Source organism: Anarhichas minor, unplaced genomic scaffold, assembly GCF_050575085.1.
Source record: "Anarhichas minor isolate MPS153535 unplaced genomic scaffold, ASM5057508v1 ptg000068l, whole genome shotgun sequence".
NCBI classification, from domain to species: Eukaryota; Metazoa; Chordata; class Actinopteri; order Perciformes; family Anarhichadidae; genus Anarhichas; species Anarhichas minor.
The window spans coordinates 899,101-970,799 of NW_027466514.1; the positions used below are offsets into that span (position 1 = coordinate 899,101).

General features: G+C 40.4%; 5 protein-coding genes across 5 annotated transcripts in view; 3 read left to right on the top strand and 2 right to left on the bottom strand.

Annotated features, from left to right (window-relative positions):
* The window catches only part of LOC142934379 (serine/threonine-protein kinase N2-like), a 20,255-nt gene extending 17,972 nt beyond the window's left edge, over positions 1-2,283 (top strand). The window contains exons 18-20 of the mRNA XM_076078935.1: positions 355-462; positions 979-1,059; positions 1,632-2,283. Of these exons, the coding sequence (XP_075935050.1) occupies positions 355-462; positions 979-1,059; positions 1,632-1,835 (393 nt within the window). The 3' untranslated portion in view covers positions 1,836-2,283. The remainder of the gene's footprint in view (positions 1-354; positions 463-978; positions 1,060-1,631) is intronic.
* Positions 2,284-6,905: 4,622 nt separating this feature from the next.
* Positions 6,906-12,202, bottom strand: zdhhc12a (zDHHC palmitoyltransferase 12a). Its single transcript, XM_076078879.1, has 5 exons — positions 11,708-12,202; positions 10,832-10,965; positions 10,294-10,374; positions 9,717-9,883; positions 6,906-8,583 (listed from the first exon to the last, which is right to left on the bottom strand). The coding sequence occupies exons 1-5, from the start codon at positions 11,802-11,804 to the stop codon at positions 8,268-8,270; spliced, it is 795 nt and encodes a 264-aa protein (XP_075934994.1). The 5' UTR covers positions 11,805-12,202; the 3' UTR covers positions 6,906-8,267.
* A 672-nt stretch (positions 12,203-12,874) lies between these two features.
* slc25a25a (solute carrier family 25 member 25a) lies at positions 12,875-20,885 on the bottom strand. Its single transcript, XM_076078878.1, has 10 exons — positions 20,625-20,885; positions 18,491-18,617; positions 18,309-18,396; positions 18,107-18,218; positions 16,520-16,678; positions 15,569-15,721; positions 15,369-15,476; positions 15,095-15,262; positions 14,829-14,979; positions 12,875-14,286 (listed from the first exon to the last, which is right to left on the bottom strand). The coding sequence occupies exons 1-10, from the start codon at positions 20,784-20,786 to the stop codon at positions 14,102-14,104; spliced, it is 1,413 nt and encodes a 470-aa protein (XP_075934993.1). The 5' UTR covers positions 20,787-20,885; the 3' UTR covers positions 12,875-14,101.
* A 4,231-nt stretch (positions 20,886-25,116) lies between these two features.
* eeig1a (estrogen-induced osteoclastogenesis regulator 1a) lies at positions 25,117-49,910 on the top strand. Its single transcript, XM_076078900.1, has 11 exons — positions 25,117-25,363; positions 39,504-39,624; positions 40,380-40,409; positions 42,483-42,599; positions 43,111-43,157; positions 43,922-44,073; positions 44,792-44,896; positions 45,047-45,242; positions 45,340-45,461; positions 46,335-46,404; positions 47,076-49,910. The coding sequence occupies exons 1-11, from the start codon at positions 25,221-25,223 to the stop codon at positions 47,119-47,121; spliced, it is 1,149 nt and encodes a 382-aa protein (XP_075935015.1). The 5' UTR covers positions 25,117-25,220; the 3' UTR covers positions 47,122-49,910.
* Positions 49,911-56,985: 7,075 nt separating this feature from the next.
* LOC142934351 (scavenger receptor cysteine-rich type 1 protein M160-like) lies at positions 56,986-63,075 on the top strand. The gene is made up of 7 exons (XM_076078898.1): positions 56,986-57,037; positions 57,958-58,077; positions 60,126-60,449; positions 60,543-60,827; positions 61,150-61,479; positions 62,338-62,420; positions 62,521-63,075. The coding sequence occupies exons 1-7, from the start codon at positions 56,986-56,988 to the stop codon at positions 62,629-62,631; spliced, it is 1,305 nt and encodes a 434-aa protein (XP_075935013.1). The 3' UTR covers positions 62,632-63,075.
* The last annotated feature ends 8,624 nt before the right edge of the window (positions 63,076-71,699 follow it).

A 71,699-nucleotide genomic window follows, 5' to 3' on the forward strand; every position in this document is an offset into this window, starting at 1 on the left:
AGCAGTTTTTGCATATTTTCTGTCCACACAAATTTTAACGTCTAGTTGCAGAAGTAGAGACCCAGTTATCAAAATTCCAGAATATACCAAAGTTAAAGGGGTTAGTTGTGATGCTTAGAAGTGTGGTTGTAAAGAAAATATTCTAAATATAGCACTTAAACTGATATTGATTATTTTAGGAGTCTAAAATACGTCCACAGCAGAACATCACTTTGCTGGTTCTGCTGTCTGTTTCTCTAAACTCCAACTGTAGTGAAACACTGACTATGGAGAAGAAGCTCATACAACCACGCTTCTAAACATCACTACTGTCCCTTTAAACCTGTAACTCAGCACCTCTCTGCCATGCTATAGTCTCCGTTCCCCGGTGAGGATGAGGAGGAGGTGTTCGACAGCATCGTCAACGATGACGTGCAGTATCCAGGGTCTCTTCCTCCTGATGTCGTCGGCATCCTCCAGAAGGTAAAAGCCTCTTTTCTGTTGCTCTGATTTTATTACAATTACTTGAGATATTTATAATAATATATTATTTTATTTGTCATTAAATCAGTATAACTTTGAAAACCTAAGGATCTTGAATTGGAATATAAAATATAAATGTATATATATAATAGTTGTTTGTTGTAATTTTTCGCATAAATATAGAATTTTCTTTCAAAAGAAAAAAAAAGAATATATATATGCAAAGAATTATGCATATATATATATATATATATATATACAGTATTTATAGGCAGAAAATTACAACAAACAACAATTATATAAATAAATATATCAAAAGAAAACAAAAAGCGAAACATTTTATTATGAAGATCCTTCGGTTTAATATCAAAGGTTTATGGCTGTAAAGGTTCGAGACAGATTCTGGGTAAAAAGACTGTAACCTCATTATCTCTTCATAAAACTTGATGTGATTGTGATAACTGGTATTACTTATTCATTTTAAGTATAATAGTATTTATAATCCTGTTGCTGCAGCTGTTGAAGAAGAATCCTCTGAAGAGACTCGGAGCCGGAGAGAGGGACGCGATCGAGGTCAAAGGAGAGAAATTCTTTGAGGTAAATCACTTTATTTAGACTTTACTTTTACTCTCCAAATAAATAAATGGTCAACCTCCAAACCTGATAAGATCCACGTCCACCACTTCTAAATCAGCCTATTGAGGTGTTGATGTGTATTGATTACGCTCATATACTGAACCTGGTCAGAGCTGCGAGAAACACTTTCCACTAAGTTACTGATTCTTGGATCCTTTGTGACTGAAAACTGTTACTTTAATGATGAATTTATGGGCATAACGTATGGATATATTATGGTACTAATACCACACTGTGAAAATACTTCACTACAAGTAAAAGTCCTGCGTTTAAACCCGTACTGAAGTGAAAGTATGTTATCAATTAAATGTACTGAGAGTACAAAGCATTGATAACATGTTCCCTGTCAGTTCTTTCCTACTATATCTGATTAATTGATTCATATTACTGCTGCATTATTGCATTGTAACTCCTCCTGTTGGCTGGTTTAATCTACATCAATGCATCATATTCTATAAGATCATATGTTTGTCTCTAAAAAGAACAAACAGTCTGTTTCCAGCTTTGTGACAGATGACACCTTCATCTTTCAGACCATCGACTGGGAAGCCCTTCTGGCCAGGAAAGTGAAGCCGCCCTTCCTGCCGTCAATCAAGGAGTCGATGGACGTCGGCAACTTTGACAGCGAGTTCACTCAACTCCAGCCGATCATGTCGCCTCCCTCCAAACCCTTCGTCCTCTCCGCCGAGCAGCAGGAAGCCTTCGCAGACTTCGACTTCTGCGCCTTGTACGGATGAAGGACGAGCTGAAGAAGGACCAGGGTGGGAAAATGTAGTTTGTGGCCGAGAAGTCAAAGTTTGTCTACTTCAGAGGAGGAACTAGCATCTTTTACGTATATCGAAAAGTAAAATAATTCAAGTGCTAGCTCCTTTAATTAGTTATTTATTTGAATTAAAAGATGAAATGTTGAGCCGTTTAGCAAGAACATTGACAAGACTCTTTAAAACTTGAGTCTTTAGCATATTGCCGTACTACAATTACTAAGCATTTGCTCATGAGAACCACTAATGTGACATGAGTAAACTCACTTTATGCTAACTTGTATTGGCCGTCATAACGTTTGACTTTATAGACTAAATTGATTCATTAAAAAAAGGATAGATTAAAGGAACATTAAAACTTTTTAGGAAATAGGCTTATTAACTTTATTGCCGAGAGTTAGATGAGAAGATTGATACCGGTAAACACGAGGCTACTGGTTAGCTTAGCTTAGCACAAACACTGGACCACTTAGGGGGCCAATTAGCTAGTCTAGCTAAGCCCCCGCTAGCTGTTTCCCCCCGTCTCCAGTCTTTGTGCTAAGCTAAGCTAATCGACAGCTGGCAGTAGCTTCAAATTTATTGTACAGACAAGAGAGTGGTATCGATCATATCATCTAAAAAAGATAAATCACAAAGTGTCAACTTACTCCATTAAAACCAAAATGATTTGTTAGTTGGAGTCTAATCATTATCATAATAATCAAGCATTAATTACTTTAATGTTGTAGCTGTGAGCTCATTTGAAGTACGTCAGGGTAGATTAAACTATAATAATGCATCATAATTTATTAGTTGATTCATATTCTGTATTATTAATGTGAATATGCAAAGTAACTAAAGCTGTCAGACGAATGTAAGTGAAGTAGCATGAAATGGAAACACTCTAAAACGTATACTAAAATACAATATTTTAGTAAGAGAACTTATTTCTTTCCACAACTAAAGGAGGTTTCCCACCCTGGTCTTCAAAGCACCACCATCTAAACAAACACTTTGAGTATTTCTGCAGCTCAGCCATTTTCAAACAGGACTCTACATACGATCCAATGGCTGATTCCGCTGACTGCTCTCACCGCCAGACGATCGGCAGCTGATCGACTAAACCAGGCAGCATCTATTTTTTTTGTTTTTGTTTTCAACAGAGCAAAAGAAAGTGATTTTAACCATTTATATTCTCTGTAGAGAGTCAAGCTTTGTTGTCGCTGTTCCAGCAGTAATACAACTCACCTGTTCCTGCTATTAAGAGTTTATTTAAGAGATCTGGTCAGGTGAAATGTTGTACAAACAGATACAGGATGCTTGAAGAGTTTATGTCATTATCACCACATATTTATTACTCATTAATGTTTAATTTCAATACTCCGGTACTGAATAACTAAATCTTGAATTACATTTCGTAAAGCTCTAACTAGGTATTTATTGTTAAGACTGTCAAGAGATGTATTAATTTATTCATTTTTAAGGTTGAAGTTTAAGAAACATCCTGTCTTTCAGTCAGTATTGATGAGCCTCTACATGCATACAGTGTTCCCGCGTTTGATGTCATAATTTCCGTCACTTTTCCTCTTGCTTCACTACGTAACTTTTGCAACTTTTGCACCTGATACACCCAGTAGTTTAGGCAGCTACTGCCTGGACTCTGTAGGAGTCTGTGAGATGCCTTATGTTCCCTTATAAATGTATTAAATTATGATTGTCATGCCTCTCTGAAAGTTAACGCATACTTTAATGCTGACTTGTATTCACTTGCAGTGCAGTGCACCAGCAGTTTTGGTTGCCTCAGTTGACGGTGCATCAGTTATGACTTTTACGTATTTATCTGGTGTGGTAAGAGGAAATGTCTGATGGATTGTGACGACTTCAAATCACATTGGAAAACTACAACGGCGCAAAGAGGAACAACGACACAGACTGAAAGACACTTGATGGAAAATGTCATTTAAAAAAAACAAAAGATTTAAATCAATTGTCTAAAAACACCTAAAAGTCCCATAACATTTGAATTTATTACAGGGCTATGAACTGTATTTATTAATATTGATAGAGTGCAGATAAGCAGATTTATCAGTATTGGCAAGTGTGTCAGCCAATAAGCAAAATGTCAAACACAGTAGACCTAGGCCTAAATATCTTGGTCACAATTCTTTAAACAACAAATTCATATGGTGTTACATTTTTTTGATTTAAAGTAAATATTGATAAATATCCGGGATTGTTCGGGCTATAATAGTTACTACTCCAATACTTTTACAATTTCAACTTAGCTAACAAACTAGCTAACAAACTGTCACTGTAACTACGCAGCTAGCTGAACTAGCTAGGCAGCTAAGTCACTGCTAATGTTCATATGCTAATGCTAACTGCAACCATTGAAACAATAACTATTAGAATTAGTCATGTTAGATAAAAGTTAGGTTACTTAACTAATGCTAACTGCTACTACTGAAACCATAGCTGTTAGCGTTAGTCATGTCAAATAAAATTGACTTAACTAATGCTAACTGCTACTGCCTAAACCATAGCAGTTAGCATTAGTCTTGTTAGATAAAAGTGACTTAACTAATGCTAACTGCTACTACTGAAACCATAGCTGTTAGTGTTATTCATGTCAAATAAAATGTATTAGTCAAGACAAATTAAATGTACTTGCCTAATGCTAACTGATACAAATTTGATGGTTATCAAGTTTATCATTTTAACTATTAAAATTTAGTTTTTTTCAAGACTATATTGTAGAACCATCTTGGAAAGCATCACATAAAGACATAAAAACAGCTAAATAACAGTAAGCTAGTTAAAATATTTGGATCAGCTAAACTCAAACTCCATCTCATGTATAAGCAGTAAAGTTATCGGTTCTCTGTTACGAACAGATTATCTATAAATGTACTGAATTTACTTTTAAAGTTAAAACATTGCCATTTGTAATAAACATATAAATCAAATGATTGCCTCTAATAACCAGTCGTAGCCTCTTCAAGCATCCTGAGTGTTGGAGACATCCAGCTTGCTTTGTGGCCTTTGCTTGTTATATATTTATTTACGATATATTTATCCTTAGGTACAGTTTGTGCTGCCGTTTCTATGCATCACTGTGACAGGCTTCGCCCACTGCCTTGACCAAACGAAATGAAACAAGAAGCTAACCCAATTTCTGGTGACAAGCCTTTTTTAAAGCATAGGAAATGTTTAATGTACTCGTCATGTCCTTCCCTTGTAAAGCAAAGACGCATTCACATATCAGTCTCCACCTGGCCAACTGTTTTTCCGTTACAACAGTAGAAGTGCATGGCACCGTGGTGAACTTGTGCACTAGGAATCCTGTAAATGCTAGCGATATATACATAAAAAAAGAGAAGCCATAGAACCTAACATAGCCATAATAGTAAGAAAAATATCTGTATTTTCTATTTAGCAAATCATATTCTGTGATACTAAAGCTCTTATGATGTCAGTGCAATAAAAGAAGAGGAAGAAGAGGAGCGGCAGGGACGAAAGATGTTCATGTGCACCCAAGAAATCCCCAATATCTCCTTTGAGCTCGGTTATAATGCAATAAGGAGAGAGCTTGGGGAACTATTGGGCACTATAATTAGGGGACTTTAAAGAGCAACTTAACACCAAATCCACTTTTAAGAGTTAGTCAATTATATGTACAGTCATTTTTATCGTACTATTAATTAATCTAGTGCCTATATTTATTGTTCACTGCAGTTCTTTGTCTTTTTTTTCAAGAGAAATATTGAGTAAATCTTTCATTTAGATCGAAAGACATCTGTGACATTTCCTTGTACTCCACGTACAAGACAATGTCACGTTAACTCGGGTCACTTTGGAAAGTTCTAACCGACTGCCAAGGATGCTGAAACGCAGGTTAGATTACATACCGTCTCAGGCAGTCATCCAGGAGTCCTGGAGCTCTAGTTGTGCATGTATTTCTTGTTTGGAGTTGGAATTTGGAAAGAGATGAGAGATTGTGCCACAGAATGTAGGTTAGGTTGCAGTTACACATACTTCAAACACAAGCTTTTGGCCTCCAGTGTAAACAACTACACGAATTAAGACTAAGACAAAAAAAACTGTATGGAAGTGTTTACAGACGACAAAAGTGTGAGCACAAGACAAACTTGAGCGCCAACGAGAACGAGCAACTTTGTTAACAAGCCAAGAGAAGCCATACTGTTTGCTTAAATGTTCAAACAACTCATCTTTCGATTCATCGATCGCGGTTTTGTCGTCACTCATGCATAAATTACAAATCTGAGCCTGAGCTCTCGCTCATTTTGTCATTTATTAACTTCCATGTAGAGGGAGAAATTATTTGTCAAGAGCATAGACTGTTTATAAGAAATGGACGTAGTCATCGTGACGTCACCCATTGGTTTGTGGACTGATGTTATGAAACCTCGAGTTCGACGATTTTGCCGGCGCCATCTTGGATTACACATAAAGCATACTAAAGCATCCCCTGCTTTATGGTCTGTTTGACTCAAAATGGACCATAATGTACTAAATGAACTTCATGCTGTATTGAAGAAGACTTGAAACTAGAGATTGAGACCATAAACTCATGTTTACAATGTTTACTGAGGTAATAAATCAAGAGAGAAGTAGAGTCATTTTCTCATAGACTTCTATACAACCAGAGGAGTCGCCCCCTGGTGGACACTAGAGAGAATGCAGCTTTAACACATGAAGCATTGGCTTCACTCGGCAGAACCGGAGGATGTCGCCTGTTCCAGAGCTCTGATTTGGCTTTAAGTTGTTACAGGGTGTTAAGTTGCTCTCTAAACAAATAGGAAGATGTCCTGAAACTGAAAGGTTAAAAAATAACACAGTATGTTCAAGACACTGAACCCCTCCACCTGCTTTGGTGAAGACTTTATAAGTAAGATATAAGCAGCTGGCGTTGATTTAGCTGCTGTAGCACTTTAAGTTTATGCTGCTGAATATTACCCGTTACTTATGTGTCAGTACTGTATTTATATATATATATATGTATGTATGTGAAGCATCCTGACGAGGAATGTCAGTCTGTACAGAAGATCTCATGCACATCATCAGTGTTTTAATGTACTCTCGTTGTCAATAAATACAAACAGAACAAATACAGAAGACCAAAACAAATTGTAAAATAATTGTTGTGAAGATTATCTCAAAATGTAATTATTGAAAAAAGAATGTTAACAGTAAAAAAATAATAAATAAACCAAAGGCACAAGACATAAAGGCCATTAGTGTTGTATTGTGGAGGTCACCGCTCTCATGAGGCAACAGAAACAGAGAGTGGTGACCACACCTGAGAGAAAAAGCCGGAGTAGTTTTTGCTTCTTTCCTTCATCAAAAATGCCTGAAAATACAGTTCTTCTTTTAACAAAATGTGTGATTGTGGACTTAAATATCACCTCATAACTGTTCGGTCTTGTGTACAAAATCCAGTGATGTTCAAGACATACTTTAGTCAGAAAAGGGTCTCTAGGTATTACAAATGAAGAAGCAAAAAAAACAACCCAAACCGCTCTTGGTCCAGAGAGTTTGAAGGTACAGATCAGATTGTTTGAAGTGTGGTTGTATGAGGTACTTATCCGTGGTCAGTGTATTACGATCGGATTCCCCAAAATCAAACAAACTAACAGATGGAGGCAGCGGTAGAGCAGCTACACCGTGTTCTGAGAGGTCAAATTAATGTTTTTCTCAATTGAGTCTTGTGGCTTTTGAAGAGATCAAAGAGAACAGCTTCAGTTCCTCCGTCATAAAGGTCTGCCTGACAACAAGGGAAGGAACATATTCTAAATACAACGTACACTTAAACTGATATTGTCTAAAATAAAATAAAATATGGTTTAAGTACCTCATACAACCCCCACTTCAAAAATACAAACTATCTTTTTAAGTGAATATTCAGGAACTATCTGGAAACACTGAAGGACAGAAAATCACCAGCGGTGGAAGAAGTTCTCAGATTATTTACTGAAATAAGAGTCGTGTAGAAATACTCTGTTTCAGGTACAAGTACAAGTCTTACTTCTAGGTATATTCAGAGCATTAATATAGCATCAAACAACTACATGATGACCCTCACTTTTTCGACTTTAAAGAGACTCCTGATTTGGGGACAAAGTGGTGGAACGGCTAAAAAAAAACAGGCCGACACTGTAAAAATGTGTTTGTACTAAATAGCCAGCAAAGCAAGGTATCGTGTTTTGTTATCTGTATCAAAAATCGGGTTCAAAAGTGTTACAAAATTTGCTGTAATTAGTTTAAAGTCTGTGTCAACTTTTGCAGGTAGTTTTTGGTCCACTTCAGTTGTAAACTGTTACTCAAAAGGAAACATAAAACATTTAAATCTCTGCTATTGAGGTTAAGAAGTGATTTGCGTTCCCTGACAGTGTTCGTCCCGTTGGAGGTTCAGACAGAGTTGGGCGTGTTTCTGTCGTACGTCTGCTCCCACACCACCGTCCTGCAGGCGCAGAAGAAATCCCACAGGTTGCAGACGAGCCCGCGGTCAAACGGGTTCTGCTCGTCGCTGCAGTTCTTCAGGTAGGAGATCCGGTGGCGCGACATGAACTCCCAGGTGGTGCAGTTGACGGAGACCAGGTAGAGGTGGCAGCCCAGCAGCAGGACCACCACCAGGGAGAAGACGCCGACGACGGCCAGCGCCACCAGCAGGAACCCGTTCGCTCTGAACCACGGCTCCCATGACATGCTGGGGGAGATGCCAGACCTGGAAGATAGTGTTCGGACAAATATTGTTATTTTAATATTAAATAATAATCTGAACAATGCTCAATGCAAACTGTCCCAGATTATATACTGAGACCTTTTCTTCTGTGGATTTAACACCCATCTATTCATTCATTCATTATCATTTAGATTAGTCTGCCAATCCTAGCAATTACTATTCATTCTGAGCACTTACTATATTAATACAAGTATTCTAAATATTGCAAAACATGTTGTGTTAAACATGAGCAAGCGAAGCCGAGAGAGACAGTTCTTCTGGCCAAGATCACATTAATATCTGAACAAAAAAGCAAACTTCTTGAAGACAAAGTGCACATTAGCAGGTTACCCGTAGTTAGCTGGTTAGCATAGCTAACCTTCAAATTAGCTGCACTCGACCCACTTATAATAACGGTAACGTCCTGCTGCTGGCTATTTACAAATTGTGCTGCACTTTGGTCAACTTGTGTTGCTTTTTAAACCAACTATGAGGATTTGTCGGTTGCTGCTTGTAAACACAACATTTTGGCCCTCCCCCCCCAGCGGATGGATCCGTCCGTTCTCTCCTTAAATTTGCATTTTTTTGTGACGCCATTTTCGCAGCTTTCCTCTTGGATGCCTGCTTACGATCTGTCACCTGGTTGCTACGTATTTTTTGAGGTTGACACCCAGAAACATCCAGAACACAATACAGGCAGAGAGAGGAGGGACTGTTGTCGTACGAGTCTGTACATTGATTTTAAAGGAAAGTCATACTCACTGTGCCTTTAACTACCGGTACTCTATATTTGACCTGGAGTTTCTTTTAGTTTACTTGGATACCCATCTGCTTCTGTCTGGCTCTAATCACTGAGGTTTAATCCAACCAGTGAGCTGATTATCAAATACACAAACTATAAAAACCTGCTGGATCGGCATCTAAAATGAGGATCGCTTGAACTTTGAAATCGTACTTGAGCAACTCATCTCAAGTACAGCAACTAATCAATTAAACTAACGTGTTTCCTAATTCGGCCTGATGTTGCAGAGATAAACCTCCAGAACAGAGTGCTCTGTCACCATGTGATCACTTCTCACTGAGTCACAGTTAGGCCTGCCGTCCACCAGATAATGACATTTATCTTAAAGACGTACAGAGCGATGTGGAGCGCCCACAGCAGAGCGAGCAGCTGCACCAGCAGGTAGACGATGAACCAGCGGTGGTTCCTCTCTCCCACGCAGTTCTCGATCCAGGGGCAGTGGTGGTCGAAGCGACGGACGCAGCGCTTACACGTCTGACAGTGCTTCGCTCTCATTGGCTGCTGCTCGAGAAAAAAGGGGGAGAAAGAGAGAAAGGGAGAAAGAGTTAAACCCCTCTTTAGAGTGGAGCAGCGGATATAATGGATATAAGCCATGTGTCAAAATACTGACTGAACTCAATGTTCCACCATATTGAACATGTTGTCGGACAGAAATGTTGCCAAAAGCTGCATTATTACTACAAAAACAAATGAATAAAACCCCAATATAACTACAAACACATTAAGAGAATATAGCACGTGTGTGTAAAACGTGTTTTAAACAGCAACGAGAAAAAGATCCGTGTTCAAGCTCGACAAGATGGAACTAAAACAGAAAGCGTGTACGAACACGTGACTATGCAGACATGTCAACGACAAACTGGATTTCAGATTTCAGTTCACAGAGTTTGAGTTGGCAGCAGCTGGTTTACCTGCAGCAGGCAGTATCCACAGCGCCGCAGCCGAGGGGTTGAAGACTGAGGAATCATCGACTCCATTTCCTCATTTGAACCCTGAACGCAACACAGACGGATGTGGGTCACACGAGAACACACGCATACCAACACTGGGACCTTTACATAGAGGACTATACACTCATTGTGCTACACGTTTGAGTGTGTTTACTAAAAATCAAGTTTCTATAGTACAGTGTATGTTTCTAGATTAGCTCCTCCCCACTAAGAAGCTGAGTACGCTAAGAAAATCAACTTCCACAGACTTTAAAGCGTGTGATAGGGAGACAAGATGTTCCATCTTTGTCAAAGTTGCATTGTTATCGCATCGTCATGTCGCTGAAAGCACAAAGAGTTGTTTTTTTTGTCGGTGGAAAGCTCCAGAATTTGAGGCCTGGGAATCATCTGCTGAACAGTAACGACTGCATTGCAATAAACGGAAATACACATTTATTTTTCACGCCGTGATGTGTCTGCTTGGTTTTATGTGACGTGGTTTTGTTTCAGTTCATCTCACCTTCACGGTGTCAGTGAGAACGAAGCCAGGGTCCATTAAGGAAACAGCAAAGTACAAGAGCACCGACAGCATGACCAGCAGGAAGAACACAACCGGCAGCAGCAGCTCTCCTCGCTCCTCACACTTACGCAAATCTGCACACACACACACACACAAGAAAAAACAGTTAGTAATGTCTTCTGTGGCTTTAAAAAATAACCCAGATGGATGGCTTCTAATAAAAGACGTTATTACATTATGGAAAATGTAAAATCAAGTGTTTTACTAGAGTTCGTTTCATGGATCTTTCTACTTCTACTTTACTACATTTCAGACAGAAATATTGTACTTTATACTGCACTGCATTTATCTGACAGCTTTAGTGCTGCACACAACACACACACATAGCTTGCTTTTGGTATAAATCAAGCTACCGTTAAAGTCACGTGTATGAATGTAGCTTCACAAATGTAAATATTTGCTATTGTGAATTATAACTATTTACAGTAAATATATTTTAAATAATTGAGTATTGTTTCTTTTAGTACTTTAAAGTATATGTTCCTGATCATACTTATACATGTTGTAACATTATAAACATTTTAAAAGCAGGACTTGTACTAGTACAAGAGTATATTTACAGTGTAGTATTAGTACTTTTAAATAAGTAAAGGATCTGAATACTTTCTCCACTATGGGTTAGACAGACAGACAGATAGATACTTTATTCATTAAATTTGTCTGCTACCGCAGCAATATGATTCAGGTAAGCAATCAAAGTAACAGAGTAAATAATAAAAAATATTGCGTATAAAAATGCACAATATATACAATGAAACAGAATAATATTAAATGAACTAACTAAACAGTACATAAATATATTTTGATTGAACTTACCGGTGTTGTGCAGGAACAGTATGAGCGTTATGACCCACGTGAGCAGGGTGTGTGAGGCCCGAACCAGAAACCCGGTCCGGAACATGTTCTGGACCATTTTAAACACCTTCTGTTAGCACCGCTGCTAACTAGCTAGCCTCGTTAGCAACAACACCCCATAGCGGTTTTACGACATTAAATCAAATACTATAAAAATACAAATACATCCTAACTATGTTATAAATCACATATGTAGTTTATAAAGTTATCAAGTTGCTAATAACAGTAATAAATGCGTATTTTATGTATGTTTTCTCTGGTTCTTTATCATCCATCCTGATGTCGGCTTTTCCTTGTTTTGGTACGGAAGCCGGCGAAGGTAAAATAAGAAGGCGAACTGAAGCCTGGGCGGAAGAAAAGTCAAACGAGTAATATTAATAGCTAATCCTTGTTGTATAACGACCATTATGGAGGATTAAAGCTGCCATTATGATAAATTAATAAATAAAATATGTTTAGAAATCCAGGTAGTTTGATGAACAAATGTCAGTAACTTAAAGTAATTTAAGATATAAAAACTACATGTACCTCTGAGAAGTAGTGGAGATGTATAAAGGAGCACAAATAGAAATACTTGAGTACAAGTACTTTAAATGTGTAATCAAGTAAATGTTCTTAGTTACTTTCAACTACTGACGTCAATGTATGTTATATGACACTTTACTACTTAGTGTATAATCCACTCTGTTTAAAGTGCTTGTTTACATATAATCTCCACAATGAAAGAATGTAATAGTGGTCACAATATAATTTAAATGTACTGAAATATAAAGAGACATCTTTACTAAATTGCTTGTTGTGTCAGTAACAACTAAAGCAGTTTAATAAGTAGACATTTTTGAATTGGAAAAGGTATTGGTCTCCAGATAATCACTCGTTTTAAGCAAAGAATTTTAAGACTAGCAGTGTTTATTGTAGTTAATTCAATTTGCATTTATTAAACTCTTATTCCATGTATCCAGTAGTGTTGTGAATTCACCTGTGGTATAGTAAATCCAACACACACACACACACCTTAGCTCCGTCGTCTCTCTACCCACGCAGACTGAGACGTCGTGATAATAAAGTGTTTTGTACAGAATCGCAGAACTCCGTTACATCTAAAAGAAAGACATTGGAGACGCAGCATTACAAGAAGTTGCATTTATTTTGCATCAAAATGGTCCATTAAAACAAGACTAAAACCCATTCTTTACAAAATAAATGAATCTTAATACCTGGGTCGATCTGACATTCACGTGGAACCCTTCAGCATTAATTAAAGTGCATTTAAAGTCGCCCATCTTTATAAAGTATAAATGTTGTGAAAGGAAAACTGTGTGTAATCTTCTGTGAGTTGAACAAACATTAGCCCTTAAACCTGAGGTGAGCATTAAGACATTTATACCGTAAAAAGAAAAGAAAAATAGGGCAAAAAAACAAACAAACATCTACACACAACAGATATTATCTGAAACTTGAAATATATTTTTCAGTGTCTCCAACAGAGCCACAGGGACTCAAGTACAAACTCCAAACTAGTTTAACATCTCAGAGAACTTCTTTTAGTGTTTCATAGCCACGTGTTAATAAGGCTGTTACCTGGTGTTCTCCCCCCCCTCCCCCAACCTGAACACAACAAGAACTGCATTTCTTTAAATCAAATCACACATTTGGCTCTTCAGCCGGGAAACATTCAGCGTTGAACCTCCTCTCTGTCCGACAGTCAGAATAATAAATACAGGACGGGTGGAAATAAATACTCAGACAATCATCCCGTCATCCATTCGTTCGTTCAAGTCGAAGATAAATCAAACTCACGTGTGCAAAAGTCCTCTCGTATTAGGAACACAATCATCTCTTCTTATAGGCAGAACTGTCTTCAGTATTAATGCTTTATCTGCCGTGTAAAGAAAAGTATGAACGAGTTGTTTTTCGTGGAGTTGTGCAACACGATTGCTGCTGATGCATCTTAAAAGAAAAACTCACTTGAATGTCGAACCAACGCGACACAAAAACAAAACAGAACGTTTGCTCAGGCACCAAAACAACGAGAAGAGCAAAAACACTTGGTCCTCGATTTACATACATCTCTCACTTCCCTCATGTTTGTTGTTTCGTCTCGACAACTTCTTTTAAAAAAACAAACTTGAATAGCAGCAGTCACACTCCCAACAACCTGAGCTCACAGAGTTCATATCCTCCACCTTTCAGTGTCCTTTCTCGTGTTTCGTCAGCTGACATTCACAGAATGAGATCGCTCCACGGACACCCCCCCCCAGAGGGGGGCCCCTAACAGTCCCTGGGATTCCCTAGCATGAGCCCTGGGAGAGCGGGGGGGTTGGGAATTGAAGACAATGACAGTCGGGTTGAGTTTCAGCGTGATTTGACTCCCAGATGCGTCTTCAGGCGCTCGTACACCACGTAGCTGATGCTGACGGCCGGGATGACTTTGAGGAAGTTGGGGCCCAGGCCCCTGTAGAGCCCCGTCGGGCCCTCGGTCTGCAGGATCTGCCTGAAGAGACCCGACATCGTCACATGCTGGCTGCCCTCGATCGCAGCTGTAAAGATTAAAAATAATACAAAAGGTTAAACTTAGTGTGAGAAATATTAACGTGAAAAACACAAACATGAGAGAAGATAAAGAGCTCCCTCGTTTCTCCCGACTCGAAAGATTGACAAATTATTATTTTGATACGTTTGTCATGCAATCTTTTAAGGTTTTGAACTGTTGGCTGACATCACAAAATGTCAGCGTCACAATGGATTGTAGGGCATTGTGATTGTACGTTTACTGATTTATAAAGCAAACAATCACTCGCTTGAATCTATATATAGTTGGCAGATTAATCTCCCCGACTACGTGTTCATTGCAACGTCTTAGTTAAATATAATCAGGTCAACACTGACAATGAATCATGCGTCTTGTGGTATGAACGTCCCTCCCTTTACCACAGAAACATAAAAACAGGCGTGGCCCTTTAAGAAGCCACTACTTCCTTTAAGAAACCTTTTAACTCTACTTCCTGTCGTATCATCAGGGTGTAATGAACAGCTAAGACATTAAAAGCATTAAATCATAGTGCAGTATATTCAGGCTCACCTTGTGCTTGCATGCGGGTGCGGACCAGAGCCAGAGGGTAACTGGCGAGCTGACCACAGGTGCTGGACACGGTGCCGCAGGCCAGCAGGACCACCACGCCCGGGTCGGTGCCGTTGATGCCGTACTGCTGCAGGTAGTTGTTCTTCAGCGTCTGAGGAGGGACAACAACAAGATGAGAATACTGAGTATTATTAAAGCCAACAACTGTAAAGTAGAAACCCACTGAGGTCTTATTAGACATCTGTGTCATAGTGCTCACTGCTCACCTCGTACACCGCCAGGTCGATGCCTGCGTAGGGGATGATGCCCAACATGTTGGGGACGTAGCCTTTATAAAACGCTCGAAGTCCTTCTCTCCTGAATATCTGCTTGGCACAGTCGGAGATACCGGAGAACTGACCGGTCGTCCTCAGAGCGAGGCGGGTTTTCAGGACCTGGGGGACAGAAAAAAAACTCTTAAGTCTTGAGAACTCTCATTTAAAAACCGTTCCCCGAGTCCCTTTTAATTTAAAAAGCAGAGGTAGTTGAGCTGATAATCACCTCCATGGGGTAGATGGTGCTCTGGGCGATCACTCCAGCCAGCGATCCAGCTACAAATCTCTCCATGACGCCCAGAGTCCCCCTTTCACTGCCGATTAATTGCTTAATCTGGAGAAAAGAAAATGCATCAATACACAAAAACTTTTAAAAAGCACCACGAATTATACATTTGAGTTACAGAAACACGTCGCTGGTCGTACCTGCTCGTAGGCCATGAACTTGAGGGCCGTCTCGGGGGCGATTTTGATGACGTTCACTCCGTTTCCTCGCCACAACGACCTCATACCGCCTTCTTTGATCATCTGCATCATCCCCGTCATGATGCACATGTTGTTGGTTCTGGTTCCGTACACCTGGAGGAGGAACGAGTCGTCGATTAGATACGATCATTAAACTTTTGACTTGTTTTACTGGCTGGTGAGATAATGAAGATGGTCGTTGAAATCAGGCTCAAGATTTGATCCTTGAACTCCCAAAAGACTAGGCCATCTAGGTTAGTTTAATTAAATAACCAAAGTTTACATTTCCTAATCGATCTGGGCTCAAAGTTGACATTCCACATAGTGGCTGACGCACGTCGGGGACGTTGACACAGATGCTGGATCTGCTCGGTTAGACCTTCGTCCCCATGATGACGCCGACACGTTCGAGGGTGTGACGACCCGATGCGTGCGGTCATTGCTCGACGGAGTGGCCTGGTTTAGACTGTTAATCAGCACCTGGACTCTGCGCACCCCCCCCCACTCACGTACGCTCTGTTAAACATTAACTTATTTATGGCCTTTAGGCAACTCTGTCTGGAGCAACTGCTTTCAAGTTTCTTCTCCATTGTGCCACCCGCAGATATGAAAGAAGCTTAATTGATCCCTCAAGGACGCAACATTTGATTTGTAGTGTTTAAATCTCTTGATTTGACTTTTAGGATTGGGTCTGTTTCAGCTTGATGTACGTTACGGCTAGACAGCCGACAACTGGGTCAAATCCCCCACAAGCTGATGATGATTCTCTACTGTAAGATAAGAGTTTCCACAAGTTCCCTCACACGCTGTCCTGTTTCCAAACTCCCTCAAGGCCTGGAAACTCAAGCCATACTTTCCCCAGACTTCAGTGCAAGTTTTGAGAAGTTTAAACTGTGATTTTGGTCGTCTTACCTGCATCATGACTTTGAGACGGTCCAGTGGAGCGGTGCAGGACCTGGAAACGACTCCGGCTCCTCCACCCGCGACCAGGTGCCTCCACCACATCCCGGTCTGCTTCTCCTCTACTGTGAAGTCATCAGGCACCATCAGGTTGTCACCCACATCGAATATCTGACAAGAAGAGCGAGAGAAACATGAATTATTGGGTCACGAGCACATCATGAGAAACGCACAATAAACTTATGGAGGAAGTAGAACTTGTGTAGCTTTCCTGTCCAGAGACACACTAGAGGAGGTCGACGTCATGTGGACAACTTCTATAAAGATGTTTTTAGAATTTGTCTCCCGCTGCTGTCATTTAGAGCTCCTCTTCCTAACCAAACACCCAGCTAACCAGTACAACATCTTCACAGGCGGCACTAAAAACGTCTGCACATTGTTGGCAGCACATGTCAGCCACAGTAACAGTCAGACTGCATGACTGTCACTGAGCACCGGGTTTGTTTTCACACAAACCGCAGGCGGAGGTCAAGATTTAAACGGACTTCAGTGGACACACTGTACTGCTTTGAAATCTGAGTCGTTGATGTTAAAGAGGCAACAGAAGACAGAACGATCGAGGTCAAGAGCAGAATGCAGACATGGATACGTCTGACGCTGCAGCTCTGGTCCCCTTTAACCGGAGTCTCAACTACAGTTTACAGACAGATATTCATAATTAAATCACTGAGTGACAATCTTCTGTCTATTTAATATGTTTCAGCTTGTTTTAACGCTCATTCAGTTCATTATAGCTTTGATTCTTCACCATAACATAATTTGATTAAAACCTCTTTATTCTTATAATCATGGGGCACTCTGGGACACTGAACCTGTGGTTGCACAGCTCATTAAACATTTGATTTTGTGCAAACTAAAACGACCCCTTCAGCTACTGTTTCATCCGTATTTTGGCTGCGTTCTGCTCGGCCTCCAGCTCTATTCTTAGCTCCGGTTCAGAGCTCGTCAAGAGTCTCCTCGAGGCAGCTGGACAGCCGTGACATAAAACATCCCGAGATCACGCCGTCCTCCTGCAGGAGCACATGCTCCATCACTTCAGTCCCTCCACCTGCTCCGACTGCTCTCTCTTTACATAACAGCTAGACAAATCCCTCCGACGTAATCCTCCCGGAATGCTACCAATTCCTCTCATAGCTTAATAGGAGCTTAATTGCTGACGCACGACTTGTGCTGATGAAACCTTTCAGGGAATTTGCTCTTCGGTCGACCCGTTTCTTCACCCCCCCCCCCCCCGCCACACAAGAAGGTGCAACACCCTCTGTACCTCTGTACTTTGATTAGTTCCCCCGCCTGAGTGATAACATTATCGGATGCCCTGATACAGTTATCGGTACGTGAAAGAAAATTGATGAAACACAATCATACGATAATAAGTGGAATTTTCCAGTTCTTTCCACATTAGTTTTGTCACAAGAAGTTAAACTAATGATTCAGATCGTCCCCGTTTGGGTTGTGATAGTGAAAGAGCACCAATGGTCCAGCTCAGCCGTCTCTACATCTGTATGTTTGGTGGTTTGGGTGCAGAGTGGGTGCACTCACCGTGGAGTGCTTCCAGTAGAGGATGATCTCAGGAATGTTCTCGGTCTTCTCCTCCATGGGGCAGTTGCTCCAGTTGCTACTGCTGATCGTTATCATTCCATTCTTATCCATGCTTTAAAAAAGAGAAACAAACTAAAGTGAGATATTGAGCTCCTCAACTCAACAACAGTCTGCGGCGGATTAAATGGATGAATGAATTTACCTCTGAAGGGCTTTCTCCGCATGCTGCGGGGAAATATGCACGCCGAGGTCCTGAAGAGACTGCATGAACTCTTTAGGATCAACGTGGCCTTAAAAGGGAAACAGAGACAGGTTGTAAGAAAACAAAAGTCTCTCACACTGTAGGTGAAGTACCGACAAAGATGAAACATCAGGTCCTCGTACCTGCATTCCTCCTGTTGAGGCTTTTCACCACAAGCTTCAGGTCCTTCTCGTAGTCTTGCAGATAGTGAACAAACTCTTCAAAGGCCAGCTGTGCGTCAGAGTTGTTTTCTTCTCTTTTTAGGGTTTTCTGCAAGAAAAAAAACACACCGGAAATTAGACATGGTGCTTTAATATAGGACAACAGAGGGGACGGAGTAAGAGTTTGAATAATGAGGGTGGCTGAGGGACAAAGAATTACATTCTATTTATGCAAAGGAGTGCGGTGATACATCTTTGACATAGTTTCAGAGAGAAACCACGGCAGCAGATGACATCTAGCAGAGGTATGCAGATGAGTCTTCTGTGCTGATAGATAAATAACTTGTCAGTTTGTGAAACAGGTACATTACATTCTGAAATGTGCTTCATGTCTGACGGACATTCCTGAATAAGTCTCGAGGTTTTAAAGGTGGACCGGCTTGTGTTTCACGGCTTCACCGGACAGCATTATGACCCACGTAATGAGCTGAAACACTCTTGGTGTTCTTGAATGACGTCCACTTCTCCAGAACATGGGAGGGGAGGAGGTAATCAGCAAGCAACACCCTGCTCTATCTTTGACCTCCACTGCAGGACGACCTGCCAACTGTTTTTAATCCAGTCTAAGCTCAAACCCCCCCGAGCTAAAAACAAGACGGGGACACCAGCAGTCCAGCGCTGAAACTCGATCCAGCTGCACACGGACCAGGCATATGACCGTCTCACTGCAATGATAGTCTGCAGGACATTCTGCTCTCCCCTGAAACAACCTGCACAAGTGCAGAATTGTAACTTACGGCACCAGCCAAAGGGGAACGGCAAGTCACAAATTTAAATGTATTGCTATTCCTGCACAAAGTGACACGATAAGTCCTGGTTTGTGTGATTGTTGAAACCCCAGAGAGAGAGAAAGCCACAAGTGGCAGTCGACCTTGCTGGAGGCATAATACGCCAACTGAAGTAGTCACAACAAAACAATGAATGTTTACTTAATATCCCTGTATTGCCATCAGTTAGTGAACACAAATGTGAAGCCCGACCCGGCTCAGTGCAAGAACTGAAACTCCTGACGGGTCAGCGATAGGATAGAGTCCAATTGTTTTGCAGATCGCGCATGAGTCACTAACAAGTGCAATATTTCAGCACAAAAATCAAGGTTCAGTTCACCGGTTCTCCTCATGTGAAAGTAAAAATAAATAAACTTTATAAATCCCAAGAGGTGAACAGTAAATGCTAAAGCAGAAGAAGAGGGCCTGTATATTTCAAAGGTACCTGGTCATTTTTTAAATATTTGATGCCTAAATCTTTGGTATTTTAGCACCTTTGCTCAGGTCTGATTATTTGCTTTTGTCTCGTTTTTGGCACATTGAGCCACAGGAGCCACTGTATGACAAGTGTTATATCAATAAAGGTTGATTGAAGTAATACAATAAATTAAAGAAGTGGTAGTCTAAAGCTATATAAACACATTACAATACTTAAAACAACAAATATAAAGAATAGTTTTGTAATGCATGAAAAGTTTTAGTCACCTCACAAATTTATAAAATAAATTTTAAAAATTGCATTTTATGCCATTTTACTTTTTTTTTTTTTTTTTTTAAACAGAAATTGCTAGCTGTGAGATAAAGATTACATTTTAAGGAGACAGTTTCTCATGGCAGCAGATAATGACATCAGCTACTGTTAAATTCACTGGAATAGCATAGCGTAGCATAAATTCCTTTTTAGGGTGGATTTTCCCAGAATGAATGAAAGACTGTAGCTCGCGCCCAGTTCAGCGAATTCAGTTAAAATTCATGGCAGTTACATCGGAAAGACTGGAGTAAATGACCTCTTTATGAAACGTAAGGTTAATATTGCATAGTATAATAGAAAAATAGGAAAGTTAACAAAAAAAACAAAATAAAAAAATGTTCTCGTGGCGACTTTTTCTGGAAGCCGGTGAGCTTCAGCGGCCTAGTCGTAAAGGCTTTTCACAACTAGCCACATGCTAATCCTTCCGGCACCCAGAAAGAAAGGACAAAGTAATACGATTTAAAGAAGTATGCGACTAGTAATGGTAAACAGACAGTGTGTTAACATATTGAGTAATAACAAGTATTTCCCCCCTCACCTTTCGCCATCTTTGGTAGGATGAGAACTCTTGAGACGGCAGGAACACGCTGAGTTTGTTAAAGAGAGACTTCAGCTCAGACGGAAGTCCGTTAGACTCAAAGTATTCCACTTCAACCGGGTCTGCGTTGGACACGGGGACGTAAAGGCACAGGCCGAGCATGTTTAGCTAATTTAAACTTAAAAAGAAACAACAATAAATAAATAAATAGCACACACCGCGGCGGTGATGCTTCTTCCACGGGGGTAATACTGAAATGCCGGTACGGGGGTAAACGCCGGCTTCTAAAGAATTTCAAGAAGGTTCACGCCTCTTCCCGTAATAGCGCGGTCGCTTTACATCATTGGCTGTCATTGCCGGCAGCGTTGACGTCATTTTACTACTGACCAATCGCCGAGGCTGCCCATTGATGGTCTCGGCTGGGTCCCGCCCATACCAATCTATGGTCCCGCCTTCTTCTTTCGGAAGGAGCCGGAGAATGGTGAACCAACCCTGGCTCTCCTTTCATCCAGCGTGTGAAAGATTGACCAATCGCGTATCTTGTTTCATTCAAACTGGAGCAGAGGCGGTCACGAGTGCTGCTTGGCGGTTCAATTGCACAATTGCGTGATCTCCAAATATTTATATATATTATATATATATACAGTATATATATATATATATATATAAATATACCCAAATGAAAAGACATTTTGAGGAAATCAACATTTATTTGTGGTCTTTGTATGAAAAAATATGTTTTCTACCTTGAATAGAGTCAGGAACAACACATATATGGTATTTATGCGCCAGTATTAACTATTTACATCAGTTTTATTATTGTCCGTTTACATCAAAGTGTTTCGGTTTCATCGACTTACTTTTAATTATACTTCTTTCCATCTCCATGCACCTCGTGAGTGAAGTTGTGCCTCAAACTCTCTATGAAAGTTTATTTGCAGCCAGATATCAAACATTATAAACAACTTGATGACAACCAACATTAATCCTCTTTATACTGGTTTAAGTCTCTATGGTTTAGTCTCACTTCACCACCTCCTGCACGTCATGTTTGACGGTATAACTCTTTCCTGAAACAGTCCGGTCTATAGTTCAGCCCTGTTGCGTAATATTATTGAGCCCCTGCTGAGCAGACGCTGGATCGAAGCCGGTTCCTCTAAAATAAACTCAGGACGAGCAGCAAGAGCCAAAGAAGGTGCTGAAGGAACGCCAAGAGCTGAACCCTCGAGGCTGTCAGCTGATCCTGTCACACACACACACACACACACACACACACACACACACACACACACACACACACACACACACACACACACACACACACACACTCATCTACATACATCAGACAGAGCAAAGTTCTGTGACTTCTTGTTATTGATGGAGATCAGCTGTTTTCTTTGAATATTTACATTTAAAGCTACTTTATACTTCTTAAACCACTTTTCAGAGGTTTTTAACTTCTCTGCATCTTGAGTTACTTTTGACATAAAGAAACATCAGATATTCTTATGTGATATTTAATGTAGTAGCCATTCTACACAGATTATTTTGATACTACAAGTACATTTAGCTGATAATACTTCTGTACTTTCACCAAAGTAACTTACTTTACTAGAATACTTCTAAAAACTTGTACTTAAGTGAAATACTTGAGTGAATGTATTGGATTCTTTTCTACTTCTGGTCTCTCGTGTGTTTATGTCTCGTGTGTCTCGTGTCGTTCAAAGCTGCAGACATGTTGACATTGATTTCATCAGCTTTGCAGACGCAGCAGTTGACGAACACAAAGGTTTGAAAGTCCAGCGCTCAGAATGACAACATGTTGCTGAAGCTGCTGTTGTTGAGTCCTGTGCGTCACCGAAGGTGAACCATCAACCTGCTGCCGTTGAGCAGCACTTTAACCTGCAGCACCAGACAAACAGTCTTTATGTTCAGGCGTCACACAGGTGAGAGGGGCTCATCAGAGACCTGTTGTGGTGCCTCTCAGGTGAAAACAGGTGCAGTCTCTCAGGTGTCTTCTGTGGTCGTTGTTGGGACGGGCAGTGAACAGGACGTCTCTGATCACCAATCACAGCAACCTCAGAGGCCTGTTGTTGTGAAACACAAAGGACACGACGGACACCATGTACACCATATATATATATATATATATATATAGATATATATATATATATCTGTATATATATATATCTATATATATATATATATCTGTATATATATATATATATATATACAGATATATATATATATATATCTGTATATATATATATATAGATAATACCATATATGTGTTGTTTTTAAGGACTTGTTTTGGACTGTAATACTTATTGGTACCAACCATAATGTGTCCATATCAGAGTATTAATAACAATACTCACTAATATCTGGTCACATCTTCTGATTTGATCAGTTTATGATACTTGAGTACTTTTTATTTTTTAGTTTCTGAAGATATTAACGTACATCAGTCATAGTCAGCTGTGATTTCAAAGAAAAATACAATAAAATAATAATAAAAATCCACCTTAATAAACTAAATACTTCAATCATGTTCATAATGTTCAAATTATTAAAATGTCCTTTAGTAGTTTTTCTCTGTACTTTTACCGTCTTATAATAAAACAGAATAGAATAAATATTTGTTGTTATTGTGATTAGAACAATAAAAATCTGTTAAATAGCATTAAATAAATAAATAAGCCTACGTAAAAAAGTAAATAAGTAAAAGAGAATAAAGACAAACAACATTAAATAAATACATGAATATATATATACTGTATATAGCATAGTCTACTACTATATATATATTTGTACAACAAGGTGCTGCACTGTAGTAAATATAGAAGTTTATTATAAACAGATCTCGTCTTCCTTCCTTCAGTGATCTGCTGCTCTCTGCTGGAGGAACAACTCAACATTATACTCATTAAATACTTTATTTTCCATTAAACATAATATTTCGTCAACATATATTATTGTTACAAAGATGACTCCACAAAAAAATGTATTCTGTGGTGTCATAATGGATGAACCACGTTAATCTATGAATAATATATTATTATTAATTTCACTAAAATAAAAACATAATGTTCAGTGTGTTATTGTTCATGTTTATTTTTACTTTGATTCATTGGTGATTCAAAGCTTCATTAACAAAAATAACATTTAAATGTTACTTATTTCATTTTATTTATTGAAAATCTGTAAGAATACATCTTTCATTGAGCTGCCGTCAGTAACTGTTAAAATATGAATAAACTTAATTTAACCATAAATAAAAATCAATTGAATAAAAAATTAAATATAATAAAGGTATAATGTACCAGGGATACAAAATAATGTAAAAAAAAAACAATTATTAAAGCTTAAAAAATAAGGCTGTAATATTACTCCAAAATAAAAGTCAGTTTAAAGAGACAGGTATTTTAATTTCCTGATGACACGTCGCTGACTAATTAATTGATCAACTAACTGGATAAATCAGCCCCGATCACCAAACAATAATAATCTAAAATAATCTGATCTAATCAGTCTGACATTTAAATATTTTATATTCTGTAACAAAAGCTGTATCACGTTAAATATCAAGAGTTTTTCTTTTTTTTGTCCTGGGAAGTTAGAATGTACGAGGCGTCCCTGAAGGTAACATGAGTGAACTGTCAGATTGTCTCCACATGATGTCGCTGTTTCACCACTGAGGCTTCAGTTTGACTGGCAGTGAACGAGGCTCCACAGAGATGTGTCAAGTTAGCAAAGGTGAGCGAGTAAGAGACCGGAAGGTAAATCCAGCTACACACTTCTGATATATTGTGTATATATTGTGATTCATTTTTTTAAAATGTAATCGGTTTTAAATTGTTTAAATTAATCCAGAATTATAACTCTAGATGTACTGAATATTTCTGTTTAATTCGACTATTTTTGTTGGTATTCCAGTATGTTACCGTTTAAAAAGTTTAAAAAGGTTTTTAAGTTTTCTAAAAGTGAAATTAAACCATTTTAGTGGCTTAGAAAGTATTAGTACTTAATAAGTAGAGTATCCAACAAGAGTGTAAATAATATTAATTATTGCAAAGTAAAATTTGACTGATATCTTTTATTAGCTTTTGTCATCTAAACTATGTATTACCAGATTATTTGTAACTATACATGCTCTATATGTTTACTGTCACTCTGGACAGTTAAAATAAATAAATTAGGCTAATCTTAATTTTAAATTTAAGACTTTTATTCACACATTTTTCCTTCTGAATTGTTATAATCTCCAGTAAAGAAACAGTCAGTATTATCTTCAACTGTATTTACTGCTTGTTCAGTTTTTAAAATGTATTTGTAAAGTCATATTTAGGCTAATTTTCTATTTTATTTATCACATTTTAATTTTTAAATAGATTTAGGAATTAACAAAGATTTTTTTGCTTTTTTTCTGAAAAACGACAACCGGAAGTTACTCAATGTGTTGTGTCAGCTAGCTTGACGATACTAGCGCAAAGTTCCTCCTCTCGGTTACCGAGAAGAAACGGACGAGAACCGTCTTGTTTCCCGTCGTTGTCCGTCGTGTAAAGTCGTGTTGTATGCGCGTGGAGCCGCTGAACGATGGCGTTCTTCGTGAAAAAGAAGAAATTCAAGTTCCAGACTCAACTGACTCTGGAGGAGCTCACCGCGGTTCCTTTCGTCAACGGAGTTCTGTTCTGCAAGATGCGGCTGCTGGACGGAGACTTCGCGGCTACTTCTTCCAGGTAAAAAACAATAAAAACACATTGAATCACATGCAAACACGTTAAACATCACTTTATTCATGCAATGCATTTAAGTTGCATTCATGTCGGTTAAAAATAGATTTTTCCTCTAAAGAAGTCACTTTAATACACGTAAAAGGTGTTTAGTGAAAGTAATGACATTTCTTATACTTAATTGTGTTTTTATAATAATCAACATGATTTTTATATTTATTTGTTAGGCAAAATACATTGATTTTGTATTAGATGACTAAATGCTTTGTTATTTTAACATCACTTCATTTATGAAAAACTTATTTAGGAAGCCTTTAAAAAGTATTTTGGTTTAATTTGATATCATTTGGAAACTATTTGTCTCTGTCAAAGTCACTTACAGTGATCTTAAAGTGCATTCATGTAGCTACGTAGTGGATTTATTGACATGTTTTATACTTAAAAGAGTTTTCCAGCTCCTTCTATTATATTTTGTATGGTTTGTTTTGTCTAGAATAGTGGTTTAGCAGTGGTTCGTAAAGGATTTCTCATATTTTAGGTGACAAACTGTTTTGCTGTTTGTTGTTCTCACACGAAAACATCCCCAAACATCACTTAATTTATGCAAAACCTATTCAAAGAGCATTTTGAAGGTATTTTTGTACAATTTAACATCATTTAGAAACTATTTGTCTCAGTCAAAGTCACTGACAGTGATCCTAAAGTGCTTTCATGTAGCTACGCAGTGGATTTATTGACATGTTTTATACTTTAAATAGTTTTCCAGCTCCTCTGGTGTTTCTATAATGTGTTGTATGGTTCATATTCCTGCTCGTGGTGAGTTTATTATGGTAGAAATCGTGATTCTGCAGGATACAAACAGGGTTTCTTGTGTTTTAGGTGGTTGGTTTGGTTTCTTTCTCCTTTAGTATCATAAAAGACTCAAATCTTTGCACTCTCATCTTCCATAGAATCTCAGTTATTGTTTGGTTGCGATCAAAGTGTTTCATCTTCACGTTACGTCAGCTTGTTTTCTGCTGCTGGAGGAAGGAGTCCTTTAAACGCAGGGTGTTGTCATGTTAAGTGGCCTCTGTGGATACCAGAATAAACACAACTCAAAACCAGCTCACACTGGTCTACCGGTCTGGTGTACCGGTCTGGTCTACCGGTCTGGTCTACCGGCTCTAAACCTCAAGAAAAGAACATTTTAGGCCTAAAGTCAGCAGCTTTTTCTTCTTCTGGTGAAGCGACACCAGATGGTGAAGTTTGCTTCTTGATGTTCTGTCTCTTCGTCTCTGGACTCGCGTCACAGAACTGCAGATTAAACTCTCCGGTGTTTGATTCACGGGATGATCGTTGGGCCTTCAAAGTCTCTTCAGACGTCTCCGTGTTTCTTCTTAAACATTAGTTTAAAGATGAAGTCGGGACTCGGTGATCGTCTGGAGACGGGTTGACCTTTCCTGACCTCGTTGTGACCCGAAAAACCTGTGACACCATTCCCCAAATGTTTGTGTCAGTAGTTGATGTGTCATTGTTTCAAAAGGGGAACTTCTTTTACTGCTATTCTCATCACAGGTGTGATGTTTAAACTGTGTCCCACGTCAGATGAATAAGTGAGCAAACATCACAGAGAACCGTTTCCTTTAAACTCTGGTTGTTTACGCTCCTTCTGAAGCACAAAGACTCTCTGACCCACTAACACTGCAGCACAGGAACGCATGCACAACGTCTTTAAGAGTCTTCTGGTGCATCTATGGAGCGATCTATTGACTTCTTTTGTACTTTCTCAGAGTTTATAATTTTCTTCATGCTGCTTAAACGTGTTCGTTTAGTTAAATGCAGTGATTGTTTCCCCGACTACACAGGATCTCTTCTGTTTTAGATGGTTGGTTTGGGCTCTCTGTTCCAACTGAACTAACCTGAACTTGCAGATCCTCTGTGTGTGTGTGTGTGTGTGTGTGTGTGTGTGTGTGTGTGTGTGTGTGTGTGTGTGTGTGTGTGTGTGTGTGTGTGTGTGTGTGTGTGTGTGTGTGTGTGTGTGTGTGTGTGTGTGTGTGTGTGTGTGTGTGTGTGTGTGTGAACACTGACAGATCGCGATCAACTTGATCAGGTTCCTCGTCGGCGGATGTTTCTCCCGTTTTCGTACCTTTCGTCGGTTAACTAAAGAGCAGATTGTGAGTTTATGATCTCGGTGTGGACAGAACCAAAGAAGCACAGCTGTGTGTGAGGAGCACATGTTCAGCCCTGCAGTCAGGATTGTGTTTTTATTCTTTGTTTCGTCCATAAAAAGTCAGAAACTGAGGACAAATGCTCCTCAGGTCAGCAGCTACGAGTTAGAAAAGTCTCTTTTTCTTTACAGTCAACTTGTGGTGATGAGCCACGGAAGAGGACCGGCAGCTCTCGGTACACCTTTGTGTAAACCTTTAGAGACCGGCCTCTTTCCTTTCTGTTTGTCCGTCCACCGATTCGCTCCAGATGTAAATATTGCGACGGCTATCGGACGTGTTGCTCTGCAGAGTGTTGCAGATGTTCCACAGAAGATGAATCCCTCTGAGCCGAGTCACAGCCCGGTTCACGCTGATGTTCAGCCTTCAGCTCCAGTGCTGATCTTTGGCCTCCTCTTCATGTCGGACTGGAAAAACACATTCCATGAAACGTTGGTATGGATGTCTTTCTTGTTACTGCTTACATGCAAAACAATAAATAAAGAGGTCACATGTTCAACCACAGTTGAGTTTAACTGCACGGTGCCAAAGTCTCCCTTCAACATAATCACGCAGACTTTGTTCCAGTGAAACATGAACACGCTGTTCTTTGGCTCGAGCCTCCTCGTGATCACTGAGATTATTGTGTTCTTGGTTTGTTGATCGAACTGAGACTCGGAGAAATGACAACCTAGGAGCTCCTGTCCCTCCGCGTTGAGGTCACTCTCCTCTCTGGAGGTTACATAACCTCCACGTCTCCGTTCTGGTCTCCCTGGCTGAGAACAAGGCCCCCTCAGAGGACGAGGCGACGGCTCAGCGAGGACACAGATTAGCGTTATGTCACAGAACTGACAAACCCGGCCTTTGTGTGAGGGGGCCTGGTCTTGTTGTGAGTCGGGAACATTTGGGGGGATGGGGGATGGGGGGGGGGGGGGGGGGTGAATTAACGGCGAGCTTATGCAGCGGGTCCGGTCCCTGTTGGCCTGGATCACATGCTGCGATGTTTGTCCTGACTGATATCTGTCAGCCGCTGCACACAAACACATTCACGTGTTTCCTCATCACAATCAAACCACAAGATGTGGTCATTGCACGGTGGAGACGTGCTGTCAGGAGGTCAGCTGAGGGCTCATGACGCCAGCAACAGTGGAAAGTTTAGCAGAGAAGATAAGAACCGAACTACGGGGAGAACATCTCAATGTTTGGCTTCTAAAGGAACAAACTTACACAAAATAATGTTTTTGATTCGTGATATTACGACTGATCTGAACAATAGAAGAGGCTGATCGATGATGTAACCTTTTCAATGAGCGGACGTGAGACCCTCTGTGTCTTAGTGACATAACATCAAACCAAACGGTGCGTTTGTGACAATCGGACACGGCAAACACAAAGAGGAGCCGGAGGCAAAAGAAGAGTTACGTTAAAACGGGAATACTGGGACAGAAACTTAATTATTTAATTTCATAATGTGTCGTAAACACATAGAGGACTGAATGTCACCGACTCTCCATCTCTGTGAGTATCGGCCTGATATCTGTATCTCAAAAAAAACAACACAAATTCTGAAAGTAAGTTTATCAAAAAGGTATCATTTGAGATCTGGTGTTTCATTTCGAGCAGCAGCATCGACGTCGGAAAACACCCGAAATCCAGCCAAAGCTTCACAGTCAACGCAGCCAAAAGCGTCACAAACCATCTGCTCTGCATCCGGATTCTGGCACAGAAAGACGTGTTGCAGTGAGCTCAGGTTTCTATCGGCGTTCTTTTTGTTTCGTTTTGACATTTAAGGTTTACATCGTAGACATTGTTGTCTTCTTCTTCCTGAATGAAGCCGGTGAGAGCACGCTGTGATGGTGGCAGAGAAGAAGAAGAAGAAGAAGTTGAACGTGGAGCTTCTGATGTGGCAGCGAGGACAGATTTCCTGTTTAGATACTGATTCAACACACACGCACACATGCATGTCATGTTCAATAAAAGGCTTTAACCACACACACACACACACACACACACAGATGCAAAGCATCATGGGGTATTACAGGGTCAAGTGAGGAGTTCATTTTCAGAAAGTTCTGGTGAAGTCCAGCGTTTTTTTTGCCAAAATCTGTTTTTATTTTATGAGATTTGTTAACCCCTCAGCCGATGGTTTTTAATGGAGAACACATTTGGAGCTGCTCCACGCTCTCTACACCGGTCTGCACTGAAGGAGAAGGCTGCACACAGCAGACGCTAACTGGACTGTAATGTAATCAGGTCAACTCCTCTTCATCAATGTACGTCCACTAAATACTTGTTGTTGCCACTAACGGGCTCAGATTGATATTATATATTAATAGAAACGGACCGGATCAAGAGAGAGGGTCGAGAAACACGTTTAATTTCTCTGAAGGGTTCTTTCCATAAAGTTGTTAAAAACACTCTGAGGCCGTCGGTGACGATGACGTTTAGCGGACGAACGCTGCCGGTGAAGAGGCCGGCGGCCTTCTCCTTCAGTGCTGGAGCACATTCTACAACAGTCCCATTAGTCACTGAGACACCAGAACATGAGAAACAGTCACGCTTTAAGATCTGAACTCTCTTATTACACACAACTCCTGCTTTTTATTTTAGTGCTTCAAATGTGGAAATGTGCGTCTGCTGAAGAGTTCCGTGGAAACAAAGATAGAACGGGACAAACTAACTGTAATTCAATAACAACGGAGCAAACTCTGCTTTTGAAGACTCGTTCGACATTTCCTCTTTTGTTTCTGATGTTTTAAGTTCTTCAGAGTTCCAGAAATCCATTTTTCAAATGTCGTTTTTGTATTTTTGCATCTCTTTCAGCCCAAAGTCCGTATTAAGACGTGATCTTACACATCTACACACACACTTATGATTTAAATCTGTTAAAGTGGTGCCATCACTCAGTCTGTGAGTCAGTTAAACGTTTCCAGTGACTCTGTTTCTGCCTTTTCTTTAAATGTCGTTTACATTACTGACGGCAGCAGAAGCAAAACTACTAGAAGACGCTCCGGTTATGAAACACTGGAATGTCCCTGAAACACTGACACCACTCCGGACTAATACTCAGAGAGCGTTTTTATTTGGTCTCATTTGTATTCTGACTCTGAACTCGTCCGGTAACGCTTCACGTTGTTGTTCACAGGCTCGTGTTTAGTGTTTCGGGGGAAAAGAAGCAGGAACTTTTGGGCGGAGTTGGCAGAACTTCTTGTTTGTGAGGCGCCTCCCAGAACCGGAGCGGTTTGATGGTCGTGAACGGCTTCGTTGGAGTTTCTAAGTCTTCGTCTTCGTGTTCTCATTGATTGTCTTTCCTCTCCTTTGTTTTCATAGACTCATTGGTGGAAAAGGGTTGATGACATGCAACAAATGCCTCCAGATGTTGTCCCCTGCATGATGTTTGGCCCTGTAAAAACAACACATGGATGATTTGTTGTGCGTCACATGCAGCTCGTACGTGTTGCTGGTTGTACTCTGAGGTGACGGCACTACGGAGCTGTTTACCTGCTTCCTCAGGTCTGGTGTGTTGTTTAAGTGAAGGTTCTCGTGTGTCGAAGAACCCGTCTGATTCTTCTCCGCTGTGAATAAAGAATCACGGCTCCCCTGTGACGACGACAGCGGCGGCACAGAAGTCATTAACCTCATTAGGCCGATGTTCACGGTGATGTAAGAGCCTCGTCTTCCTCCCCAGTGTCTCCAGACTGACGGACAAACAAGCCTGTTAAAGTATCGGATGAAGAATATAAATGCCAACACGTCATCGGATCGACTAACAATCATCCAATTAAAGAAAGTGTTCCGTCTAACAGCCCTGTGAGTGTTTGAATGCACCTTCTGTGAGAGAGAAAGTGGTTCTTCTGTCACCTGGCTGGACATTTGTCCTGCAAAGAGAAGGAAGGAAGGAGTTTGTGATGAGAGTTAGAAATCGACCGGGAAGAGCCGCTTCTCGACAGCTGTTTCCTGTTTTCATCTCACTTTTCCAGCCGTTCGCGTTTTGCTGGGATGCGGATGGGTGTGTGTGTGTGTGTGCGTGTGCGTGTGATGCGGGGGTGTTGTGGACATTATTCCTCTGGTATCTGGCCAGGTACTCAAACTGTCTCTTCCTCCATTGATAGTCAGAACTTCTCTGTCTCAGTAATTTTTCATCTTGATGTTGTCCTGTGTAGAAAAAGGCCGGTTTCATGTGTATCGCCTCATTTAAATGGCTCAGGAGCAGCGTGACACCGTTTGCTTGGCAGCACAGTTGGAGGTGCTTTTTCCTTTGCGGGTGCTTTGAACATTACACGGTTCCCTTTTGATTTATTGTTGTTCAGGTTTAACGGCTGCAAAAAGCAGCACAATCCTTTAGAGATTATGGCCCCCGAGGAAACAGATGGGGGGGGGGGGGGGGGCTGTGAACATTGGCCAAAAATGATGTAAAAAAAAAGCACATAGGTTAGAACTATTCAAACACCTATTATTATTATTATTATTATTATTATTATATCCATGATACCGCGTCCTAACTGGTCGCCAGGAAAGCAGCACTGTGCAGCTCTGAACGTATGTTGGACGCCGTGTTTCTGTTTATTCTTGTCGCTCGCTTAGAAAGCGGACGAGGAACGGATGTTTGTGAAGCCGATTCAGAAGTGTCTTAAAGCTGCATTCTCTCTAGTGTCCACCAGGGGGCGACTCCTCTGGTTGTATAGAAGTCTATGAGAAAATGACTCTACTTCTCTCTTGATTTATTACCTCAGTAAACATTGTAAACATGAGTTTATGGTCTCAATCTCTAGTTTCAAGTCTTCTTCAATACAGCATGATGTTCATTTAGTACATTATGGTCCATGTAGAGTCAAACAGACCATAAAGCAGGGGATGCTTTAGGGGCGGGGCTACACGGTGATTGACAGGTCTCTACCAGAGACTATACAGCGTCTCTACGTCACTCCTCAGTCCAAATATGGTCACTTCCTGTTTATCGGTTGAAAAAAAATGTATTGGCGATCTATCCAGCGTCTCCTCTACAGATGGTTGTTTAAAGGCTGTCAGCGAGAATCGACCCTGTGACCTTTTGAGGGTACTGTAAATCCTCGCTGACGCCCCCCCCCCCCCCCCCCCCCCCGGTCCTTACGTCACCGTCCCCTCTGCAGCATCCATCTGCTTCCTCAGCACTCTGCTCTCTGAGCTGTTTATCTGAGCCCTGGATGCGACCCGGGACCGGCTCGGCTGCTGTTTGTGTTTCTGCCGCGGGGCCCCCAGGAGCCGCGCTGCCAGGATGGGAGATAAGGATCCCATACTGCTGCATTGCTGACATGTTGAGTCATCACATGCTGGGGGGGCGGGACTCAAATCAGGGTGTTCGTGTTTACTTTACAGGCTTTCTGATGAGTTTGCAATCACAGCTTTAGTTTGTCTTCTTCGGTCCGATTCGTACCGGAGACGTCGTCTTTGTTGCGTTTGTCTCATTCAGGTTCAGTTTTCCTCCCAAAGAGTCAGAAACATCTCAAATACTGGACGGAGTTTTAACAACCTGTCCTTTTGCCAGATTGCAGATTTCTTTTGGCAGCAGAGAGACGGTCAAAACAAATCTGATTCCAGATCCTTTAACTTTAGCTCAGCACGAAACATTTACTAATGGGAGGTTTTCCCAGGAGGAGGGACAGATGATTGGGAGTCTATTTGTGCACATAAAGCACAAACATTTCACCTGGAGGAAGAAACGGATCATAAAAAGTAAACGCACGCGAGGACAAATTCTTGTTTTCCGTTTCTTTGATGTAAGAAAAGTTACAAAAGCATTCTTTCTGATTGGAATCCTTATTTTCTTTTAAATAAAACAAAACAAATTCAACCTTTTTTAACCTGGAAAGCCCGACTGAGATCAGTAATATGTGCTCAGGAGGCTTCTGGTTGAGATGTGCTGCAACAACAAAGACCTACAGACGAAAACATGAAACACAAATGATCTCATTTAAAAAGAATGTAAAACAGCATCTTAACGAGCTTTAGAAGTTTAGACCAATCAGAAACTATGAAGCGGTGATAAACCCTAAAGAGTCAGCAGCTGGAGGAGAAGGCAACGAGTTTCTCAAGCAGAAGAAACTGTTTTATTTCCTCAGCTCTTCATATCTTGGGTGGCCTCGCGGTGACGTCGCTCACCATAAAACGTCTCTTGCCATGTTTCCTGTAAATAATCTCACAGCCTTTCTTTCTCTTCCCAAGTCAAACTTGTGTCTCTTACACTTCTTCCTCCTCTGCTCGCTCCAGTGTTCGCTTCTCTGATTTGCTTTTTCCTACCACTTCCCTCATCTACTCTGGTTATTATATAGTCGCAGGAATATTCTGTTCCATCTCTTGTTGGCTTTATCTGCCTTTGACTCTTAAATGTGCATGTCATTGTTGAGGATGTAGGAATTTGAGCCTGTTCTACGTTAGATTACATTACTTCTCAAGCTTTGGGGGCAGACTTCTCTGTTGATTTTAGGATTTCTGTTAATGGATTAAATGTAGATGTTGCAGGAGGCCTGCTGTTCCCTGAGCTGCCACATGTGTGGGACACATCATGTTCTGCTCTATCTTCAGCTGTCGTTAATCGTGTTTGGTCGAGGCGGTTTTCTGTTTGAAACACTTTGGGTTCAACACGATCAAAGTGTCGCCCTCGGGACGAATGCGTGGAAGAGGACACGCACAACGGCGGCCTTTGTGTTTGTTTCTCTTTGCATGCGTTATGAAAGTGTTTATGTGAGCTGCGTTCAGCTGCAGTGTCTGTCTACTGTCACTGTGATCTGATTTAACCCTGTTTGCTGCTGAGCACAGTGCTGCTTCTATCTAGTCTCTTTATTCTCGGATGAGTCGAGTGTCTTTGTGAGGACTTTACACGGCGATAAAGATGTACACAACATCTAAACCAGAAAACGTGAACCTCCATGAAGACTGCTTGTTGTTTCAGCAAAAGGTAAAACCAGGCGGCAACCTCCGAAAGCCAATGCTGAAGAGTCTTAAAACCTGCATTCTCTCTAGTGTCCACCAGGGGGCGACTCCTCTGGTTGTATAGAAGTCTATGAGAAAATGACTCTACTTCTCTCTTGATTTATTACCTCAGTAAACATCGTAAACATGAGTTTATGGTCTCAATCTCTAGTTTCAAGTCTTCTTCAATACAGCATGATGTTCATTTAGTACATTATGGTCCATTTAGAGTCAAACAGACCATAAAGCAGGGGATGCTTTAGGGCGGGGCTACTGTGATTGACAGGTCGCTACCAGAGAGGTATACGTCTATCACAGTCGTCCGGTACGGTTCACAAGTGTGCCAAACCGTGAGGGGCTCAGTTTTCTACCTTTGCTGGCACAGTGCAGCATATTTTGGCGTCTTACCATCACCTTTAGCTCCGTGGAATATTGTGATTATATATTTTAACTTATGCAGTATTTTATGTCTTAGACTCTAGTTTTTATGGGTTATTGTTGGTATCAGATATGAATGTGGTTCTGATCAGAGTCCGTGCAGGTTTTTGCTGTTCAGCTCAGATGTGAGTCTCATCTGAGAGGCAAAAGTCAGAGTTTGGATAATCCGTGCAAACACAGCCAGAAAACACATGTTAACAGCTTCACTCCTCCTCCTCCTCCTCCTCCTGCACAACACTAACCCTAGAACACGTGAGAGTAAAAGGAGCGGACACGAGAGACACAAAGGTTGCAGGTGAGATTAAAAGCAAACGAATGGAGGGCTTGTAAAAACGTCTAAAGGCTGTAGGAGAGGGAGTCGGTGTGAGCGCCTCCTCCTCCTCCTCCTCCTCCTCCTCCTCTGAGCTGCTGGCGGAGCGGCGGTGGGTTTCGAGGAGTGAGAGGTTTCCATGGCGGCTGAACAAAGCCATCTGGACTGAGGAATGCGGTTTTGGAAACGCTCCCCGTTGCACACTGGAGGACCAATAGCGAGGGGGTCCTGATAAGAGCCGAGAGTGTTCCTACTCTTCTGAGAACCGCACTGGTTTCCAGGGATAGATGCACGAGGGCGAATCCTCACTGTAGCTGGTCTAGGATCAGAAGTTAAAGAAGATTTACAAACTTCTTTTGTGGGTTTTTTGGGAGTTTTTATTCTTGCAGGTGCCACGATTTTGGGTAAAGCATGGATTAATATTAGTAGACACTGTAGTTTAAAGAGACCCGGTGGAGTTTTCTTGTAAACAAACAAAAGCTATGTTTCCATTCAGTGCAAAGCGCACCGTGAGGAGTGCGTTTGCTTCCTCATGAACACTAGAAAACCAGTGTTTTGAATCCAGCGTCGTTCAAAACAAAACAACTTTGCCTGATATTCCTAATTAAAGGTGTTTAACTACACACAACGAAACGTGGTCAAAGAAAGCACAGCACGTTGTGGAGAGATGGTGGATAATGGTGACTGTGATGGGGGGAGCAGCTGCTGCTAGTGTGTGTGTGTGTGTGTGTGTGTGTGTGTGTGTGTGTGTGTGTGTGTGTGTGTGTGTGTGTGTGTGTGTGTGTGTGTGTGTGTGTGTGTGTGTGTGTGTGTGTGTGTGTGTGTGTGTGTGTGTGTGTGTGTGTGTGTGTGTGTCATTAGCACCTTCTGTCTCACACCATCACTCAAACTGCCTCATGTGCAGTAATTAGAATAAATCTAAATAATGATAAAACTCTACAATAACTTGTACATATAACCGTGCAGTACTTTCATTAATACTGCATTTTACTGTACATTTAAAGATGTATTCTATTTCGAGATATATTCTTACTCTTCTTTATTTAAATAACTCAACAGATCTCTCTTCTCTGCTTTTTTTACACGGTGTTCGTCTGATGCACACTTTCTTTATTTCTCATTCCTTGTTTCCTGTTTTTGATATTTATTTGTATTCTCTGTATATATTGTGTATAGTTTTCCACATATTATTTTACACAATCCTTTATTTATATTTCTTCTTGTATTTCTTTGTGCTCCTACAGAGGAGCAGCTGCAACGTGCACATTTCCCCCCAGGGATCAATAAAGTATTCTAATTCTGATCATATTTATAGCACAACTGAAATTAAACGTAATAAAATAAGACTGAAACTGAATTAGAACTCAAACAGAACAGCTGACTAGTCGATGATTATATATTTAAACTTATGCAGTATTTTACGTCTTATATTCTCATTTGTTATGTGGTTTTTATTGTCATACATATTTAATGAGAGCTTCTGCTTCTCCGTAACTGTCGTGCACATAACAATAAATAACTCGGTAGTAAAACATTTGCAAAGCTGATATTTTAAAGTAATTTAAACCCGGCATCGTTTACATCCATCTTTACTGGCTCACAGTTTTCCTCTTCGTCACCTTTAGGTCCGTCACAATGGTGCGATTACATATTTTAATATATTTTATATTCTCATATTTATGTGATTTTATTTTACATATTTAATCAGCGTCGTTGGAGGGAACCGGAGATTTTCCACTGCCAACGACTGCTTATCTGTAATTGTTGTGCGTTTGACGATAAATAACTTTATGAAAATGTACTTCATCGAGAGTATCAAAGCTGCTCCGATAGAAACCGCTCATCAGTAGCAGCATGTCTCTTTCAGCCTCCATGTGATTTATATGTGCTAGAATTAAGAAGGCGTCATGCAGGTAAAGTTACTCCAGAAACATTTGTCTGTTCAGTCCGTCTGCTTCTTCTCAGCATGTCTTTGTGACTGAGAATCTAATGAAAACTCCTAAATGAGCAGATTACGGGTCTTTTTAACAGGATGGTATTTAAGCAGCTATAGTGTCTCCCATTGGTCACCATCGTAGTCTGAGGCTGATGAGGACGTCTTCAGTATAAGGGATCATAAAGGCACTAGTTGTCGAGGTATTTTACCCAAAATCACAAATGTCAGATGAAACAGTCCAAAGACATCTTCCAGGAATCATTCATGTTTGTACCAAATGTCTTGAGATATTTCAGACTGGACCCAAGTGGTGATTCTACGGTGTTATCTCTGGTTAATTAGGAACGTTTCTGGTGCTGAAACATGGTAGTTTAAAGCTTTACTCTAAAATGCTACATACCAAATATAGGGGGACAAAATCCCAACAAAATCCTTATAAAAAATCCTTCATTATGTCTAAGTTAAGAGACTCTATGCTGTTCTGTCAGCGACCATCATTCTGTCAACCAAGCATTTCAGTTCACCCTAAAGGTGCAGTGTGTAGGATTAGGTGGCATCTAGCTGTGAGGTTGCAGATTGAAACCAACTGAAACTTGTGCCAAGCGTTTAGGAGAACTACGGTGGGCGACGCAAAAACGTGAAAGGCCCTCTCTGGAGCCAGAGTTTGTTTTTTATTCATTCTGGGCTACTGTAGAAACGATACGTTTCGATGCGATGGGATACGATTCGATACATTTCGATACGTTTCGATATGTTTGGATATGTTTCGATACGTTTCGATAAGATTCGATATGTTTCGATACGCTTCGATATGTTTCGATACGCTTCGATACGCTTCAATACGTTTCGATACGCTTCGATACAATTCGATATGTTTCGATACGATACGCTTCGATACGCTTTGATATGTTTCGATATGTTTCGATATGTTTCGATATGTTTCGATACGCTTCGATACGTTTCGATACGCTTCTATACGCTTCGATACGCTTCGATACGCTTCGATATGTTTCGATACGATGCGATACGATTCAATACATTTCTGGACTTATTTCTGTTTTGCTGCTTCAACACCAAAATGTCTCCTCTGGGGATCGATAAAAGTTTATCTTATCTTTTTAATGGAAAGGTCAAACAAAATACACATAAAGCTCACAAAAACCAATAGTGCTGCAACAAACGATTACTTTCAATATGGTCCATTAATACATTAATCAATTGATTATTTTCTTAATAAAATTTGAGAGCGTAAATAAATTTGTGAAAAATGCCTTTCACAATTTCCTAAAGCAATAAATTATAAATTGCTTGTTTAAAACAAAAGGGCAAAAATAAGAATATAAGAAAAGCTAGAAAGTTATCAAAGTAGTCGAACGGTATTTTTTTCTGTCGATCCACTGATTGATTAGTTGACCAATTGTTGCCTAACTTAACAGATGACTTGCACGGCTGCATAAGATCAGAATTAGATCGGAATCTTCACAACACACGTCACGAGTGATTTATTAAACAAATCGGGATGTCTCACTCGTCCACATTCCTCCTCCTGCTGCCGCTTTGCTCCAGTGTTTCTATGACATTTCTTTTCTCCAGCTTTTGTTTCCAGGAATAAACAGATCAGTGACCCGGTTTGTTGTAACACCTCCTGCTGCGTTCCCACCCGTCAGCCAGGATGTACGGACACTTAAAGGTTTAGTCCACTGGCATTTTCTGACCAGGCAAAGTGTGTTTTTACAGACATCTTCAGACCATCGGACACCGTTTCCTTCGCAGGGTTTCTTGTCAGTAAAGCAGGAGGGAAAACCATCAAGAATGTCTTGTTGATAAAGTCCCACCGGTTCATAATCCAAAAAAAAGATGCATGTATGAATCAGCTCGCTTCTTCAGTTCGTTTTGGAAAAAGTTGCTCACAACATGTTTCTGAGTGTTGCTCTGACTAATGTGCTCCTCAGTGGACGGTACTGGTCACGAGGTTGTGAGACTGGGATGACTGGAAAAAACATGTGTTGTTCTGAAGTCAGAGAGCAAAACGATAAGTTGCTCAGTCTTGAGGATGTAGAGGTTTGACATAAATGTCAGGGAAATAGCATAAATACACGCTTTAGGTTGCTGACGTTTTACATGAAATGTGACGTTTTTATTGTCTCTGCAAATAGAAAAATGATTCATACTACCATTAAACAAAGTCTGCAGCTCTAGAAGTGAGGAGTACGCACAAATAGAAAGGCACTTCAACATGAATAATTCATTGGAAGCACAAGAATACCAAACTGTTCATCGCTGAGATTTATGTGTTACAAGCTGTGTGTGTTGTTTTTTGTCTCCTTACAGACATGAGGTTCGTGAGAACTGTGTTCGCTGGAGGAAGAGGTTCACATTCGTGTCCAAAATGAGCGCCAACCCCCACACGGGAGTCCTGGACCCGTCAGTGTGCAGGGTGTCAGTGCGGAAGGTACGAGTCTCAAAGTGTAAAACTAGATCAAAAAACAAATCTCTTACAACGTTTTCTTCTCCAAAAAGTCACTATGATGCATGACGAGGTGTCGTGATACTAGAAAACAATCGGCGAGGACACCAAGGATTGTTTTTTTTATGTCGATGTTATAAACGACATCATCACATCTGTATTTTTTTGGAGGGAATCCGTACGGATGTGTTGTAAAGAAGCGTGCTGCTATGTTCTCGAAGGACGGCATGTTGTTGGAGCGGTCTACCTGCCCGGTTAAGCATCAGGTTATGCTGTGTGGGTTTGTCTTCTACACCTTTACAACTACGCTGGACTACTTTTTCAAGATGTCCTTTTCTTCGCTAAATTTGGCAGAAAAGTACATACATTTCTGGACATTTAGATTAATTATTAACATTGTTTAATGTTAATAACTGGTTATATTTAACCCCGTGAAGCTCAAGGTGCAAGTAAGATATTAAAATAAGTATTTCTGTATTAAAACTATTGTGTTGATACCCTTCAGAACTGCATCCAATAGCAAACTCGTACAGACTGTTTTCAGACTTCTGGAGACGTTCTCACAGAAGTGCCGTCGGGATATTTCAGTTGCCACGCTCTGAGAAACCACCAGTGTGGTCTCTACTTTGTAATTTCCACTCTCTCTCGTCGGGAGCCCTGTAATCTGAGGCCTCTGTAATATAAAGTTGGATCAGTTGGATCACCGGGGTTCATTACTGTCTTCCTGTTTTCCCCTGCAGGAACTCAAAGGAGGAAAAGCATACACGAAGGTAAGAGCTCGCGTCTCCTCTCACGCTCACGAACACAGAGAAGCGGTTACAGATGTAAACCGTGCTGCCCTATCGTCTAAATATTAGCATTTCTCACGGCACTTTGACGAGGATGCCAAGAGCAGCGCGTGACAGTAAATCAAAACAACGTGGTTCACATTTGCTCAGAGTTTTCGGAAACATCCTGGCAACACCTCGCTAACCGTAACTCTTAAGAGCCCCTGAGAGATGAGTCACGTCTGGTGATTGAAATTACAAGGCCAAACCCCTCGCCGAGTTTATCCGTGGACGCTGTCGCCCCGACAGGAACCGCTTCCTCTGTTCTGCGGCCCGTCTCCATTTAGGTTTCCTTACGGCTAAATATACCCCGCTTCCCTCCTTAGAAGTTGGCTTCCTTTAAATACACACCTATGAAAACAGAAGCTCGTAAAGCAAAAGAGGAACCTGTGGAGTAAAGAATGGGAACCTTTAGCTGGAGAGGAGCTGATTTTAAATAACATCATGATTGCAGTTCAGACAAAGGCAGTTTCCACACGGCAAGAAGCTGTGAGGTTTGTTTTCAGGGTAAAGGTCACGAGTCCTTATCGGTTTGATCTGCGACTGTGTGGAAATCAGTTGTTTTCACAGCAGCCATTTTGAAATGTCATAGCAGCATATAAGTCATAGACTGTATATAAGAAGTGGACGAAGTCGTCGTGACGTCTCTTATTGGTTTGTAGACTGATGTTTTGAAGCCTCGAGTTCTGCATTTTGGTCGTCGCCATCTTGGTTTTTGCAACCAGTGAACAGAAGCGACCATATTTGGAGTGACGTAGAGACGTATATGATTCTGGTAGCGGCAGCAACCTGTCAATCACAGTAAGCCCCGCCCTAAAGCATCCCCTGCTTTATGGTCTGTCTGACTCTAAATGGACCATAATGTACTAAATGAACATCATGCTGTATTGAAGAAGACTTGAAACTAGAGCTTGAGACCATAAACTCATGTTTACGATGTTTACTGAGGTAATAAATAAAAAAGTAAAAAGTGTAATTGATGAAATTCATTAATAATTAATAATCGATTGAAATAAGCTTCTAAGTCAAAAGAAGGACCGGGGATTCTCCTTGTTGTTTCTTTCTCTCCACCCCACGCCCACTTGCATGTGTACGAAGTACAAAAACAACAATACTTTTTTGATGACACAGAGAGCATAGCGGTAGCGTGCAGCTGCACTTTTCGAGACACCGTGGCTGTCGGAGAAGTCAGAGATGAAGGAGAAACGACAACATTGGGCCTTCCCTGCGAGTTTATTGAACAACGAACTCCTCATTGACAGAAACACTACAGTTTGTTGGCTGCAGAATATTTAGAGACTGCAGTGACCCTGCTTTATGGTTCAATCGTTTCAAAAAACCAAGATGGCGACAGCCAAAATGCCGAACTCGAGGCCTCAAAACGTAAGTCCACAAACCAATGAGAGACGTCACGCCAACTTGGTCCACTTCTTATATACAGTCCATGTTCACAACTAATGTTACGACGTCTTGAGGTGGTAGATTGGCGGTACAGATCTCCCTGAATATGGATCCGGAGTTAACGGTTCTGCTATCGGTACCTTAGAAGTTAACAGAGTGAGACGTCCTCGTCTCAAACGTCCTCTCTCTGTCTCTTTGTCTTTGTCTCCAGCTCAGTACAGCGTTAGACTCGCATCATGATCGGAGAGAAGAAAACATTGTAGAACTCTGGTCGTCTCAAACGCAATTAAACCCTCACAAGTTTATCACAACATGTGACCAACAAGCTGAACAGAACATCTGCATACATGCTCGGTTTACTGCTCTACGATACCCAGTAGCTGTGGAGGATATTATCAGCCAGCATATTACAAATGTAAAGGTGCTTTTAATCCACCTCACTTTAAACATATAGGCTCCACTCTTTGACGTCCGTTAAGATCGTACATCCAAACCTCAGACTCTCGAGACTTCTTTAACTGAACGATGGGTGTCACAGAACTCTAGTGGTGCCAGTGAACCCCTCCATTAGTGGATCTATGATGAACTCCTCTTCTTCTTCTTCCTCACACTCAGCTGGGCTTCACAGACCTCAACATGGCGGAGTTCGCTGGTTCCGGCTCCACCGTGCGCTGCTGTCTGCTGGAGGGTTACGACACCAAGAACACACGGCAGGACAACTCCATCCTGAAGGCAAGCACTCGTGTGATCAGTGACCAAACATACGCCGTGTTTATCTAACAGAGGGATGCTTAAAAACTGACTGAAACCATTAAGTGATCATCAAAATAGTGTCTGTTTGATTTAGTTTCATCGTTACAGCTTTACCTTTGTGTCGTCCCTCACCATGAATCTGTTCTGTACGGACAAGGTGCCCTTTAGATGCAGCTGTCAGGATGTATTTAGATATAAATCACCTTCAGATGTGATGAGGAGTCCATTAATGAATCGATCGATTGTAGATTAAAAGCTCCAGCGTCTCGTTTGCTGCCTTTCTTTTTGTTATGTAATAGTAAACTTAAAGACATAAAGCAATTTATAGTCGTCACCTTCCTGACGTTTTATAGACCAAAAGGCTTATAGATTTATTTAGAAGATAATCTGCATTATGAGAGCACCTCTCCCCGGGGCAGTAACAACGTTTTGGAACTGAAGAAGTGTGAAAAGTTTGTGCTGAAATATCTTTTTTTACGTTTTATTCCAGGTGATCATCGGGATGACCCTGCTGTCTGGAGATCCGTGTTTTAAAACGTGAGTTGTTTTTTTGAATCTTCATGTCACAGTGATTTCTAAATGTAAAGGTTGAATGTTGAGCCGCACATTGTTCATCACGGAGCCTCCATCACATCAAACTATTGATCTCACTGCGAGTGAGGAATCTCACTGACAAAGACCAGACTGGGACTGATTGTGTTGTTATTCAAATACATTCATTTCTATGATCACAGATGTTTTTATACCCTGACGCAGAGTTTCCAGTCTCACTTTCACACTTTTAAGCTTTTTTTGTTGGTATTTTGCCACTTTGTCTCCGTTCTGGATTTAAAACGGATTAACTCAAATGTTCAACTTCATAAACCACAAATATCTTCTACAGTTAATCTGTAAAACCATTGATTATAACGAGGTTTCCTTCCATTTTGTTAAACAAATTACAAAAATGCTAAACATTTTACCTCTTGTTACCTCTTGTGTTCTAGCATTTTCAAATTATTATTAGTACAAATGAACAAATACACAGTTTCCTGAAGCTCACCAAGTTTCAAAACGAAATGATTGACACATTTGTTGGAGGAGTTGTGGTTAATGTTGCTGCACGTATTTATCGGTCTCTTGGTGTTTTATGTCCATTTTTAACCTCGTTAAACACTAATCATATTTGTGCTCCTTTGTTCTGTGTTGCAGTGACTCAGTCGATAAAATGAATCTTATCTGAGCGTGCCAAGCCGAGCAGCTCTGCGCTCATTTAATCTGTTCCAGACTGATACGTTGTTGTGTGTTGTCTTTTCCTGCAGGCCTGCCAGCACAGCGAAGTCCATCTCCATCCCGGGACGAGAGCACACCCTGCAGCTGGACTGTAAGGGGGAGGGGACGGCCGAGCCGGGGCCGACCGGAGGGGTTTCTCTGGGCCGAGCCTCCAAACCTCGACCCTCCATCGTCAGCTCAGGTACGCCTCACGCCTGGGCTCCTTCAGTCGGGGTCGTAGGTTACGTGTTGGATCTGGTTCCGAGCTGGCAAAGTACCCAGTTTTCCTTCAGCCAGTGGTTCCCAAACGGTGGTGTTGGGCCCCTATGAGGGCGTGCAGAGACAATGCAAGAGGTCAATAATCTGTTTCATGAAGGAAAAACAAACAAGTGTGCTTTGATGTTTGCAGAGCTGCCAAAGTTTTGCAAGATTTACTCTTCCTCGCTCTCGAGGACATTCTTTAGTTTGTTGGGAGAGATTTCTCAGACACGAATGTTCCCGAGTGTTCAAGATTTTATTACCAAACAAAAGTTAGTTTACAAAAGCAGTCTGACTTCACAGGAACAAACAACATGGCTGCAATTGATCTTGAAAGTAAACAAACGATGCAGAAAAGCTGAAACATCGGACACTGACAACAAAGATATCCATCATCTGCAATATTACATTTCCACATCATGCACAAACTTATTTTTCTATTTAAACTTCTATTAAACACGGGCGTCAGTATTGCTTCTTATACACTTGATGGTTATCGCTCTATTTTTTTATATAAGTTTATATTTTTATTCTTTTGTTGTAATCTTTGATCAAACTCTGGCTCAACAATCTCCTGCGTGATCAAAAAAGTTCCATCTTATCTTAAAAACCAACATTTCAACTCAAAATCAACACTTTTTTAATACTTTCGGTGCCTTCAGGTCTCCTTGAAGAATCCGAAGTGAACCAGTACGGCGCTGCAGAACTCTTCCAGTCGGGCCACTCTCGTAACTCCAGCTACGCCAGCCAGCACAGCAAAATCTCAGGTACAGGATTCACCAGCAGACTTTTATTGTGAAGCTCTTTATATTCCAGAAAAGTGCCCTTTAAAAAATATGGAATTCATTGCTTGAATGAAGTTACCAGCCGAAGCAGCACTCTGATAGCCTCTGATATCTCCTCACGTCTCCCATCAGGCTACAGCACCGAGCACTCCTGCTCCTCCAGCCTGTCGGACCTCACACATCGCAGGAACACCTCGACAGGAAGCAGCGCCTCCGGAGGCTTGTGTTTCGCCGCTGACACGCCTACAGACGGCGACAAGGACGCCGGACGTCCAGAAAGACCCCCGAGACCCCCGCGACCCGTCTTACCCTCCAACAGGCCCCCCAGGTACAGACACAGACCCGAGTCCTCCGGTCGTTGGTTCGCTGAGATTGCCGTCCTGTTGTAAACTCTTCTTCTTCTTCCTCTGATCGCTGTGTTTCAGGAGGAAGCTGGACTCAGTGGAGAGTCACCCCTGTTGGGTAAACGACACCCGCATGGACGCCGACGACATCGTGGAGAAAATCGTCCAAAGCCAGAACTTTGCAGACGTCAACAACACTGAAGGTACGGTGTGATAAGACCAATACGTGGTGATCTGCAATCAAAAGGTCCCGATTCTTCTTCTTGGTTCTCGGCCAAAAAACGGAGGAATTCTGCAGCTAAGTTTAGAGCAATTTATTTTACAAAATAAATCACTTTCTTTGATTTAACAACAGAGTGCGATGTTGCGTTACATCAAATGTATTGATATTCTTTACATTTTTTATGTTTTCTTATTGAATTGTTAAAATTGTGTTCATCCACCACACGGTTGGACACTTTTTCTGATGTGCTGAAATTGGAAAACACAGAATTCAGAATAATTAAAACGTAAACAAATACATTTTAAAACGTAAACACCGCAACCCGAAAACACTGTGAATTTGAGAAGAATGAAACCGGACTTATAGGACCTTAGGTTTAGTTCCAAGAGCGTGAACTCTTCCAGTTTCTCTAAACCTCACATTAAACATCCAAACTATCCCTTTGATGGTACGAAGGTTACAGATACAAACAAAAACGGTGTCACAGCTGTAAAGACTACATTTCCCATAATCCACTTCTGTCGACATCTTCATCGAGGGCCGTGTCGACGCTCTGTTGCAAACATGGTGTAAACAAGCCTACAGTTTCCTTTCTCTGACCGTTCATGTCTTTTCGTAGTTTACATTAAAGACGTGCGTTACAGTTTAACGGTGTATTTTGGTATGCATGTTGTATTTAAAGGCATGTTGTTGATGTCTAAAACTGTGTAACTCCTGCAACGTCTCTGGACCGAGCTCTCCTCCTCCGCTCTGTGTTTTCTCACCTTCTTATTGGCCTCTTCTCGATGCCGTCTGGTTTCCGTCAGCGGCTGCTGACCGTGTTTCTGTGTTTCTGTGTTTGTGTGTTTTTCAGACAGCAACCTGCGTCTGTTCGTCAGCAGAGACGGAACGACGGCGCTCAGCGGCATCAGGCTGGGAAACAGGTGAGACGCTCCACTCGTGACTTTCTGTCTCTGTCTGTCTCTCTCTCTCTCTTCCTCTTTCACTTAACTTTCTGCAGACTGGAGTTTTAGTTCTTGGAACACTTCTGCTCCGCATTCAGAAACAATCCCAGTTTGTGGCTCTGAAACAGTCATATTAGTAGTTTTGTTTCAAGTTATTCTTGATTTAGATTAAGTTTATGTTACAGCTTGATTTGTGTTGCTTACTTTATGTTTACATTTGTGGATTACATGACTTTTTTATTTGCTATTAATGCTTATTGAGGTGAGATTCCTGTTTTTACAGAAGTTACAGAATGTTTTACGCAGTATTTTTAGTTTTCTCTTTACAGAGGTCACACCATAATCCACCAATTCATTTAAACATCAGATGCAAATTTTCCAAAAAGAAATGCCATACTTCAGTTTGATGCTACACAATGAACTTTAAATAATAACAATAAACTTTATTTATAAAGCACTTTTCTTAACAATGCTACAAAGTGCTTCACAATAAGAAAAGACAATTCATGAAACAATACTATTAAAATACAATATAGATGCCTACATTGCAATTAAATAAAAATAACAATAGAAATTCCCACTGTAACAATGAAAGTGTGAAGCATTAAGAGACGTCTGACTGTTGTCCCGGTGCGTTTGGGTCCTTGCAGGGTCTCTGCAGGCGGGTACGAGCCCGTGGTGATAGAGAGCCATTAAACCGGCGGACACGTCGACCCGAGGACGGACGGATCGTCCTGTCTTCTGTCTCGCTGCTGGTTTTTCCTGGAGCTTCAGCCGGTCTGACGCCGTGAGGGGAGAAACACCTCGTCAGTTTGCACTTTATGTGAAGTGTGTCTGCACTCCGTTCAGCTGCTTGTTGAGGCCGACGAGTGAAAAGCACAAAAAAACCTGTCTCTCTGATACTGCCTTGTTGTGTGTTTACCCATCTAGAGTTTGGATGTGGATCTTTATAGTCATTTCATTTGACCAGCTAAAGGGATAGTCTGCCTGTTTAGAAGTGTGGTTGTGTGAGGTTCTTCTCCATTGTCAGTGTTATTTATGCTCTTCAAAGACACCAGACTCCATTCACAGAAACAGCATTTTTACCTCACTGGCCACAGGAGCTGCTGGTCTCACGCTGCCTCCATCCGTCAGTTAGTTTGGTGAATCTGAACAAACCCTTCAACACACCAAAGTCACACAATATCACAAACGAGCCGGCTGTAGACCAGCGGCTCCCGTGTTCTGCGAGGTAAAAATAAAGATTCTGTGGAGTGTAAGACACTCTGACAGCAAGATGAAGAGGTGAAGATAATGCTTCTTTTTGAAATGCAGGTCACAGATCTCTTGAATTTATGTTAAGTGACGGCTGGATGTTATGCTGAAACTAACGGTGACTTTCCTCATCGATTTGATCAATAAGTTGATCTATAATTGCTAAATTGAGACTATAAAATGTCAGTAAATGGTGAACAATAGTCCAGGGTAACGCAGTCTGTTTCTGTAGTAAAACACTGACTATGGAGAAGAACCTCATACTGCCACACTTCAACACATCACTACTGTGATGAAGATACAGACACCAACATCATCAGAAAGGATAACTTTCTGTTTTCTGACGAGGAACTGAAGCTGTTATCTATGTTCTCTCTTCAAAGCTACAAGAAGAGTCCTTTTACCCCACAGAACATGTGAGTTTCTGGTCTACCGCTGCATTGATCGGTTAGTTTTGTGTTATTATTCTGAGAGATTAAATAGCTTGTTTTGTCCGTGGAGTCTTTAGGCTTTGAAGAGAGCATAGATATCAGCTTCAAACAAGAACCTTATGTTATCCTACTGGGACTCATTGTATACGTGTGGCTGGTAAGAGGGTTGTGTGATAGCAAGGTGAAGTGGTGGAAATATTCTAAATATAGCGTGAACTTACACCGCTATAGATCTTTTCTTTTAGGTGTCTAACACGTTGTGCACGATGCACTTTGGATTCGTAATATTATTTTAAACAGGTCTATCAGACACACATCTGTTGCTGCAGAAGCAGGACTCTCACTGGGAGTTCAGCTCATGTGTAATGTTTTGATTTAGATTCAGCAGGGAAACGTTTAAACCTTCTAAAACGAGTCCCGACAGGATGACGTCACTTCCTGTTTCATGCATCGCGCAACAAAAAGTCTGACGTGTAAATTTGGATCCTTTTTTTAAGTTGCACCGACAGGCAGCACATCAAACACTGAATGTGATTCAAGAGTTTAGAAAAACCACTGAGCGTGAAGATGCAAAACGCTTTTTGTCTGTTTTTTGTTCCCTGTTGATCGGTGGAACAGCAGTGGAACCACTTTGTGCCTGTAAAGCTTCTCTTGAATGATCCTAAAGCACCACGACGACTGTGATAACAGAGTGCTGCTGACGGTGAGGAGAGAAATACTGTTTCCTGTTTGTTGTTGTTCTGTTTGGTGTCAGTGTTTTTGTGAAGCCCCTCTGCACGTTGCTGCTCTGTTGCTCCATGAAGGATGACTTGTATGAGGGTTGGTTCTCTCCTCTCTCCTCAGCCAACAAGAGTCAAAAGTAAACGTGACGTCAGCCGGAAGACACTAGTTCTGTGGTACAAACTGTTCTGCTTTTATTTTGAAGGGTTTGTGCAGACTGTAGAGGTCTTTGCTGCCCCCTGGTGGAGCAACAAGGTTCGTGCACATTTCTCGTTTTGGAATTCAACTGTTGGCAGCCAGCTGGCTGGTTGATGCTTTTTTTTTTTTGGTAAGTTTTAGACGCTTTTTGTTTGGATTTTGAACGTTTTATTTTGTGCAGAGTCTTAAAATCTTATTTTTCTGTTTGTAAAAAAAGGTGAAACAAGTCTTGACTTTACTTGGATGACTCAGACGTTATGTGCCATGATCGGGCTGCTATAATGATGACTTTCCTCATCAATTTAAATCTGTTTCATTTGTTCAGTAATCTCTAAATTGGTTAATCGTTTAGACTATAAAGTGACAGAAAATTAAAACTCAATGAATAGAAGAAGCAATCTGGAAACAGGCAGAATATTTTACCTCATTTACAAAAAGAAAAGCTTTTAAGACTCTTCATCGAGTTCTTTAATCAGTTCTTTATCAGTAAACGTTTTTGTACGGCCGTTATTTTTCCAGCTTGTCGTCTCTTCTCACTACGCCGGATGAATCCAGCTCATTATATCAAAGTTGAATCACTTGTATTTACACCACTTTGTATTTTGCAGCTTTGTGTTTTATTAATCACACGGATGAACCACTGACCTGAAGAGTCTGGATTTGGGTTTACGTCGCCACAGCCTTTAGTATTCTTTAAAAGCATTTATTTATATATGTTTGTCTGGAGGTCGATCATAAGCTATGCACACAACTCACCTCCCTGAGAGATTTTCTTTTAGTAACTAACAAATGATTGTAACAAAGCTAGTATATCCTACATTTATAGAGAATCAAGAATTTGTTTTGGTTGGAATTTCTGCTGAAATTACTTCTAAACAATAAAAAGCTAATTTGAGTTTGTTTCTGTGTTTTTAATAATCAGTGTTCTGTCCTTCTGTGTCCTGTTTCACATTAAATACTGTAGCTCACAGCACCACATAGAGCATATATATATATATATATATATCTATATGTGTACTGCTGCTACCATCGAGGTCGCTGATGTACATGTCCTCTGTAATATTTCTGAGAATTTGGGGGTTTAAAGGAATAAGTGCAGTTTATGTCTGCAATCATACACATTATTTAAAGAGTGAATATTGTGTTTTTTAGACTAAATATCTTAAAGTTACAATAAAAGGAGTATATGTTTCAGTACAATCATGCAGGTGTTGAAAAGTATTCAGATTATTTTACTTTTGTGATTCTCTTCCTCCAGCAGAAGAGGACGCTCTGCACAACATTATTATTAGTAGTATGACTTTAGCAGAGATGCTCTGCAGATGGCAGCAGAACTGCTCTTTTTGCAGAGTTAAAACCTTAAAACCAGACGTTTAACATTCAGCAGCAGCTTCTTTTCGTTCATTATTACCTTAATATTGATGGTGAGAGCAGAGAGATGACAGGAAACGAGTGGAGAGAGAAGAGGTGTGACACACAACGGTCCCTGTGGACACTGATAACATTTCCATCAGTTCAATAACAGTAGAGGACTGAGTGGTGCTCAGTACACTGATACTGATGTGTAAAATGGATGATTATTGATGTTTTCTGCTACATAAATAAATAGGTGTGTGTGTGTGTGTGTGTGTGTGTGTGTGTGTGTGTGTGTGTGTGTGTGTGTGTGTGTATAATCTGAATCTGATAAGTAGCTATAGATAGTGGACTAGAAGTAGGCCTGTAAAGGAGCACAACATATAAATACTCATAAGTGCAGTACTTGAGTACTTGGTTACATTGCACCACTGTAAAAAGAGCTGTTCAAAAGTATATTCCAGCTCTAATGTATTAATATGTACTAATATATTAATAATAACAGTAATAATAATAATAAGAGACGACATCATTCCAGACTTGGAGTCTTAAACATGGAAACGTTTCAGAGTTTCTTCTCGTGGTCGTTACAGGTTGAAGCTGCAGTACAGGATGAAGCACTGTGGTATAGAGACAGTGTGCATGGTGCAGTGGAAGGCTTCTTCCAGTGGGGGCGCTACACAACACAGAGACATGAGGATGATATCTATCTCTAATTTATTCTAGGATTAGTTGTTGGTCTTTATTTAAGATTAAATGTGAAAGTCCATAGTAGTCAACAACCTGAACTCAAGGGCTGCGCTTTAAAAAGTCAAGAGTTCATGAGGACAGGCTGCCGTCACAAAGGTTTATAGGATCAATATTGAGTTATGGAGAGAGAGTTAAGAGGAACATATACGTTTATTCTTCTTTCTACTCCTTTTAGGAAATCATATATTTATTTATGTTGTTTATGAGTATTTGTTTATTGACAGTTTGATGTATTTACTGTTCATTTTATTTGTGATTCTTATTTTCTTTGACTTATTTGATGCGTGTGCAAAATAAAAAGTTAAACTAACCTAAAAGTCAAATCACTCAGCTACAGTGCAGCGCAAGATATGAATAAAAAGTCTGTAATTTAACTTCATAAAGTTCATATTTTCAGTGTCAAACAGAGAAGTCTTAGAGAACTGAGAGCTGGAGCAGAGCTGCAGATTGTTTCAGATTTGTGGATCATAAGAAGTGAACGCTGCTTCTAGGTTTAGTTTGGACTTTGGGGTCAGAAAGTAGACCTGAACCAGATCCTCAAAGTGATCCATCATTTACGTTAATATTCCAAAAACAGCTGGAATAATAGTTTGATCACCTTTCTGTGTTCGATGTAAAGCATGTGAGGACACACACACACTCACCTCTGCTGTCTGGTTGATCATCAGGACACGTTCACTGCTGTTCTTTGATTCATGACAGAACGATGGAGGTGGATTATGATTCAGATGCTCTGTGGCAGCTTTTAAATGTACAGAAAACTGGTGGAAGTTTGGAATGGTCGCAGCCAAAGGACTTCTCTTGAAGAGCAGGAAAGAAAGGAGCTGGACTGTAGAGCATTGGTTCTGATAGAACTGGTTCTGGAGGGTCTGGATCAGGACTCCAACAAGACTTTCTTGTATTTGACCTCTGAAAAGTGAACGGCAGGTGTGTAAGTTTGACTCCACTGAATATCTTTGGCTTCTGGACTCTTGGTCGGACAAACCAAGACATCTGAAGATGTCTCCTTGGACTCCATCTCAACAATGTGTGCTGCACTAAACACCACTCGTGTTTTATAGACTCAATGATCACTTTAGAAACATAACTGATGGATTCATCAGCTATTAATATTATGCTTATTGCAGCTGTAATGTCTCCTCTGAATGCCTCTCTGCTGATGTTGAAACATGTAGCGGAAATAATAAGAAGACGCTGACCGCATTAATCTGATAGGAACATCTCAGCCTGGTGCTCATGGAAACAATCATATGATCTGCAATCAGTCCGCAGCTTCTTGTGAAATCAATGATCATCAATTCAACAGAAACACAGTTCAGAAAGGTTTGCCAAAATTCACTGAGTGTGAATATCATCTTAAATGGACCGATTTAACAAAGGCAAGGGCAGTGAGAAAGAGACTCACAACAACCACAAAAAGTTAAAAAACAACCCCAAAGAGACATAAACTGACTACAAAGAGACATAATGCAACTACAGAGAGACTCCAAACAACCACAAAAACTTAAAAAACAACCCCAAAGAGCAGTGGTGGGCCGTCAGGACCAGCTAAGCCTTCTCTGCTGGCCTAAACAGAATCACAAAGTTGTAGATATTTCATAATTTAATCATTTTTCACAAATACACTACATGTATTATAATTATTTTTCCCATTATCTTATTTTCTCATTGCACAGCTCCTGTCGTCCTCTGTTGCTCTGCTTCCAGCACAGCTTGTTTCAAGGAGAGCTTTCATCCAATCAGATCTCACCTCTATGCTGTCTCTATAGAAGAGAGGCCCGAGGTCCTCTAGGTAGACTTTGCAGATTAAAGTGAATGGGGACGATATTGTTGATTGTCATAGTCTTCAACCAATCAGATCTTTAGTTTGACATGTTGGGCGTATTCCTTGACGGTCCAGAGGTACCGAGGTAGCCTGCTAAGCACGTCTGCATTAACGTGCGCCGTGATTGGTCAGTGGGCCAGCGTGACTTCTGTCAAACAGAAAGCTAGCTAGCAGAGCTTAGTGTTTAGTAAGAGTTCAGGTTGAAACACGTGTAAGAGAAGTTATGACATTTTTAGCGTTTTGCTTGGTGTAGATTCTTTGTTTTGTTAACACTCAATGGCTGAAGGAGGAGAAATGGATTTAGGAGTTACTGACTTTAATAACAAAGAAAGGAGGATGGACTTTGTCTTTAAGTGAAGGCAGCTGTGGTTAGTGAACTGCTTTTGTTTTTACATCTGCAGTAGCGTTTCTACCGTGTTCATTTGTCTATCGTGTAGTTTTTATGAATACTATGAATGGCTCGTGCTCTAGCGCTGCAGTGTTGCTGGGTAATCACATTGATTCTGACTCGTCCCTTAATGACGAAGCATCCCGTCATCGCGGGGTTATTTCGGACATTTGATTCTCTGTTTGAATCAGTAGGGAACAGCTAACTGCTGTTGTTTCCCCGCTAAGCTAGTTAGCTTAGCCTCCCTGAACACACGCGGGCCTCAGCTGTTTTTTGTTATTGTTCCGGGTTCAAAAGGTCGTTGTCTGTTACGTGAAACAGTCCACCAAAAACATCATATTTCCCACAATTTAAGCTTCTGCATTTTCCAAATGCACTAGTATTATTCAAACGTATTGTTCGGGTCGTAAGCCTCGTACCGAACGGTTTAATACGAATACGTGTATTATTACACCCCTAGAAACAAATAACCACAGATGTGGTTATTACAGCTGTGGTTGTGATTATAATGAGCTTATTAGGAGATAGCTCAAGTGTAGGACAGCACAGAAGGCCCAGGTATAAAATGTACGGCCCGCCACTGCCAAAGAGACATATAATGACTACAAAGAGACTCAAAACAACAACAAATTGTTACAAAATGACTACAAAGAGACATAATACAACTACAGAGACTCCAAACAACCACAAAAGCTTTAAAACAACCACAACGAGATGTAAAGCAACCACAAAGACACTCAAAACAACCACAAAGAAACTTAAAACTACTACAAATATACGTAAAACGACTAGAAAAAACAACCACAAACGTTTTACAATGACTACAAAGAGATGTAAAACAACCACAAAGACACGTAAGACGACCACAAAGAGACATAAACCTACAATAAAGAGATTCACAACAACATACGTTTTAAAACATCTACAGAGAGACTCAAAACAACAACACAAGTTTTGAAAACAACCACAAAGAAGTAAACAATAATTACAAAGAGGCTTAAACAACCACAAAAGTTTTAAAACGACTCCAAAGAGACGTTTGAAACGTGAAACAACTACAACGAAACGTAAACCTATAAAGAGACTAAAACAACCACACAAGTTAAAAGAAAACCACAAACAGATGTAAAACGACTACAAAGAGACGTCAACCGACTACAAAGAGACTCAAACAACAACAAAAGTTTTAAAACAACTATAAAGAGAATCTAACTCTTTCCTATATTTCTCCAGCTCTATAGATCTATAGTTCTATGGTTCTATACTACTTCCATGAGCCCACATGCTGTACAGGACAATAACTAAACAGACCAAAGAGAACCAAGAGACCAGAGTGAAGAAGTGTCTGATCCACTGGTCACACTGGAAACATGGTGGACAGAAGAAGCTGATCACGTGACAGAGACTCTTCTCTGTAAAACTAAAGACAGATAAGCCATCAGTAAAGCTCCACCTCTTCCTGTACGCAGATATACACCGAGGACAAAACACAGACACTCAGACGGGCAGAGAGACGGGCAGAGAGACGGGCAGAGAGACGGGAGAGAGACGGACAGAGAGACGGACAGAGAGACGGGAGAGAGACGGACAGAGAGACGGGAGAGAGACGGACAGAGAGACGGGAGAGAGACGGGCAGAGAGACGGGCAGAGAGACGGGAGAGAGACGGACAGAGAGACGGACAGAGAGACGGGAGAGAGACGGACAGAGAGACGGGAGAGAGACGGACAGAGAGACGGGCAGAGAGACGGGCAGAGAGACGGGAGAGATACAGGAGAGAGACGGGCAGAGAGACGGGAGAGAGACGGGAGAGAGACGGTCTACCTGGACGTCATGGATCACCTGTTGATGCTTCTGCTGCTGTTGTGGAGCTCAGGTAGCACTCTTTTAGAGATGATGTGTTTTATTACAATATTACTGTTTTATCTTTAAATCAGAGAACACACACACACACACATACACATACATACATACACACACAAACACATACACACTCACACAGACACATGCACAGACAAACACACACCCACACTTACACACACGCACACAAACACATACGCACACACACACATACACACAGACACAAAAACACGCACATACACACAAACACACACAAACACACACATACATACACACGCAAACACACGCACACACACATACACACATATTTTTATGATCAAACCAAATATGATAACCCTGCTTTTTTTGTTTTCATTTAAAATAATCATATTTATATATATATATATATCATCATATTTATATATATATAGCTACATATACATACCAGTGACTTCCTGTCTGGGTCGATGTGCTCTGTGCAGCTTGACGCGACTTCAGCGCGGGTCCGTCAAACATAGACTCTCGCGCGCCCCCTTCAGTGAGGCAGAGGTACTGTTGGCCTCCCCTCTGTGCTCTTTCTCTGCGGTTTCTGTCAGATCAGCAAGACTAACTCGGTTCTACACATACGTGAAATACATGACCTGTTCTATGGAAAGAAAGGACATACTGTGTAATAAAAGCGTCTACAAATATTACAGTGGTGACAAACAATGAGAGAGCAAAAGGCACGCGCTCAACCCAGTTTGTGAGGGATTGCACAATCAGAGATGACGCACAGCTCGCGTGTCTCCTCTCTGTTTGAACAGGACGTGCGCAAAGTCAGCGATGTTGATTATAAAAATGCTTGAAATGATTGGAATCATACAGAAGTTACATTTATAACACAGATCAGTAGAGAAATATTAATATTTATTTTATGTTATTATGTTTTTTTAATTTTCATGATGGCAGGTGAGGCTCTGCCTCCAGTGACCGCACGTCCCTGATACATACACATATATTAAAACAATGATGGTAATAAAGTGACACTTAATATAATTAAATAGATTTTAAATTATACAAATTTGATAAAAAAATATTGAATAAATTCACAAAATTTAAACTAAAATAATAAGTATATCCAAATCAATTTCTCAAGCAAAACTGATTTATATTTACTTAGGATCTGAGCAAAAGTACTTTTGATTTACTCAATATCTGAGTGAACTTTGTATTTACTAATCCTCTGAGGGAGATTGATTTATATTTACTGATTATTTGAGTGAAATTGATAAAAGCTGACTAAATATCTGGATAAACGAGCAGTCACGCTGCCAATATTCTCAACTACACAGTTAAAGATGCTCAGAGGTGAATTTAATGATGAAATATTATACGAAACTTATAGAAAACGTTGTTGTGTTTCTGTGCTGCGTTGCTGCTCAGCCCCCCTCTGGTATCTTCGGACCGGGTCGCCTACCTTTGGACTACTGGAACAAATAATAAGCTCACTCTCCTTCCGCCTTAGCTAGGCTAACGTTAGCATATAGCAGACACCTGTAACGACTGGAAGGGTGTAGCCAATCGGAGGCAGAGGAGGGGGCGGGTCTTCCCACAAGGCATTGTGGGTAGATGCGCCCAGCGAGTCATGACAGTCTTTCCCATCAGAAACGTGTCAAAGAAACAAGACAGCAGTCATTTTGTTCATGTTGTCAGTGGATTCATTTGAGACTTTGTAGTGAGTAACAGACAGATGACGTCCTACAGAGCACATAGAAGTAAGACAACCAGCCTGAGAGAGAGGTTTAGTGTAGAACCTGTGCTATGGACGGGAAGCTAATGGCCCGGCTCATCCACAGTGACCTCTGTGACCCACGTATGCATCCTGTCCCCTCCATTTACTGCCTGATAATAATCAATATAACATGTTGTTATCATCAGCAGTAGTTAGCAGCATCGTGTTCCAGCCACTGGTGGGAAACACTGGAGACCCCTCACGGATGCAGCAAGTATAAATCACTCTTAAGGTTGTGAAAGGAGGGAGTGTTTAGGAGAGGAGACAAGGACAGGTTTACAGAGTCTCAGCACAGGTTCAGCCATGAGGAGAGAGATGCTAAACAACTGTACTCAGAGAAACTTCAACAGCAGTTCTCAGCTAATGACTGCTTCTGTCTGAAAGGTTCTCACACTGAAGTGTACTCACGCAGCACGATGCTTGTTGTGATTGTATGTGATGGTGTGTGTGTTGGAAACGTTTGGATGTGAGCTGCTGTCTTCTTCGTTTTGGACATTTCTCTTTTTTTAGCCCCTCCCCTCAGGATGCTCTGCCTTCTGAGGGGAGGGGCTACATAATAACTACAAATTAAATTAAGAATTAAACAAATTATCACAAATGTTTCTTGTTTTTGTCTTATTGTCATAACAAATGTGAACCTTTAATCTACTCTCGTGTGATTGGCTGAAAAGGAAGGAGGCGTCTAACAAACAGTCCTGTTTTTAAATGCAGGTTCAACTGTCTGAATATAAATGTAACAACATCCACATAAGTTTTACATGAAGATTGCAAATACATTTAAAAACAGATATTTGTGTATTTCTTTTACATTTACTATAAACAACAAATATGTGTCTATTTCTCCAGAACTCCAGGCTGAAGGAAATCACACATCAACAGGTAAATAGAGAAAGAAAAGAGAAACAAAGAACCAGTGAAGCAGAATCAGCTTCAAGTTTTAGTTTGATATTTTATTAATTAAATTAATTTATTTTACTGACGACTCTCTTGTTTCTGTTCAGAAGCTGTCAGGTTGGTGGGAGGAGTCAGTCGCTGTGCAGGATCACTGGAGCTGAAACATGAAGGAGACTGGAGACCAGTATATGACTCTGACTGGACCCTGAAGAAAGCAGCTGATGTCTGTAGAGAGCTGGACTGTGGCTATGTTGTTTCCACCAGATGGAGAAAGAAGTCCTCAGTGAAATCTATGTGGAGGATCGATTATCACTGTGATCGCCCTGGATCTGATCTGAGAGATTGTTTAAGTTCCATCATCGTGGATCTCATCTGCTCAGGTAAGCCCATCAGTGACATCATCATCTATGACAGTAATGTATCCAGGTGGACACACACACACACATCAGCTAGAATGGCAGCAGACTTGTCTGATGAGCGGCTGCCTCAGTAAATCAGGTGCTGAATGCACCAAGACATCTTTATATATGAAACCTCCATGTCTGCTGCTCCAGGAGTCCTCTGGGCCGACCACCAACCAGCCTGAAAAGACTCCTCCTTCAGCTCCACAGCTTTCTTATTCACTGGTTTCCACCAGCAGCTTCTTTGGTTTCCAGCATAACAGGCACCAATGACCTACTGGACACAACTTAGAGCAGCTCAGCTCAGCCGGGCGCTCGTCAGTATCTCCACACCGTCCTTCAGCCTGGACACTCCTTAAGGAGAGAGTCCAGCCCCATCTCTTTACATTTCAGGGATCATTTTATAAACAGATTTATATTCTGGGTCACAGATCTTCTCACAAAAATAAGACAGAATGTTATTTAGTGTCTGGTGCAGTGGCGGCTGGCCGATAGAGGGCCATGGGGCGTGGCCCCTCCTTGAGCCTCAAAAAATAATAATAATAATAAATTATACAAATTGTCAATATTTGTGTTTTTGAAATATGGAATGTACCCAGTAATATTTGTAAAATATGATATATGTGTAAAATATATGCTCCCTGCTCGTCCTCTCCGCTCGTCTCAGCAGCGCTGGGGCCATCGAGGAACGGCCCACAGGAGGCGGGTCTATGAAGCAGTTCAGCCAATTGCTGATTCAAGACATAAATGAGTGACATACAATTTAGCCAATCAGCGTCCTCAAATAGATTCAGCTCGGGTCGCGCGTCCTCATCAGGAGAAGTCTCTCCAGGCGAGCGCGAGCGCCAGCGCGAGCACTCCTCCTCCAAGACCCGTTTGAGAGGAGAACTTTGAGGAGAAACTTCAGTCAACGAGCTGATCCCAGATCAGCCTGACCTCACAGTCAGACAGCAGACTGGCGGGAAAGGGAAGCAGTACATGAAGCTTCTCTAGTAGCTGTACACCAGACAGGTTAGGCTAACTGGATGACGTCATGCTCATAACTTACTTAGCTTTTTAAAACAACGAGGACAGATCCAGCACGGACAGTTAGGGAGTGAGGGATGAGGAGGTAAGGAAACATGAGAACACCAGGGTAGGGAGTGAGGAGTGAGGGATGAGGAGGTAAGGAAACATGAGAACACCAGGACACACATGGAGAACTCTGTCAAGATACATATCAGACAAAGTGAACATCTTTTCTTCTACATAGTTGTCCTCAGTCTCATCTGCTTAACGTGGTCATGGAGACATCAACATTTAATAGAGATGTTAAATTAACAGTGAAAACTCATCACAGCTTAATTTAACATCAGTATTCATAATTACACTTCATGTTTACTTCTCCTGATCTTTACCTCCTATAACAAGGTCCATAGGGGCATCTCAATACATACACATGTTCTATTGTATTATATTTTATATATAAATATATGTATGTGTTTTATATTATAGTGAATATTATTATATGATAATGAATAATATTATATATATATTATACTGAATTCCCTGTGAGGGAGACTAAAATAAGATGTCCTGACGTGTTTATCAAAGTGTTATTTAATGTTTTTTTTCATGTTGGAATAAATGTTAAATATTTAACTGCAAAGTAGTAATGCGTGTTTGATACTTTAATTATAAATCATTCTGGGATGTTTGCTGAAATTGGACGGCCCTACCTAGAACATGTTCCACCAGACACCTCTGGTCTTTTCTCTCTCTCTCTCTCTCTCTCTCTCTCTCTCTCTCTCTCTCTCTCTCTCTCTCTCTCTCTCTCTCTCTCTCTCTCTCTCTCTCTCTCTCTCTCTCTCTTCTATCTTCTATCATCTCTCCAGACTCTGTCAGGCTGGTGAATGGGACTAGTCTGTGCTCAGGCAGACTGGAGGTGAAGTCTAACCAGTCTAACCAGTCTAACCAGTGGTGGTCCTCAGTGTGTGAAGATGACTTTGACCAGCAGGATGCAGAGGTGGTCTGTAGGGAGCTTGGCTGTGGGGCTCCTTCAGTCCTCCAGGGGGCGCTCTATGGAGAAGTGGAGGCTCCAATGTGGACCAAAGAGTTCCAGTGTGGAGGCAATGAGTCTGCTCTCCTGGACTGTAGAAGCTCAGGCTCAGATAGAAACACCTGCTCACCTAACAAAGCTGTTGGACTCACCTGCTCAGGTAGAAGAGGAGCTGCAGCTTTGATCTGGTTCATTTCTGTTCTACTGAAACTCACTTTGTTCTTTTACTGACGACTCTCTTGTTTCTGTTCAGAACCTGTCAGGTTGGTGGGAGGAGCCAGTCGCTGTGCAGGAACACTGGAGGTGAAACATCTAGGAGACTGGAGACCATTATATTACTATGACTGGAGCCTGAAGGAAGCAGCTGTTGCCTGTAGAGAGCTGGACTGTGGCTCTGCTGTTTCTACCAGAAAGAGAGATGAGTCCTCAGAGAGATATGTGTGGAGGATCGACTCTGACTGTGTTCACTCTGGATCTGCTCTGAGAGAGTGTTTAACATTAGATTCCTCTTCCTCCATCGTGGATCTCATCTGCTCAGGTAAGCCCATCAGTGACATCATCTAGACATCATCTCTGACAGCAGTGTTTCCAGTATGTTCCTTCCTCTGTCACAGTGACAGTCAGTGGGTTTCCATTGGACTGAACTGTAAAGTTATCCAGGACAACGACACCCTGAAGTGTAGAGAGGTGGGCTGGTTTCTGGAAGCTTCAAACCCTCCATAGACTGCTGAGCTCCACCTGAGAGGACACACCTGTCTGTCTGTCTGTCTGTCAGACCTGTGACATCACGTCCTTATTCAGGGTCCATCTTGTTCAATGGAGTGTAAACATGAACTTTCATCATCTCTCTGTGTTTACAGACCTGCTGCTTCAGCCAATCATCACTGTGTCCTCCTCAATGTACGGGGTCTCCGAGGCCCAGCAGCAGGGGGCTCCGGTGCTCAGGCGCTCCACCTTCACCATCTGCTGCTCCATCCAGCCACAGTACCCAGGAGGCTCCTTCCACCTCACCTTCACCTCCTCCAACTCAGCAGACAACTACACCCAGCCTGCTGTCAATCACTCTGCCCACTTCCTGTTTCCTGCTGCAGAGCCCGCCCACCAAGGAAGCTACAGCTGTGTTTATCACCTCTATGTTTTCAATCATAACTTCTCCTCTGAGAGCCGTCTGCTCTCCATCACTGTCTTAGGTAAGCTGACTGTTTACATGCAGGTTTGAAGATGATTGGTCCAAACTGACTGAAGATGATCAGCTGACCACAGAGTCCATGTTGTTTCTGGAATGACACTGTGACTCCTGTCATTGTGTTACACATGTCATATAGTAACCAAACCTCAACACAGTCTATTAAGGCAACAGCTCACAATCTACTGTAGGACAGAGCAGGTTTGGTTACCAGGACAACTCTGGTTCTCTGAGAACTGAAGCACCTTCTGACGTGACCAATCACAAAGCTCCACTGTCACCACATCAGTCATAACACCCCTTAGCCCCCAACTCGCCATTTTAAAGTGTAGTTCCTCCACCAATCAGAAGCAAGAAGGGCGGTGTGCTCCGATACCTCACTCAGAGAACCAGGGTTATCCTGGAGACCAAACGTTGAGACGGTCGTTAATAATAGCGATTACGCTTTCAATTGACTCTTCACTAAGTCCCGCCCCTCTAGCGCTGACTGGCCAATCACAGTGTAGCATGAGCCAGCTCTGACCAGGAGCTCTGGTGATGAAAACAGGACATATGTGATGACATCATCGTAACATGAACCCAAGACTAACCTGCATTCTCTCTAGTGTCCACCAGGGGGCGACTCCTCTGGTTGTATAGAAGTCTATGAGAAAATGACTCTACTTCTCTCTTGATTTATTACCTCAGTAAACATTGTAAACATGAGTTTATGGTCTCAATCTCTAGTTTCAAGTCTTCTTCAATACAGCATGATGTTCATTTAGTACATTATGGTCCATTTAGAGTCACACAGACCATAAAGCAGGCGACGTGATGTTGAGTGATGTCGTGTGATGTGATGACTGTCCATGTGTTTGTTCAGATCCAACTCCTCTGATCATCAAAGCCATCGTCCTGCCGCTGGCTCTGCTGTTGCTGAACGTTGCCCTTTACTTCTACTGTAAGGTACGGACACACGTCTGTTGTTTAGACCAGCCACTGAGATGAAGCTCTCGCTCTGTGTTTAGTGAACTGAAGACAGGACTGTGCTGTCATGTCTCTGCAGGCCAACAGGGGGCAGATGCCGTGCAGACAGAAGAACACTGAGCTGGTTCGTTATAAGCTGGGTGTTCCTGCAGCTGAAGAAGAAGAAGAAGGAGCTCAGGGAGCAGAGTAGCTCCTCCAAGGAGCTCATCTCACATCCAGATGGTTTCTACCACACAACCACCACCAGCTCCCTTTGATACGCATGTTCCCTTAAACCAGAAGGCTGAATATGATCTCACATTATTATAGCCCGTCTGTCTTACTCTCAACAATGTGTTGGTCTCTCCATACCTTCTGACTTCCTGTCTGTGGCTCTCAGCTCCAAGCCCATTGGTTCCCGCTGAAGACGTGAATCTTTAAAAGCACCTCACAGATATAAAGCTTCATTTAAAAGTAGACTTGAGAGCAGGTTTACCAGAGTCCAGTCAGAAACCAGAGACTATCAGGAACAATGTTAATGTGATGTATTAGAATAAACATGAAACACTGACATACTGTATATCTTCTACATTCTGTAGAACGATACTCAATGTTGACAATCTGTTGCTGTTTGTCCTTTAAAAGTATAATGAACTTCACGACTTCACTTATTGTAGTGAGCAACATGTTGGCAGCAGGACAACATGTTGCTCAAAGATAATCACAATAATACAAATAGGAACAACGTCCCGCTGTGATCAGCCCCTAAAAACTCATTTATTTGAGATTCAGACATTTTACTATTTTGCTCATTGTTGTACTTCTTGATTTTACTTAATTTAGTAATTAAGGATTTTACTTATTTTTCATAATTAAGGATTTTGCGTTCATCATAAGAACATTGTAATCATTGATTTTGCTTGTTTTTTATAAGTAGAGGGATTTAGGATATTACTTATTTCATGAGATTTCTGCTTGAATTTATTCATCTTAAAGTTAAGGATTTTGCTTATTTCTTAAGAACATTGTCATTATGGATTTAGCTTGTTTTTATAATCAAAGATTTTGCTTATTTCAAAAGAATTTTGCTAATTTTTGTTCTTCGTTAATTGATTTCATTTTGTAATTAAGGAATTTAAAAAATAAATAATAAAGGATTTTGCTTAAATCATGAGCGTTTCGCTTGATTTTGTAATTAACGAAATTACCTTTTTCATTAATATTTTGCTTATTTTGTACTTCATGAATTTACAATATTATGTAATTATGGGTTTTTCTTATTTCATAAGTTTATTTCATTTTCTAAATAAGGATTTTGCATATTTCATAAGAACTTTGCTTTTTGTTGTTCTTCAGTATTTTCATTACTTTTGTGCAAAAAGGATTTTGATACAAAATATCTTCCTAATCAAGCAATCATGGGCGAGACTGTGGCTAAGTGGATAGCAGGGCTGTCTTTCAATCAGAGGGTCGGTGGTTCGATCCCCGCCTCCGGCTCTGCTAGTCGCATGTCGATGTGTCCTTGAGCAAGACACTTAACCCCGAAATTGCTCCCGTAGCTGTGCCTACGGTGTAGAAATGTGATAGAATCTGATCTGAATTGTAAGTTGCTTTGGATAAAAGTGTCTGCTAAATGACTGTAATGTAATGTAACAATCTGAATTAAATATGAACACATATGTAAAACTAAACACACATACTTGTACTGCACAGATACATGTAGTACTAGTACTACTTTAACAAAGTACTTTAAGGGTTGTTGAACTCGGGTCCAGTCGGATCATTTCTGGACGTGGAACAGACAACATGTGACCCTTTAACAACCAGAACCAAACCTGAGCGTCATTAGAAGGACTTTAAACTCACATGTGCACATCTGTGTTCAGATATGTGCACATGATCAGTTTCCATGTGTCCACACAGAGAGATGAAATGATGAAGATCACTGTGATAAATGTATCTCTATCATCTGTGTTCAAAGAAAACTAAACCAGTTTAATAAACTATGAAACTCTGTGAATGAGCTGACTTTAACAGATTGTAAGTAATAACCAAAGCCTTGACGTTGTTGGGAACGAAAAGGAGCGTGTTTCATATCAGGCCACATATCAGCTGTTATCACAATACATGCACAAAGTAATCACAGACAGCTGCTCTTTAAAGTATAACAGAGTTTATTAAGTTCCAATAATAATGATCTAATCAACTAATATCTAAAACTAACAACTATCTAAAATCAACAAACTGTGGAAAGGGGGGAGAGAGAGAGTGAGAGAGAGAGAGAGAGTGTGTGTGTGTGTGTGCATGCATGTAGTGTGTGTGTGTGGGGGGGGGGTAGAGGTGAGAGAACAGCTTCAGACAAAGTATGATGTAATCTAAAACGTGGCTATGTCACGTGGGACTACACGTTGAAGATAGCTTTAAAACTATCAAACTGGAGTCTGCACGTGAAGATATCGCGAGACCACAAAATGGCGCGAGACTCTAAAATGGCGAATACAGAGGTCACACCATAATCCACCAATCCATTTAAACATCAAATGCAAATTTTCCAAAAAGAAATGCCATACTCAAGACTTCAGTTTGATGCTACACAATGCACTTTAAATAATAATAATAATAATAATGAACTTTATTTATAAAGCACTTATCTTAACAATGCTACAAAGTGCTTCACAATAAGAAAATAAAATAACAATAGAAATTCACACTGTAACAATGAAAGTGTGAAGCATTAAGAGACGTCTGACTGTTGTCCCGGTGCGTTTGGGTCCTTGCAGGGTCTCTGCAGGCGGGTACGAGCCCGTGGTGATAGAGAGCCATTAAACCGGCGGACACGTCGACCCGAGGACGGACGGATCGTCCTGTCTTCTGTCTCGCTGCTGGTTTTTCCTGGAACTTCAGCCGGTCTGACGCCGTGAGGGGAGAAACACCTCGTCAGTTTGCACTTTATGTGAAGTGTGTCTGCACTCCGTTCAGCTGCTTGTTGAGGCCGACCCATGTGTGAGACTAAATATCTTAAAGTTACAATAAAAGGAGTATGTTTCAGTACAATCATGCAGGTGTTGAAAAGTATTCAGATTATTTTACTTTTGTGATTCTCTTCCTCCAGCAGAAGAGGACGCTCTGCACAACATCATCATTATTAGTAGTATGACTTTAGCAGAGATGCTCTGCAGATGGCAGCAAAACTGCTCTTTTTGCAGAGTTAAAACCTTAAAACCAGACGTTTAACATTCAGCAGCAGCTTCTTTTCGTTCATTATTACCTTAATATTGATAGTGAGATATATATAATATATATATATATATATATATATATATATATATATAAAATATATATATATATATACGTATATATACTGTAGGCTATATATATATATAAAGTGTATTCACATGGACTAAAGATGGCGCTGTTGAGTTCTGACTAAGTTTTACTTCTGAAATATCAAAATCATTTGTAGTTTTCTGGGAAACAAAATGTGTCAGAAAAAAAGCAGCGGTGGAAGAAGTACTCGGATCTTTTACTGAAGTAAAACTAGCTATAAACAGCGTAGTAATACTCTGTTACAAGTAAAAGTCCTGCATTCAAACTCTTAAGTAAAAGTACTAGTATCAAAATATACAAGTACCAAAAGTAAAAGTATTCATTTTGGCCATTTTCATTAAAAAAATATGAATAATTTATAACTACTGATGCATGAATGTGTTCATAACTTTAATGTTATAGTTTGTCAAGCTGGGGTTCATGTCCAAACAAATACATCATCCCTTTATTTGTTGATTATATTTAGTATTAATAATCTGAATCTGATACGTAGCTATAGATAGTGGACTAGAAGTAGTTCTGTAAAGGAGCACAAAAAATAAGTATCTCATAAGTACAGTACTTGAGTACTTAGTTACATTGATTGCACCACTGGAAAAAGAGCTGTTCAAAAGTATATTTCAACTCTAATGTAATATGTAGGCTACTAATGTACTAATAATAATTATAATATTAATATTATTAATATTAATAACAATAATAATACGAATAATACTAATAACAACATCAACACGATTATTATTATTAATAATACTATTAATAACCAAAAAGCATCTTTATAGTAGCAAAAACAAGAGGTAAAAACTAGGTATTTATCTCAATGACTAAACCTTCAAGAGTGGGTTTGGTCAATAATATTAATATTAATAATAATAAAATAATAATAATAATAATTACCCAAAAGCATCTTTATAGTCGCAAAAAACAAGACAAAACAATAGACAATGAAGTATTTATTTAAGTGAATAAATCTTCAAGATGAGGTTTGGTCTTCAGAGTCTCTCACTACACATTCTTGGTTTACCTGCACAGGTGCTTTCACTTAATTACACTAATTAGAGTTTGCCCTCACAAACTGCAGAGTTTATCCGACACCATATTGGCCTTCTCTTTTCATCCCTTATTGATTGATTGGAAGTGCAGTTGGTGGTGCAGAGGTCAGTGAATATATGAGTTTTCTCTTCTGTATTTAAGATATATTTCTGCTCAATAATATCCAGGTGTAGTTGTTTTTAAACGCTGATAACGGTGATGTAACGTGATGGTAATTATATGCTAATTGAGGCTAACACTCACTTAATGTTAGCTAGCTAGTTAGCCGAAGCTAACTGGTGCTGCGCTAATGTAGCAGCTAAGTCTCTCTCTTTCTCTCTCTCTCTCTCTCTCTCTCTCTCTCTCTCTCTCTCTCTCTCTCTTTCTCTCTTTTATATATTAATGTTAAGTTTACATATTTTCGAAAAGTTAAGAGAAGCTAGCTATATTCGTTATTATGTGTTTTTTATTTAGACGCTAGCTTACTTAGGTACATTAGCTTAACAGAGCTAACGTTATACTCTGGGGCTGGAAGTATCATACATTTAGTACTGTAGCCTACGTTTGATGTACTGCTACCATATATTACTACTCCACTACGTTTCAGAGATAAATATTGTACTTTATACACAATGATCCACTGAGCCACTCTGCATTCTCTAGTACATTTTTGTGCTAATACCTGTATACTGTCTTATTGCTACTTCCACCATTGTACACAATCTACATTTTCACGACATGTTTGGCACACGGAAGTTTACTGCCTGCTATAGCAGTCAGCAAAAAAAAAAAAAAACCCCCGAAAAGACAATCTGTTTCACACTATTTATCATTTTCTATTGCTCGGCAGACTTGTGGTTGGCACCTTAAGGCGATATCAAAGATATCATTACAGCTCTGCTCTATGTAGCGTTAAAGTGTAGGAGCGTTCCTGTATGTCATGAGTCAAGAAACACCGGTTACTGGTTAACACCAGTAGGCTGCTGTGATTGACAGTTACAGTGAGATGAGACGTGTGAGCGCCACAGAGTGTGTGGTTGAAACTTTCCTCAAATGAAGAAGCAAACTGAGGAGATTTATTAGTTTCCAAGTGGGAAAAATGGAACATTGTTCGTGTTGTGAAGCCCTCCGTCGACATCAATATACAGAAACACTTAAAGTGCATTAAAAGGAAAAATGAAAGTAGTAGTTGATGGTTTAACATGTGGGGCAGACATGACAAACAGTTTCTGCATCACTGCAGTTACAACAGGAGTTCTGCACCAGTAGTTCTCACTATTATTTCCATGAGAGTTATACTGGAAACCAGTGACAGAAGAAGTATTCAGATATTTCAATAAAAGTACTGATACCACACTGAAAATACTTGTTTACAATTAGAAGTCCTGTGTTCAACACCTTAAATATAAATGTACTGAAAGTAAAAGTAATGATTGATCAGTGAAATGTTTTACTATCATATCTGATGTTCAGGATTAATATTACTGCTGCATTAATCAACGTCAACACATAAAGGAACACTTCATCCTTCAGTTTATCACAAACATTCAACATCAACACATAAAGGAACACTTCATCCTTCAGTTTATCACAAACATTCAACATCAACACATAAAGGAACACTTCATCCTTCAGTTTATCACAAACATTCAACATCAACACATAAAGGAAACACTTCATCCTTCAGTTTATCACAAACATTCAGCATCAACACATAAAGGAAACACTTCATCCTTCAGTTTATCACAAACATTCAACATCAACACATAAAGGAAACACTTCATCCTTCAGTTTATCACAAACATTCAACATCAACACATAAAGAAAACACTTCATCCTTCAGTTTATCACAAACATTCAACATCAACACATAAAGGAAACACTTCATCCTTCAGTTTATCACAAACATTCAACATCAACACATAAAGGAAACACTTCATCCTTCAGTTTATCACAAACATTCAACATCAACACATAAAGGAAACACTTCATCCTTCAGTTTATCACAAACATTCAACATTAACACATAAAGAAAACACTTCATCCTTCAGTTTATCACAAACATTCAACATCAACACATAAAGGAACACTTCATCCTTCAGTTCATCACAAACATTCAACATCAACACATAAAGGAACACTTCATCCTTCAGTTCATCACAAACATTCAACATCAACACATAAAGGAACACTTCATCCTTCAGTTTATCACAAACATTCAACATTAACACATAAAGGAACACTTCATCCTTCAGTTCATCACAAACATTCAACATCAACACATAAAGGAACACTTCATCCTTCAGTTTATCACAAACATTCAACATCAACACATAAAGGAACACTTCATCCTTCAGTTTATCACAAACATTCAACATCAACACATAAAGGAACACTTCATCCTTCAGTTTATCACAAACATTCAACATCAACACATAAAGGAAACACTTCATCCTTCAGTTTATCACAAACATTCAGCATCAACACATAAAGGAAACACTTCATCCTTCAGTTTATCACAAACATTCAACATCAACACATAAAGAAAACACTTCATCCTTCAGTTTATCACAAACATTCAACATCAACACATAAAGGAAACACTTCATCCTTCAGTTTATCACAAACATTCAACATCAACACATAAAGGAAACACTTCATCCTTCAGTTTATCACAAACATTCAACATCAACACATAAAGGAAACACTTCATCCTTCAGTTTATCACAAACATTCAACATTAACACATAAAGAAAACACTTCATCCTTCAGTTTATCACAAACATTCAACATCAACACATAAAGGAACACTTCATCCTTCAGTTTATCACAAACATTCAACATCAACACATAAAGGAACACTTCATCCTTCAGTTCATCACAAACATTCAACATCAACACATAAAGGAACACTTCATCCTTCAGTTCATCACAAACATTCAACATCAACACATAAAGGAACACTTCATCCTTCAGTTCATCACAAACATTCAACATCAACACATAAAGGAACACTTCATCCTTCAGTTTATCACAAACATTCAACATTAACACATAAAGGAACACTTCATCCTTCAGTTCATCACAAACATTCAACATCAACACATAAAGGAACACTTCATCCTTCAGTTTATCACAAACATTCAACATCAACACATAAAGGAACACTTCATCCTTCAGTTTATCACAAACATTCAACATCAACACATAAAGGAACACTTCATCCTTCAGTTTATCACAAACATTCAACATTAACACATAAAGGAACACTTCATCCTTCAGTTCATCACAAACATTCAACATCAACACATAAAGAAACACTTCATCCTTCAGTTTATCACAAACATTACAGATGCCTGGACTTCCTCACTTCTGCCTCTAGGAGAACATCGAAGTTCTCCATTTTCTCCGCCTCTTTCCGTGTCCGCGTAGCAAGAAAGTGTCGATGTGCACCAAAAGGCGAAAAATCCGATGCACGAAACCCTGCGAAGCTTTAGAAAGTCGAATCATCTCACTTGTATGTTCGACGTTTGACGCTTCTCATCCCATATTCCCACTAATCGCCCAAAACTGGTGTTATGAACTCCCAAAAAAATGATCGAATAGCTCTGTAATGTACCGTGTTACAATTCATATCACACACATATCAGTTCACATACGACAACGATGTTGAGCGAAGCATAAAAGTAACTGGATTTCTTTCAGCTAATTTCTGCCTGAAATGTACTGTTCTATGTCATCAGCATAAAGTAGTATATAAAAAAATACAGTCATCTATTTTAACCCCCAGTTTGTGAAATTCAGGGGTTTCTTTTGTTGGTAGACAAGATGTGTTTCTCCTTCAGAGGCTGGAGTAGTACCCTCAACATGCCAATAATAGACTGCAGAGTCAGTTCATGCGGTGAAGGACACGCTGCCACTCAAGAGGAAGCACTTGATAGGGATTTGTTTCTTTTTCTCTGCTTTAGTTTTGCTTCTGCAGCAACACTAAAGTCTCCACAGAAGTCCTTTAAGTTTCGTCTTATCTTGAAAATGAAGAGAAACTAAGCAAAGTCTGTGTTTCTTAGGATTGGTCTAACGGTCAAAGGACAATAAATTATTGGGGTTTTAAAAGATACAAGATCTTTTAGGCTGATCTGTAGTCTGAAGACAGTCTTGATTTTGCTTCAAGAAACCCAAAAACAAACAAATATATTTCATAGAAATAAAGAAAAGTTAGTGGCTAACTTGCAGCCATGTTTCTGTGGTAGCAATCAATGACACCAGTGTGGATTAAGAAATGAGGGAAGTAACTTTTAGAGAAAGTTTAATACAACAGTGACGACATCGGTACTGAGTCCTGCCACATTAAGAAGCCACAGCAGCTCAGCTCTGCACAAATCTGCTCTGATTGATTTTATAATTAAAGTTCTAGTATTGTTACAGTCATCACTGAATTTCCCAGTAAAATGTCCTTTTAACTGTTTAATTCTTCTACACGAAGCAAACATTTTCTGTTTTATGCAGTCGCTCTTTCAAGTTTTTATTTTGAAAACAGTCTTAATTTACAGAGAATTCATGATAATTTAGATTATCAAGATATATTTAGATAGTCAAGAACTAGACGACTTTGTGCAAGTAATGAATTTATATGTCTATGTGATTTTAAATTGAAAAGTTAAAACTGATCCATGAAATTTCTTGACAAAACCCTGAAACATTCTGCTGTACAGATGAGCAAAAATTAGGAACGGCTGTTTGATTTCCACTTGTTTAGTTTGCCAGCTTTGTCACAAAAGCCTGGAAAAAAAGGCACAATGTTTATTTAATTTCAGATTTTTTTCCAGTACGACATCCTAAATGTTTCTGTCAGTGATTTCTCTGTTGTTTGAAAAGCTATATCTTACATTCTGGGCCCGGCTTGTATGGAAGTATGGTGTC

Excerpts from the sequence above, each read along its gene's own strand:
- zdhhc12a (XM_076078879.1), bottom strand. The coding sequence starts at position 11,804 with ATGGTCCAGAACATGTTCCGGACCGGGTTTCTGGTTCGGGCCTCACAC. Across the intron at positions 10,375-10,831 it reads TTCTCACTGACACCGTGAAG|GGTTCAAATGAGGAAATGGA; the intron begins GTGAGATGAACT and ends TGTTGCGTTCAG. Across the intron at positions 9,884-10,293 it reads GTGGATACTGCCTGCTGCAG|CAGCCAATGAGAGCGAAGCA; the intron begins GTAAACCAGCTG and ends TTTCTCGAGCAG.
- LOC142934351 (XM_076078898.1), top strand. The coding sequence starts at position 56,986 with ATGGACGGGAAGCTAATGGCCCGGCTCATCCACAGTGACCTCTGTGAC. Across the intron at positions 60,828-61,149 it reads CGTGGATCTCATCTGCTCAG|ACCTGCTGCTTCAGCCAATC; the intron begins GTAAGCCCATCA and ends CTGTGTTTACAG. Across the intron at positions 62,421-62,520 it reads CCCTTTACTTCTACTGTAAG|GCCAACAGGGGGCAGATGCC; the intron begins GTACGGACACAC and ends ATGTCTCTGCAG.
- slc25a25a (XM_076078878.1), bottom strand. The coding sequence starts at position 20,786 with ATGCTCGGCCTGTGCCTTTACGTCCCCGTGTCCAACGCAGACCCGGTT. Across the intron at positions 18,397-18,490 it reads CCTCAACAGGAGGAATGCAG|GCCACGTTGATCCTAAAGAG; the intron begins GTACGAGGACCT and ends TTCCCTTTTAAG. Across the intron at positions 18,219-18,308 it reads GCGGAGAAAGCCCTTCAGAG|CATGGATAAGAATGGAATGA; the intron begins GTAAATTCATTC and ends TCTTTTTTAAAG.
- eeig1a (XM_076078900.1), top strand. The coding sequence starts at position 25,221 with ATGGCGTTCTTCGTGAAAAAGAAGAAATTCAAGTTCCAGACTCAACTG. Across the intron at positions 43,158-43,921 it reads GGAGATCCGTGTTTTAAAAC|GCCTGCCAGCACAGCGAAGT; the intron begins GTGAGTTGTTTT and ends CTTTTCCTGCAG. Across the intron at positions 45,243-45,339 it reads CCCTCCAACAGGCCCCCCAG|GAGGAAGCTGGACTCAGTGG; the intron begins GTACAGACACAG and ends GCTGTGTTTCAG.